The following is a 68,505-nucleotide window of genomic DNA, read 5'->3' as shown; positions in this document are numbered from 1 at the left end:
GGAGATAAGAGTCTCACAGACTTTCCTGCCTGGGCTGGCTTTGAACCGTGATCCTCAGATCTCAGCCTCCTGAGTAGCTAGGATTTGATCTGAAGGGCTGGTGGCTCACTTGCATGGCTGGCAATCTACCACTTGAGCCATGTCTCCAGCACTGCTTTTTTGTTGATTATTTCAGAAATGGAGTCTAACAGATGATTCTGTCTAGTCAGAATTGAAACTGAGATCCTCCAGGTCTCAGCCTCTCAAGTAGCTAGGATTACAGGCATCTGAATATATATATAGAGAGAGAGAGAGAGAGAGAAAGAAAGAGAGAGAGAGAATACATATATATATATATGATCTCTATATGGTATCTATTTTATTTATTTATTTATTTTGTTGTTGTTGCTATTGTTGATTGTGGGGGCCTGGGTGCTGCCCCTGAACCTCTTTGTGCTCACGCCTAGTGTTCTACCACTTGAGCCACAGCACCACTTCTGGTTTTTAAGTAGTTAATTGAAGATAGGAGTATCATGGGGACTTTTCTGCCCAAGCTGGCTTCAAACAAGTATCCTCATATCTCAACCTCCTGAGTGGCTAGGATTATAGGTGTGAGCCACTGATGCCTAGCTATTTTATTTTTTTAACTATATTTTTCTTTGTCTTTTCTCTTTTGGTACTGGGGGTGGAACCCACTTGCTAGAAGCACTTTGCTGCTGAGCTACATCCCAGCCCTTGTGTATCTATTTTAATAGACAAAGTATCAACGGGAGTAAAAAGATTCCACCATTCCCACTCTGGCCCCTCCAGAGTTGCTTTCCTGGGGCAGTCATTTCGTTCTATTCAGACCCCCTGTTCCTGGCTGGCACATACTGTGTGCACAGGACTTCTGCCCTGCTGTTAGCCTCCAATCCTTACTGATCCCCACCTGACTTTTCTCACTCAACCACACATCTTCCCAGTTGGGCTCCAGATTCGAGTTCTGCCATCCCCATGGTCCTTGGTGCTGTCTGCCCGCCCCTTGCCCACATGGCAGGCGTCCCCTGCCCCCTGGACATATAGGTGTGGCATGTATGGCTGTGAAACATGGCCAAATACGTGGTACGTGCGGCTCCCAGGCTGTCCTGCTAGAACCTGTTGTGTTCACTGGTGGGGACCAATCTGGGGCTCCTAGTGATTGACCCCAAGGCCTGGGATTCTGTACTGCAAAGCCCCAGCATGCACCACTGCACTGGGGCAGGGGGTAAGAGCTCTGCAGATGGCTGATGGAGCTGTCTGCTCCCTGTCCTCACTTCTGAACTCTTAGAAGAATGGAACTCAGGTAGGAAAGGATACCATGACACACTGCACCCAGCTTGTCTTACTCAGAAACAGGAGCCATTGGGGCTAGGAAGGTGGCTCAGCAGTAGAGCGCTTGCCTCGCATGCATGAGGCCCTGGGTTCCATTGCTCAGCACCACATAAACAGAAAAGGCCGGAAGTGGTACTGTGGCTCAAGTGGTAGAGTGCTAGCTTTGAGCAAAAGCTTGGGGACAATGCCCAGGTGCTGAGTTCAAGCCCCAGGACAGGCAAAAAAAAAAAAAAGAGCCAGCCTTGCCAGGAACCCAGGGCTCACGCCTGTAATCCTAGCTTCTCAGGAGGCTGAGATCTGAGGATTGTGTTTCGAAGCCATCCTGGGAAGGAAAGTCCATGAGACTTATCTCCAATTAGTCACAGAAAAAAATAAAGTCAGAAGTGGCACTGTGGTTCAAGTGGTAGAGAACTAGCTTTGACCAAAAAGGAGCTGAGGGACAGTGCCCAAGCCCAGGGTTCAAGCCCTAGGACCAGCAGGGAACAAAAACCAGGGGCTAGAGGCATAGCTCAGCAGTAGAGCACCTGCCTAATAAACAGGAGGCCCTGAGTTCAACCACAACACCCACCATCTAGGACCCTCTTCCAGGGCTGGCAGCAAGACCAAAAGCCAATTTATCCCATCCAGCCCTGATCTAGGGCTGCTGTAGTCCCACTGAGGCCATGCCTAGGGAAGTCAACTCCAGGGACCCCCACCCCCACCCCCGCCAGGATCCAGAGGCAAGCGGGAGAGGGGCGGGGCACATCCGAGGCTGCTGTGGTCTAACTGCCTGGTGTCAGGAAGCAGCTGTCATTGCATGCCAGCCTGTGGCTGCTGTCGGGGGGGTAGGGAAGAGGGGGGCACAGTGAGCATGTCTGCCACCACTCACAGGGCCAGGTGGGGAACCTCTGCTCTGGGGGCCCAGTCCTTTTCTTTCTTTCTTTTTTTTTTTCCTGTCAGTCCTGGAGCTTGAACTCTGCCTGGGTGCTGTCCCTAAACTCTTCAGCTTAAGGCTAGTGCTCTACCACTTGAGCCACAGCACCACTTCTGGCTTCCTAGTGGTTTATTGGAGATAAGAGTCTCACAAACTTTCCTGCCAAGGCTGGCTTTAAACCCAGATCCTCAGATCTCAGCCTCCTGAGTATCTAGGATTACAGGTGTGAGCCACCGGCACCCAGCTCAAGTTTGCTTTTTAGAGCACATTTTTTTAGTCAGTCGCGGGGCTTGAACTCTGGGCCTGGGCGCTGTCCCTCAACTCTTCAGCCCAAGGTGAGCACTCTACCACTTGAGCTCAAGCGCCACTTCCGGTTTTCTGGTGGTTTATTGGAGATGAGAGTCTCACGGACTTTTCCTACCTGGGTTGGCTTTGAATCTTTATCTTCAGATCTCAGCCTCCTGAGTAGCTAGGATTACAGGCGTGAGCCACCGGCACCTGGCTACGCAATTATTTTTGTTTGCTTAAATTACTTGGGCAGAGTAAGGGGTTTCCCTCGTGACATTTCCAGACTTAACCAGGTTCTTAGTCTTCCTTCCCCAGACTCCTTCTCTGCCCCCACTTCACCCCCCTTTTCCTTTACATGAGTTTGTTGGTTTGTTTTCTTATTTTTTCTTTCTTTTTCTTTTTGTTGGTCGTGGGGCCTGAACTCTGGGCCTGGGCGCTGTCCCTCAGCTCTTCAGCTCAAGGCTAGCACCCTACCACTTGAGCCACAGCGCCACATCTGGATTTTTTCTGCTTATGTGGTGCTGAGGAATCGAACCCAGGACTTCATGCATGCAAGGCAAGCGCTCTACCACTGAGCCACCTTCCCAGCCCCGGTTTGTTTCCTTTTCTCCTAACTTCTAGGTGATATTTGTGGGACTGACTTCTTTCATTTAACATGAAGATCTCCTGTTGTTCAAAGAATATCATTTCCTTCTTGGTGGCTGAATAGTACTCCCATACATAGATATACCACATTTTCTTCATCCACCTCTGTGGATACACACTGAGGCTGGTTCCATAACACAGCCATTGTCAGCAGGGCTGCCATACCTCCGGTTCTTTTCACTTGCATTATATTCCAGGTAGGGTCACAAAAGTATACCTGGGGGTCCCTGTTCCTACTCTTTATGTTTCCTGAGTAGTTGGGATTACAGACATGAGCTACCACACCTGGCTTGATTCTTTTGCATATCTAGAAATGATGTGATGGATTCTCTGACTCTCTTTGTCCTCATACTCAGTGCTGCTGACCTCACCCAGCCACATAGCTATGCACCTCTGGTGTCTGTAACAGCCTCAATGTCTGCTGTGTAACAAGCAGCCCCAGAAGTTGGAGTTTTATTTCTTCCACCAGGGACTGGATGAGATGGATGAGGGGGCCAGGGATGGGGTCCAGTTGTAGAGAAACAGCCTTTTCCCAGCCTGCTGGCCTCCCCTTGGCCCAGCTGGTCACCACGACCTAACCATCTCTGTGTCTGGCCCTCAGGGGCTGGTGCAGTATGGTGGACAAGGCCCAGAGATGTCTGGGTTGAGTTCTGGTTCACCATTTATTGCCTGTGGTATTAGTCAGGTTCTCCTGTGTGGGCTCAGTTTTCTTACCTGGGCCACAGGTGCTCAGAAGTGCTACACATGCTGGGTATGAGACGGGGGGGATGGTGGGTAAGGGCTGGGTCAGGACCCTGACGCACCCAGGCAGTGACCCCAGGCCACTCAGTCTCTGCTCATAAAATTTAGAAACCTAATCAATCATGACCCCAGCTGGGAACTGGTGACTCACGCCTATAATCCTAGTCACTCAGGAGGCTGAGATCTGAGGATCGCAGGTCAAAGCCAGCCCGGGCAGGAAAGTCTGAGACTCTTATTTCCAATGAACCACAAAAAGCTGGAAGTGGAGCTGTGGCTCAAATGGTAGAGCGCAGCCTTGAACACAGAAGCTCAAAAACAGTACCCAGGCCCTGAATTCAAGTCCCAAGATCAGTGCAAAGAAAAGAAAAAAAGCAAGCAAGCAAGCATGAAAGAAAAGGAACGGTGTCCTCAGCCCAGTGGGGGAGGGAGGCTCACTCCCCGGTGCAAATCCCCTGGGTGTCACAGCCATATGGGGACTTAAGTTTGTGTCCCTACAAGGGCACTAGGTGCCCACCCGTGCCCCAGGGGCAGTGTGGGAAGTTTTCTCTGCTGGAGAACGTTCCTGAACACTGGGGCAGACGCTGGAACCTGCCAGCAGCCTTCCATGCAGAAACGCCATCGTCACCTGAAGAGGGAGGCAGGCCCGTCCCATCAGCCGGTGCCCGGTGAAATGGGACCGGGCAGCTGATACTGGACACCCTCCGGGCAGCCAGCCTCTGGCCCAGGCCAAGCCCCAGCCAGCGAGCGGAAGCTGAGGCAGCGCTGGCTGGAGGCTGGGACTTGCTTTCCAACAATTGTCTGAAAATAGCCTGGGTGGCTCACGAGGAAATGAGTCCCGTCACCATGTCCCCGTCACGGGGGACAGCAGCAGGAGGAAGGCTCCTTGTGTGTAGGGGGAGGGGATCTAAGGCCTTCTGACCCCATGAGACCCCGGCACCATGGAGCCAGAAGGCAAGGTGGGGTACACTGCCTCCCCCTACGGGCTTCAGCTTCTTCATCCCAGGCTGGGAGGGCTGGAGAGGAACTGAGTGAGTGGCAGATACTCTGGCTATTAAAATAAAAAAAAGCCAACCCAGGTGCTGGCCTCTCATACCTGTAACCCAGGCTACTCAGGAGGCTGAGATCTGAGGATTGCAGTTCAAAGCCAGCCCAGCAGGCAGGAAAGTCCTTGAGACTAGAAAATTAGAAGTGCAGCAGTAGCTCAAGTGGTAGAGCACTAGCCTTGAGCACAAGGAAGCTCAGAGATGGCACCAAGCCCTGATTTCAAACCCAAGGACTGGCATACAAGAAAAGAAAAAAAGCCAGTGCTGGCTCACATCCGTAATCTTAGCTACTCAGGAAGCTAAGATCTGAGGATCACAGTTCAGAGCCAGCCCAGGCAGGAAAGTCTGTGAGACTGTTATCTCCAATTAACCACCAGAAAACTGAAGTGCACTGTGGCTCAAGTGATAGAGCACTAACCTTGAGCTGAAGAACTCAGGGACAGTGCCCAGGTCCTGAGTTCAAGCCCAGGACTGAAAAAAAGAAAAAAAAAAGAAAAGAAAACTGAGTGAGAGTATGATGCCCTGAGTTCAAAGTTCAAGTCTCAGTACTGGTACACACACACACACACACACACACACACACACACACACACACACACACACACACACACACGGTACTCATCCCTAATAACTTCTAAGAAGCTCCAATCTGGTGTCAGGACATGATTACTGAGACCACCGCAGGTAGAAGGGGAGAGGAGCCCGGATCAGGGACAGGGCTGGGGTTTTGGCTGCTCTGGGTCAGCGGGAATTTTTCTGAAATGGAAACACACCAAAGCTGAAGGTCAGGGCTGAGTGTAGAGAGTGAGAAGCAGGAGAGTCTCCCATCCACTCACACCAAGGATGGGTACAGGAAGGTCCCAGGGTACCCCTGAAGGAAACACTCTGCGGTAAAGCCTCAAATCAGCACATCATGCCTTCTTGTGTCCTATAGGAATGTGGCTCACAGGGACCTGTCCCAGAGATTCCTGGGGGGTGTCCAGGCCTCTGGGGCTGGGGTTACAGCTGGTCCACCTCCTCTTTCACAAGGGTCAGGCAACGGCCCTTGAAGTAATGAATCTGAGTTCTCCAAGCCCAGCCACTGAGACACAGGAACTGTGCCATCATCTTTGTGTGTGTGTGTGTGTGTGTGTGTGTGTGTGTGTGTGTGTGTGTGTGTGTGTGTGTGTGTTGGTACTGGGACTTGAATTCAGGGCCTGAGCACTATCCTTTAGCTTTTCCATTCAAAGCTGGTGCTTTACCACTTAAACCACAGCTCCATTTCTGGCTTTTTGGTAGTTAATTAGAGATACGAGTCTCATGGACTTCCCTGTCCTGAGCCAGGCTTTCAACCATGATCCTCAGACTCAGTCTCCTGAGTAGCTAGGATCACAGGCATGAGCCACCAGCACCCGGCTTTCTCAAGTATCTTTATTTTATTATTAGTTTTTTAATCTTTGAGGAATTAAGATTTGAACTCGGGGGCCTTCCAATTTCTAGGCAGGTGCTCTATCACTGAGCCACACCTCCAGCCCTTTTTGTGTGTTCACTATTTTGAGCCAGGGTCTCACTTTTTGTCCTGGTGTGTATCTGGACCAAGCCCAGAGCTTCCTATTTAAGCTAGCTTCTAGAGTAGGCTGAAAGATGTGCACCATCCTGTCCAGCTTTTCACTGGCTGAGATGAGGGCTAGAGAACCTTCTTGCGTGAGCTGACCTCATACCACAATCCTTTTGATCTCTACCTCTTGAGTAACTAGGGTTACAGGCATGAACTACCATGGCCTGCTTCGGCAGGAATATGATGGAACTGCTCTCAAACTCTGAATGGAAAGCGACTATATTGCTTAATCACAAATAAAGATGTCATAATTATGACAGCTCTCTGGGTGACAATCCTGTGCACTTTAAAAACATGTTCCCTATGGGCTTTTTTCCTTCTTTTTCTTGCTGTTTCTCCTCTCTTTCTTTCTCTCTCTCCCTCCTCCCCCCCTTTCTTTTTGATGTGTGTACAAATTCTGAGATATGAACTTAGTGCCTCAAACTCTTGTTGGGTTGGCACCCTATCACTTGAGCCATGCCTCTAGCTCTGCTTTTAGCTAGTTAATTGGAGAGCAAGTCTTGTGGGCTTTTCTGCCCAAGTCAACTTTGAACCTCAATTCTCCAGATTTCAGCCTAAGAGAAGCTAAGATTACAGATGTGAGCTATAGCTGCCTGCTCCCTTTCCCACCCCCACACTGCTGGTACTTTTTATTTTTATTTTTTGCCAATCCTAGGGCTTGAACTCAGGGCCTGCGCACTGTCCCTGAGCTTCTTTTGCTCAAGGCTAGCACTCTGCCACTTGAGCCACAGCGCCACTTCCAGTTTTCTGGTGGTTCATTGTAGATAAGAATCACAGACTTTCCTGCCTGGGTCGGTCTTGAACTGTGATCCTCAGAGCTCAGCCTCCTGAGTAGTTAGGTGTCCTTCTGGTACTTTTTGTGTGTGTGTGTGTGTGTCAGTTGTAGGCATGAACTCTGGGCCTGGGCGCTGTCCCTCAGCTCTTTAGCTCAAGGCTAGAGCTCTACCACTTGAGCCACAGAACCACTTCCGTTTTTTTTTCTGCTTATGTGGTTCTGAAGAATCGAACCCAGGGCCTCATGCATGCAAGGCAAGTGCTCTACCACTGAGCCATCTTTCCAGTCCCTCCTGGTACTTTTTAAACAAAGGCTGTTTTTAAACGATGCTGTACCACTTTTTAGAGATAGTGGCTGTTTCACCCAAGGCCATGTGAAGATGTGGAAACCGAAGCCCACCTCCTCCCTCCCCAGGACCCCCTTCTCCCTCTACTCTAAGAGGTTCTGGCTCCTCCAGGAGCTCACCTCTGACCCCTCCTTCACCCAGAAGCCATCAAGGATGAGACATAGAGGCTCCCATCATGCCTGGACAGGCTCCTACTGTGACTCCTGCAGGACCAGCTCAGGGGATTGGCTGGACACCTGCACTCCTGAGAGGAACACAGGCCTAGGAAACTTCCCCGAGGGCACAGCCCTGCCCAGCAGTTGGATGCTGGCTGCTTTTGCACGGAGTACCCTCAGCTGCTGTCCATCTGGCTGTCCATCTGGCAAGTCTCTAACCCCCTCCTGCAGGCCAGCAGGCAGCCCTGGCCCTGGCTATGCACGGTCCACACGCTGCCCACTGGACAAGGGCAGGCACTTACCATGTGCTGCAGCTCCACACCAAAGCCAGAGTTGAACATATTTGGACAGCAAACAGCAGACTTAGGCCTTGCAGACCTGCTTCCACCCCCAGCCTCTGCTACCTGTACAGATGCTGCGCGATGTCCTCAAGTCTAGCTTCAACAAGGCTCCAGCCCCACTTTGCTGCTCTCCCAGTCTCCAGATTTTTTTTTTGTCAGTTGTGGGGCTTGAACTCAGATTCTGGGTATTGTCCCTGAGTTCCTTTGCACTAGTGCTTTGAGCCACAGCACCACTTCCCAATTTCTGGAGGTCAATTGGAGATAACAGTCTCATGTACTTTCCTTACCTGGGTTGACTTTGAACCTCCATCTTCAGTAGCTAGTATTACATCTTGAAATAGCTAGTATTGTAGGCCTGAGCTACCAGTGCCTGTCTCTCCAGGAGAGTCTACCCTTACCCCAAGGTAGCCCACTCCTGCCTGCCCCTTCCCTCTCCCCACTCCCTCCTTAGGATCAGATCCAGCCCACTGCTACAGCGGAGTGATTGATGTCTATGACTTCAATGTGTGTCTCATTCACCAGCCTTAGCCAGGACCACCTGAGTCCCCGCTGGGGACCCTCTGGGAGAAGGGCAGGCGGGGGGGGGGGGGTTGCCTCTCCTGGGATGCCTAGCCTCTTGGTGCAATGGGCCTTCCCTCCCCCAGGGGCTGGATATGGTGAAGGGCAGATCCTGGCATGCAGGCCCCAAGCCCAGGCCCTGTGGGTCACAGGACCTTTCCCAGGGACAGTTTATCAGGACGGAACCAGCCTGGCTTCTGCCCTAAAGCTATAATAAGGGGAGCATTTATCATGGCCAGCCAGGCACCATGGTGGGGAAGAGGGGGAGGTCTGAAGCCACTCAGGAGTGGAACCTGGATGACCAGGCATGCTGGGACCCAGCACTCAGGAGGCAGAGGCAGGAGAATCCCAGGTTCTAAGCCTCGTGGTCCTCCATGATCACTGTCATACACTACCTCACCCAGTTCATTCATTGAGGCGGGGTCTTGCTAACTTTTTAATCCAGATTGATCTGGAACTTCAATCCTCCTGATCTCTAGTTCCTGAGTGACTATAGGCATAAGCTACTAATGGTAGGTTTCCTGCTTTTAAGGAAAGTATTAGAATAAGACAAGAATGTTATTGTAACAGCCCGGCGCTGGTGGCTCATGCCTGTAATCCTAGCTACTAAGGAGGCTGAGATCTGAGGATCGCGGCTCAAAGCCAGCCAGGGCAGGAGAGACCGTGAGACTCCTATCTCCAATAAACCACCAGAAAACCGGAAGTGGCGCTGTAGCTCAAGTGGTAGAGCGCTAGCCTTGAGCTGAAGAGCTGAGGGACAGCACCCAGGCCCAGAGTTCAAGTCCCACGACCAACCAAAAAAAAAAAGAATGTTATTGTAACAAAAGCTTAATATAAAAAGTGAGAGGGCTGGGAAGGTGGCTCAGTGGTAGAGCGCTTGCCTTGCATGCCTGAGGCCCTGGGTTCAATTCCTCAGCACCACATAAGCAAAAAGAAAAAAAGCTGGAAGTGGTGCTGTGGTTCAAGTGGTAGAGTGCTAGCCTTGAGCTGAAGAGCTGAGGGACAGCGCCCAGGCCCAGAGTTCAGGCCCCATGACCGGACCCAATAAATAAATAAATAAGTAAATAAATAAAAAGTCAGAGATCGGGTGGATATAGGTGGCTCACTCAGGAAGCTGAGATCTGAAGATCACAGTTCAAAGCCAGCTGGGACAGGAAGGTCTGTGTGATGCTTATATCTAGCCAGTAAAAAAAAAAAAAAAAAAGCCGAAGTGAAGGAGAGGCTCAACTAGTAGAGTACTAGCATTAAGTGAAAAGGCTAAAGGATAGCACCTAGGCCCCAAGCTGGTACACACACACAGCTGGTCCACTGAGAAATCCAAATACTACCTGATGTCTAGGAAAGAGTCCTACCAATAGCTGCCTACAGGCCACAGGGCAGATCTAGCCCTGTGTGGGAGGACAGGTGAGTCATGTTACCAGGTCATTGGTGGTCCCAAGGGGATACATGTGGCCAGTAAGAAGGCCTTGGGAGCGAGAGCAGGAAGCAGCCAGTGTTTCCTATATACCCAGTTGTGCTGCCGTGTTTGTCACCCACATCTGAGCTAGCTTCTCAGCACTTGGTCCTGCTTCTTAGGATGTGGACCCAAAAACACACTCAATGGGGGATGTGCAGGGGAGGTGCTGGGGCAGCGCAGTGTGTGTCACTAGAGCCCAGGTATACCTCCTTCTCTTCTTCTAGCTCTTAGCCCATCATTCTCAGAGAGAGAGAACTCTGAAATACGCCTGGGGCTTGCCTGTGAGGTCTCAGAAAGGGGAGGCTCCAGCTCTGCCCTTTCTCTGTGACAGGAAGTGAAGGCTTACCAGAGGTGGGCCCTCACCTGGGGAAGGGGGTGACTCACAGGGCTTCTGGGCCCAGACCCCCTCATCCTGTCTCCGGCCATCTCTAGGGTTGCATCTTGGGGCTCCTCCTGGCTCCTCACTAAGGAGGAAGAGAGTTAAGGTGTCTACAGATACTTCTAATTCCGTCTTCACAAGAGAGAAGAAATAGTTCTTTCTATCCATTGCTTGGTCTAAATGGGAACTCGAAAGGCAGGTGAGGGTGTGTGTCAATGGAGGATTCTAAGCACCCCTTCCTCCTCTGGGGGGCTCACCCGCCCTGCAGGTGAGTGGGTGGTCCTCAGAGCGCGCCCCCCACGCCCCTTGGCCTGTAACATAGTGCTGGTGCAAGTTTGGGTCTGCACCCACAGCAAGTCCCTCGGATCGGCTCCGCGTGAAACACCTGCAGGACCGGCAGAGAATCCTGGAAGCACAGAAAACGACCTGCAGTCTGGATTGTGGCGTGCAGGCTCCCCAGAAGCCCTTTGCTCTGGCCTACGGTTTCTCCCCTCCCCGCCCCCCCCCCCGCCCCCGCCCCAACCCTGAGCTGTGCGCGTCGCTCCAGCTGCCTACCCAGAACTGGCGACGCGGCGCTGCGCAGGTGAGGGAAGTGAGTGGAGGGGGCGTGGTCTCCGGAGGGAGTGGTTATAGTGGGTGGGCGGGGCATCTCGGCGGGCGTATTTGGGTGAGCGGCACCACGGGTTCCCCGGGGGGCGTGGCTCCATGTAGGGGCGGGGCATGCAGGGGCGGGGCCTACGCGGCGGGTGGGGCAGTGACGCGCGCCGACGCGCGATCCCGGAAGCGGTGTCAGTGTTGAGGAGCCGGCGGCAGGCGGGCGGCGGGCGGTGGGGACTTGTTGTTCTTGGTGAAGTCGGAACCGGAGCTCGGGGCGGAGGCGGCGGCCGAGGGGAAGCACCGAGGAGGAGCGCGCGAGGAAAGCGGGAGACCGCGAGGAGCCGTCGCGCCCGGGCCCCGCGCGACGCCCGCCAGGTAAGGAGGGGCGGCGGCCGGGCCGCGGGGAACGGGACGAGGCCGGGACCGGGACCGGATCGCGGGCGCGAGGCGGGGCGGGCAGCGCTGGCCGCTGAGTCACGGCCGCCGGGGACCCGGCCGACACTCGCGATCGCGCACCTGCCGGAAGGCCCGTCCCGACGGCGCCCGGGTCCCCGCGCGGTCGCGGCCTGACCCTCGCGCACGTGCTGCCCGGGCGGCCGGCGGGACCCCGGAGCCGGGGCGGGGCCGAGGCCCCCCGCGCTGCCCGCCACGTGCAGAAGCGCCTGCCGCGATCACCGAGACGCGCTTCCGCCCCGCGCGGGGTGAAGCCCGGAGCCACCCCGCCACGCCGCCTGGGGGACCTCTCGGCCCCGGGTTCCCCGAGGCCTCGGTGACCCGGGTCATTCACTTTCGAATCAGCTGACCCGTTAGGGGTGCCGGAAGGAAGGCCGTGGCGTGGAAGCCCGTGGGGGGGGTGGAGACAGCCCCGGAGAGCCTTTCCCGTCACTCCCCTTAGGTCTGGATACAGGCCACGGGGTCTTACAGTTCTTCCTGCGCCCGGTTCTCCGGTGCCCCTGTTGGGTTAGCAAACAGGTGTGTTGGGCTGTGAGTCTGCTGCACACCTTCTGCGGACTTGGGGTTGGGTGAGTGGGTGGGAGGGATCTGAAAGTAATCTGGTCAACCACAGATTGCCCAAACCTCCTGACTTAGGTCTCCTTCAGGAAGAGCCAGTTGTCTGGCCCTGTGTTCCCCTGGCATCCTCACTCATGCCCGGAGATGAGCAGTCCCGCCAGCCAGGCAGAACTTGCCCGGTTCATGGAACAACCCGTGTTTGGCAGCCCTTTTGCTTTTGGATCCTGAGTTCAGTTCATGCTGTGACTGCTTTTCACAGACTCTTGGAGCCAGGCAGAATCCCAGGTCCCTGACAATTTACTTACCATTTGACCAATAAGGGACTCTTCTTCTTTTGCCAGGTGCTTGGCTTCTGAAAGCACTCAGTCCCCAAAACCTACCCTGTGCCACAGCATGAACCCCATACTTCCCCTTTATTCCCCAGCTTGGGCTTTAGGACCCCTTTCATTGTCCTTATGAGGTCTTAGGACAAACACACAGTAAAAGGTGGCCTCCTAAACATGGTCTGGCCTGGCCAAACCTAACCATTTATTTGTTTATTTTTGTGCTGGTGCGGGGGGTTGAACTCAGGGCCTGAGCGCTGTTCATTAACTTATAAGCTCATCACGCTTATCGCTTGAGTCACAGCTCCACTTTGAGTTTTTTTTTTCTTTTGCTGGTTCATTGGTGATAAGAGTCTTACAGATGTTTCTTCCTGGGCTAGCTTTGAACCCCTGTTCTTAGATCTCAGCCCCCCTGAGTAGCTAGGATTGCAAGCATGAGCTTTTAAAAAATGTATTCATGGAAGCAAGTGGGTGGGGTCGGAAAGGTGTAGGTGGGCTGTGCTAGTGGGTGGGGCCTGTTGTGCTGTGCCCAGCCAACACCAATTTCAAGAACTTTGCCCCTTAGCTATTGGTGCCAGAATGTCTGAGTCTGACCTTGGTAATGGGACTCTCCCTTTAAAACTATACCTCTTCGTGTTCCAAAATCAGACTGTATATATTAAAGCAAGAAACATGACTGGCTTCTCTGGATCCCGTTTGCCTTTTGTACTTGAACTGAGCCTGGAGGGACTGGTTCTAAGCTCAGTGCTTTGTACTTTCCAGGTGGCTACTAAACACAGGGGTCCGGACAGAGGGTATGCAGGAAGCCAGCTCTTATCCAGAGTTGGGGTTTTTCTCCAGTCCTTGCCAAGACTGCCATTGAGCAAGAGTTTTCTGGATTATTCTTTGTCCACCCAAATGGCTTTCCCTCTGTGAGGGCCAGAGGAGGGTTTGTTTACAGTCTCGGGCGAAGCTGCTTGCTGTCTAGACCCACAAGAAGTTATGCCTGTTTCTGCCCTGGCTGTATCTAAGTCTAAAGGTTTCTGGAGTGGAAATTCTGGATTTCAGGTCCAGTCCACACGGGAAATGGAACCGCTGCCAGCTGGGAGAATTGTGTGTGGCCGATCTGAGCAGTAAACAGTGACTCACGCTCCTTTCCCCTCCCCTCCCCTCTCCTCCCCTCCCAGTCCTTCGCTAATGGAAGATGCGTTGTTCCGGAATTTACTTTTGCTTTTTATAAGTCACAGGCTCTGTGTATTTCCTCTTTCTTACAGTTGCAGGAAACTGAAAGTATTATCTGCACGTTGTAGCCTTTGTAAGTAGGTAGAGGCGATGCCCACCGCACCGTCCAGTGTACTGAAGGCAATGGGACAGCCAGGGCTCCAGCCTGCCTGGTCTGAGGTCAGGTTTAGGGTTAGTGCCTGGTTGGACACCTGACTGTTCTTCCAGGTGGCCATCTGGCAGTTTTGTTTTTTGCGGGGGGGGGGGGGGGGGGGGGGGGAAGGGTAGGGGGGAGTGAGGAGGGGGGGTAGTCACCCTCTCTCTAACTCTCCCTCTCTGCCCAAGCCCAGATCTTGTGCAGCAGACCTTTCTCTATGCCTTGCATCTTAGGTAGAATATTCTCCATTGCTTAGTAGAGCTCTAATAGAAAGTTCTAAAACCAAGTCTTGGTCCAAGGTGATTGGCTACCCCACAAGCCAGCTAGGAGGGAGTTGAAGGGGTGGGGACCCCCAGCTCAATGCAGGGGTGGGGGATAAGGGTCCAGAGCAGCCTGAGGTGATGGTAGACTAGGGAATAGGGGACTCAGGAGGAACCCCCAAGACCTCTGCTTGTCTGTGGGGACAGAACTGGGATCCTGTTGAGTCAAAGTCATGGTCTGGACAGAAGCTGGGCCTGAGCTACTGCCAGGCTGTGGGGACAGGTGGAGGGCAGAAGTCTTCACATGGGATCATGTAGTGGGCTAGGAGGAAAGATGAGGGCTGAGTGATATGGGGGTGGCTGTCCTCCATGATGGAGATACGGAAGGGGAGAAGGAACTGGCAGGTTTGGGCCCTCAGGTGTACCCAGGGATTGTCCCCAGCTGGATGCAGAGGTTGAAAGCAGCTGAGCCACGGGGACAGCTGGAGACGGAATGCCTGGCGGGGAGCCGGTGGGCCATCGGCAAGCCGGAGGGGGGCAGGGGTGGGCACAGCTGCCGCACAGGTGTTCTAGGCGGTGTCCTGACTGCGTCCGTCACCTTGGGATGTAGCTGGGATGACACAGCTTCCTCGAGCTGCAAATGCAAGGTGACCAGACGTCCTCCAGGCCAGGCAGACGGCTGTGGCTTGTAGAGGGCTGCCAGCCAGGGCCAGGCTGTAGGTTGGGACACATATTGCATACTGAGGGGCCTGGTCCCATCCTCGGTGGGAGGGCAGCAGGAGCCTTCGTGGGCCTTAGTAGGAGGAGTTATCATCCACCCATCTGTGTGTGTGTCACTGCCCATTTGAGGCCGCAGTTAGTTGACAAGTTCAGGTAGCTATGTGCTGGTGGCTTCAAGTTTCTGCCCATCAAAGTAAATGCATTGCTGCCTGCCTGCCTGCTTCTTTCTCTCTTTCTCTGTCTCTGTCTCTCTCTCATCTCTTTCTCCTGTTTCTGGGGTTCTGGGTTTTTTAAACTCAGGTGCACTACCACTTGAGCCATACCCCCAGCCCTTTTTGCTTTAGTTATTTTTCCAATAGGGTCTCACATTTTTGTCCCAGCAGGCCTCAGATCTCGGTCCACCTTTCTCTGCCCTCTAAATAGCTGGGGATGACAGGCTTACCTCACTGCCTCACTTGAACCTGCTTCTCTCAGACAAAACATGTCTGCCGTTATTGTCTTCCTCTTGCTCCTCCCCCCTTCTGCCATATCTGGTGCCCGTGGAAAAGGAAGGGCACACCCCCACTTTGTTAGGTTTGTCAGAAGAGCTGGGGGATGTAGGGGAGCAGGGACATGAGACTGCAGCCATGTCTCCCCTGAAGAATGAACGCACTGTGGAGACTCTCCCTGGCCCCAGCTCAGCAGTGGGGCTTTGGCAGAGGATCCTCATCCTCTGGGGGGCTAGTCTCCATGCCAGTGAGCATTAGATTCCTGTGTGGCCTCTGTTTCTCCTAAGAGGGCCACCCTAGGACTGCTGGTTGTTGGCCACTTGGCTTTCTTTTTGGAGCATACCCTCTCTGGTTGGAATGGGCCCTCCTCTTCCTACGCCAGAGCTTTGAGGGGAGAGGGCTGCTGTGTGAGAGGGTGATCAGGGCAGCTGGTGGGCTGTGAACCCTTGAGACCGGAGGCAGTGGCTCTGGCTTGCTTGTTCCCTGAAAGACTCATTTCTGTGCTGTGTGTGTTGGCTACTTGCTTCCCCCTACCCCATCCTCTACAGCAAATCTCCCTGCCCTTGATGGAATCAGGGCCCTCTGCCTTGGTTCTTACTGGAGTTGACAGGCTGGCTACCCCCTCTCCGGTTCTGTGGCATGGATGTCACCTGAGGCTGTGGCTGCCTCTCTTTCCTGCAGAGGAGCAAGATCGATCCTGCCAGTACCTTCTGACTCAGGTTGCCATCTGGCCATGGAGTTTCTGACAGCCTAACCACTTCAGGTACAGTAGTCACCCAGAAGTGTTTCCACGTGCCCGGTGTGGTGGTGCACATCTGTAATCCCAGCAACTCAGGAGGCTGAGATCTGAGGATCGTAGTTTGAAGCCAGACTGGGCAGGAAAGTCCATGAGACTCTTACCTCCAGTGAACCACCAGAAAACTGGAAGTGGCACTGTGGCTTAAAGTGGTAGAGCACTAGTCTTGAGCAGAAAAGCTCAGGGAGACTACCTAGGTCCTGAGCTCAAGGCCTAAGACCAGCATTAAAAAAAAAAAAAAGAGTGTTTCCACTCAAGGTGCTGTCTTGTGACCAGTTGCCTCTCCAGGATGTGTGTGTGTGTGTGTGTGTGTGTGTGTGTGTGTGTGTGTGTGTGTGTGTGTGTGTGTGTGTGTGTGTGTGTGTGTGTGTGTGTGTGTGTGTGTGTGTGTGTGTGTGTGTTTCCCTTGGTCTTCCCTGGCTGGGTCCGCCCTCCCTCCACATGACCTCCTGCCACTGTCCCCGTCTCAGGAAAGGGTCTTGCCAGCTGTGCCTGTAAATTCCTCCCTTCAGAGAGCCTCTTGTTTTACAAACTCTTTTTCCTTTTTTTTTTGTGTATGTGTGTGTCGGTTGTGGGCTCGAACTCTGGGTTCCTCAGCTCTTCAGCTCAAGGCTAGCACTCTACCGCTTGAGCCACAGCACCACTACTGGTTTTCTGGTGATTAATTGGAAATAAGTCTCTCATGGACTTTCCTGCCCTGGCTGGCTTTGAACTGTGATCCTCAGATCTCAGCTTCCTGAGTAGCTAGGATTACAGGGTGAGCCACTGGCACCCAGCTCCTTTCTTTTAATTATATTTTTGTACCACTCCTGGGGCTCAAACGCAGGGCCTAGTCACTGTCCCTCATCTTTTTTACCTAAGGCTGACACGCTACCTAGTGCTCTACCACTAAGTCACGCTCCACTGCTGGCTTTTTGGTGGTTCATTGGAGATAAAAGTCTAATGGACTTTCCTGCCCCAGCTGGCTTCAGACCTTGATCTTCAAATCTCAGTCTCCTGAGTAGCTAGGATGACAGGCATGAGCCACCAGCAGCTGGTGATGAACTCTTCATACCCACAAAATTCTCATGTGGCTAGGCATCAATGGCTCAAGACTGTAATCCTAGTTCCTTGGGAGATGAGATCTAAGGTTTGAGGTTCAAAGCCAGCCTAAGCAGAAAAGTCAGTGTGCCTGCTCTTCCCAGTTAATAAAATACTGGACAGCAGATTTGTAGAGCACAAGCTATGAGTAAGCAAGCTAAACAAAACAACCCCCAAAGTCTCCTCTGGACCCCTTTCCAAAGGCTAGCTGTGCCTTTCCTTATCTTTGATGTTTAAAGCAACTTTAGGTTAGCCTGGTCTGGATGGATTTTGTGCACCCTACACCTGTTACCTGTAGTCCATTTGGGTCTCTGCCTGTCCGGCAGGCCGATCAAGCCCTTGCTTGGGCCGTCACAGAGCCAGGCTTCTGTCCCAGAGTGGGGGTGTGAGCACAGTGCTGTGGATTGGGGGCTTGGCCAGAACTACAGGCTGTGTGTGCTCTGGGCGGCACCGGGGCAGAGGAGCCTCGGAGCTGGTGTTTCACCTGCCAGGCTCCTTGTGCCCTGGGAGCTGGCATGTCCCTGGGGCTTTCTCACGGAACCCCTTTATCCTGAAGGCATGACCAACAGAGGCTGAGGCTTCCCTCATCTCAGAGTGTTGTCAGGGGGGGTGTCACAGGCCAGCTGGGGAGGGTGGCCACATCCTCCGATGGGCAGGAGGGCTGAGGAAGGGCCCCTGCCCGCAGGCCTTGCCATGAACCCCCGCAGGGACCCTGTGGGCTGTTTTTCTGGTGCTCCAGGGTGCCCAGAAGCCCAGCGCAGTGGGTGTGGCGGGGTCTGCGGGGGTGGGGAGAATTTAACCATACTGCCCACAGTGACCTTGTGCTGGCCAGCACTGACCCTCCTGGGGTCACCTGGGGGCGGGCCTCTGTGCCCATCCTGGCCACCATTGCACCCCCCAACCCAGGCAGCTCAGCACATCCCCTCACCTTGGGTCTGGCCAGAGGCCCCTTCCCCGGCTCCTCCCTTTTCCGCCAGGGCCCATGCGCGGGGAGGGGCACCCCTGTGTGGGAATGTGCGCTGCTCTGTAAACAGCCTGCGTGACTCACCGCATAGCAATGCCACTGACGCGGGGCGAGCTGAGCTGAGCCCGGCCCCTCCTCCCTCACTCGGAAAACTTTCTCATGGCTCCCAGGCGCCTGGCTCCTGCGGGGCACTCACTCACTCACGAGGTGGCTTGTGCCATGTCCCTGTAACCCAGCTGGGACCTCCACGTGATGGGGGCCCCAGTGGTGGTTGGGTGAGGATATAGGAGGAGAGCTCCACTCCCCTAAGTCGCAGCTAGCCGCACAACCTTCCGGCCCTGGCCGCTGTCAGTGCCTGTGGAAGCGGAGACCCTGCCTCACGTTGGCTTTCTGGCAGTGGAGGGTGGGGGGGCTACAGAGACCGGTCCCCAGAAGGGACAGGCCTGCAGCAGGGATGGATTCAGGCCCAAGGGTCCAGGCAGGGAAGGCTGCCTGGCATCTGCTAAATATGCCCTTGGTGCCCTTCGTTCCTTGCCCTGTTTTCTCTGAGGCTCCTCTGCATTGCTCCCTTCCTCAGGGTCTGGGGTTCGGGGTATGGGAGTTGAGGGGTGCCCACTCCAAGGCCATTTGTGTACTTCCCGCCCCCACTCCTTCCGCAGGCAAGTGAATGAGTTTGTTTACTGACAACCTCGTGATGGGTGATGTCTTATGCACAGGCCTGACCTGAAGTCATGATTGCTTTTGGGCTTCTCCGTTTCCATGGCGACCACCCGGGGTTGGCTATTTCCCAAGGTCGCCATGGCAACTATCAGAGGGGAATCATGCTTGGGATGCTTTGGCTGGGTTTTTCATGAATGATTAGAATGTGTGACACAATGCAGACTGGAAACCAAGAAGGGCGGGTGAGGGGGCTGGCTGGCAGGGACGGAGACCAGGACGGCTCAGCTCCTGCCAGACAGTTGATTAGGTCGGGGAGGCGGCCTCCTGAGGCAATCTTGGCCTCCCACTTACCCACCTCGGGTCTCTGGGCCACAACCTTTGAACTTGCTGTCCACCTGAGGCTCCTGGGCAGCCTGGGTGGGTGGTCATGCCACAGCTGCAGTCTCCTTCACCGAGGTAGGCGACCCTAAGCTGCCAGGAGGGGTGGCAGGTGCTCTGTCCTGGTCCATCTTGTGGGCAAGGACAGGGGCTCCTGGTCTCCCTGGGGAGCCAGGCTGGGTCTGGGATGCTGTCCAGTGGCTAACCACACGCCTTTGGGGCTGGAAAGGGGAGGTGGCCTTGTGGCTGATCACTTCGGTCTTCAGGACTCAGCACTTGGGGCCTCCTGGGTGCCAATGTCTTATCTGGGCTCAGGAGGGGAGTGAAGGCAGGGAGCCACCATGGCTCATAGCTGGTGTTCACCCCCAGCGCTGGAGAGTCCCACACACTGGTGGCAGTGGGGGTGGGGGTGGGAGGGGGGGGGTGGGAGGGGGGGGGTGGGTGTTGGAGGTAGCTGCTGAGGATGGTCCTGGCTGTGCTGAGGGTGAGGCTGGAGCTCCAGGACAGTCCTGTTCCATGCCGGGGGCTCTGGAACCCTGCTGCTTGAACACAGCGGGCCCCTGGAGTACCCCACAGGGAGGCAGGGCGTGGTGGATCCTGTCTGGGTCTGACCCCTGCCTCTCCCATGTCCCTCTCTCTCCAGCTGCTGTTTCCAAGTGCTTCTGTCCTGGTGACTGTGCCCGGGTTATGACGACTAATCCCAAGCCAAACAAGGCATTGAAGGTATGGCCTAAGCCAGGGCCCCTTTTCTCCCCTGGGGAATATGAAGGTCTTGTCTGCAGCAATCGGTGGAGGAGCATTGAATGGGGGGTGCGGGGGCAGTCCAGATGGAGTGGGGGGAAGAGATGAGGGATAGGGATAGTAGCCTAAGGACCTAGGCCATGGGACATCAGGTTGGAGGAGGAGGGGCAGCTGCAGACTCTGCTCCTGCAGAGCCAGAGGTGGACAGAATGGCCTTGGACAGCAGGGTGCTCCTGCTCTGGACAGCCAGGCCCCTGCTACTTCCTGGGTGCCCTCAGCTCCCATGGTCAAGGGGTGCCTCAGGCCAGCTTTCACATCAGTTCCTGGGAGGTGCAGGTGGACCATACACACCTGAGCACCCTGGCTCTGCCCCATGGTAGGTGGAGGTGGGGGGCTCTACGCATTCCCATGGCTTACCTGGAAAGGCTGGTTGAGCTCCCATCTGTACCAGGCCTGGGGCCCTGAATTATCCTACAAGATGGCCTGTGACCTCCAAAGTGATGGCTGGCAGTGACACGGCCACTGCTTTCCCAAGGGAACAGCTGTTCAAAGAGGGTCCCAACCACTGGGCACAGTGGTTCATGCCTGTAATCCCAGCTACTCAGGAGGTAGATGCGAGAAGATCTTGATCTCAAGGCCAGCCTGGGAAAAGTTAGTGGTGAGACCCTGGCTCAAAAGCGAAATAAAAACTAAAGGGCTGGGGAGAGTGTGGCTTAAGTGTTAAGTGACAGAGACCAGCCAGGCACTGGTGGCTCACACTTATAATCCCAGCTATTCAGGAGGCTGAGATCTGAAGGCCACAATTTGAAGCTAGTCTGGGCACTTTGTCCAATTAACCAGCAAAAAGCTGGAGGTGGAGCTGTTGCTTAAGTGATAGAGCATTAGCCTTGAGCAAAAAAGCTCAGTGACACCAGGAGCTGGTAGCTCACAGCTGTAATTCTAGCTATTCAGGAAGCTGAGATCTGAGGATCTTGGTTTAAAGCCAGCCTGGGCAGGAAAGTCAGTGAGACTCTTATCTCCAATAAACCACCAGAAAAACTGGAAGTGGCGCTGTGACTCAAATGGTAAAGTACAAGCCTTTAGCTGAAGAGCTGAGGGACAGTGCCCAGGCTCCACGACCGACTCAAAACCGCCAAAACTTAGTGACAGCATTGGGCTCTGAGTTCAAGCCCCACTACTGGCATTGGGCTCTGAGTTCAAGCCCCATTGCTGGCGCGCGCGCACACACACACACACACACACACACACACACACACACACACACACACACACACACACACACACACACACACACACACACACACACACACACACACACACTAAATCCAGGGAGGCTTTTCTTTAGAGACCCTGGAGGCCCAAGTTTTCAAGTTCAATCCCTAATACTACCAGAATAAGGATTGGTGAGCCAGGGCAGCCAGCAGTGAGGGTGCATGCACCACCCCAGGCCCTGGCGTGGAAGGTGAGGGTCAGCCCTGGGCAGGGGCAGGTGGAGGGCACTGCTAGATCTTTCTGCCTCCCCCCAAACTGCCATGTAGCTGCTGTGAGGCAGGTTTGCCATGTAGACCCTGGGTCCCTCCTTGTCTGACCCCGCTGTGGTCCTTGCAGGTCAAGAAGGAGGCGGGCGAGAACGCCCCAGTGCTCAGCGATGATGAGCTGGTGTCCATGTCCGTGCGGGAGCTGAATCAGCACCTGCGGGGACTCACCAAGGAGGAGGTGACGCGCCTGAAGCAGCGGCGCCGCACGCTGAAGAACCGCGGGTACGCAGCCAGCTGCCGCATCAAGCGGGTGACGCAGAAGGAAGAGCTGGAGCGCCAGCGGGTGGAGCTGCAGCAGGAGGTGGAGAAGCTGGCGCGCGAGAACAGCAGCATGCGCTTGGAGCTGGACGCCCTGCGCTCCAAGTACGAGGCCCTGCAGACCTTCGCTCGCACCGTGGCCCGCGGGCCCGTCACCCCCACCAAGGTGGCCACCACCAGCGTCATCACCATTGTCAAGTCGGCCGAGATCTCCTCCGCCTCCGTGCCCTTCTCGGCTGCGTCCTAGTGCCTGCCAGGGGGCTGGGCAGGCAGCGGCATGGCCCTCCTGCCTGTCCCAACGTCCCTGGCACAGACTCTGACCATCCAGCCATTGCACACCCTGCGGGGGGGCCCAAGGCAGGGACAGCGGGACAGGTGGCAGGCGCAGGATGAAAAGTAGGCTCTTGTGAGCCAGGTGCCCCACGCCATCCCCCCACACGCAGACACACATGCACACACACTCACACCCATACTTTCCCCCCCTAAATGTGTGTTTCCGGGAAGTGTGGTCACCCCAGTGGATTCTGCCTTTCCCCATGGGGTCTTCCAGGAAGAGCGGCCCGGTGCTGGGCCCCTGTGGCCTGGAGCAGGGACTTAGCCTTCCAGTCCTCCCATGAGCAGCCATCAGCCCTGTTCCGCCATGCCAGGGTGGAGGTGGGGGGCCCGGCGGGGTCGGCTGGAGTGCCTGCACCTTACCACGCACCTCTGCCTAGGAACAGGATGGGGGGCCTGTGGGCAGCTGTGGTCTTCCAACTTTCCCTGTCAAAGTGGCTATGGCCTGCTTTAGCTCCTGGTACCAGGGGGTGAGGGAAAGGTAAGCCTGGGTGGCCTGGGGTGTGTCCCTGTGTAAAATGCACGCCTGCAGTCAGAGCCCCTTGCCACCAGCACTGGGGCCTTAGAGGACCAGCCTGCTTGCCCATGGGGGTTCTGGAGGGCCTGTCCAGTATGTGTGCAGAGAGTTTTGTGGATGTTGTGAATTCTCCCAGTGTTCTGTGACCCAGGGAGGCCACTTGGTGAGGTGTAAGCGCCAGCCAGCCACCCTGCAGCTGGGCGGGAATGGGCAGGGTGTCCCGTCGGCTGTGGAGTGGAGAGCGGGCAGCTGCTTGCCAGCTACGCTCAGACAGGGAGAAGGTGAGCAGCGGCAGGTGGCCAGGGGTAGTGGTAGATGTGGGCATGCAAGTTCAGGACTTTGGTTCCCACTGCTGAGGGAGATGGGCAGGGAGGAAGGCAGGCAGGTGGGGGTCCAGGGCCCCAGACCATGGTGGAGTCTAGCGCAGTAAATTGGGGAGGGTCAGAGGGCACAGGCAGGAGAGCCTCAAAGACTTGCCTCCTGGGGTGCAGTCACCCAGAGCAGCTGGTTCTGATCATCAGCTGGAGTTCCCATCTATGCTGTTTTAGGACTGGGACTGGAGCCGGGGTGGTGGTGGGCCCCCCGTGGATCCCACCTTATGCTGCTAGCCAGAAACAACGCGTGACAGCAGAGGCAGTGCAGGGCCTCGGGCCCTGTTCCCTCATACCAGCAGTAGGACGCCCCCTCTCCCCTCACACACACAGATTGCCAAGCCGCTGGGCAGGGATCCGACACATAAGGATGAGCCCCAAGGACCACCACGAGCTCCTGTGTCCACCATTCGATTTGGAGACAAAGCCAGAGCGCTCGGTGGCACTGCCGTGTGTGTGGCTTGTCACCTCCCAGGCTCTGGGGAACGCAGGAGGCCAGGCCAGGCCACAGCCCAGCCCACGCAGGGGCCTGGGTCCCCACAGTGCAGAGGCCCAAGGGCAATTAGGAAATACCATCGTGCCATAGCCATGGTAGGTAATCCATATTGGATATCAATAGGACCGTGGGAAGTATTTAGAAAGAGAGAATCTATCTATATAATTATATACACATTTTATCGTATAGATTTTTCAGAACAGTTTTCCAGTTTGATACTGTAGTTCTCCACTAGCAGCACAGAGTTGGCCAGACAGTGGGTGGGATGGGGCATTAGGACCCCCGACTTGAAGCTGGCCGCGCTCTGTGGACCCTGCTCAGTGGGTGGCCCTGCCGGGGTGGTTGGATCTATCCAGTCTTGGGGTCTCCACACCCCACCTTGCGGGACTGCAGCAGGCAGGTGACTGCTCTCAGCCTCTGGTGCTTTGCTAAAGATGGGGCTCCTAACCCTCGGCCTCTGGGGTGACCCGAACGAGCTGCCGTCGCTGCCCAGCCCCTGCCGGGCCACCCAGTGGGTGCCCTCTGCTTAACTTCAGATCACTGACATTTTGTTGTCACGATTTAATATATGGATTTATTTTTTAATTTAAGAAAACAAAAAACAAGGACCTCTCTGTGGCATGGGTTTCTTTTCTGTCTGCTGCCTCCACTCCCCAAAGAAGTCGAGCTTTGCTTCCAAGGTGACAGAGGCTCATCCATTGTGGCCCCAACTTCTCCATCTCCTGCCTCGGCAGTTTCATTTCAATATTTATTTTTTTGTGTGCTGCTTCTTCCCATGATATAAATTATTGAGATCATATTCTGTGCTCCCCTGCCCTATCCACGCCCCCCCCCCACCTAATTTATTGCTGTACATGTTGCGCTGTGACTACTTTTATACCCTTGCAATAAAGAGTTTCCTGTTTCAAATACTGCTTCTATATGGCCGGTGCTCTAGGTGAGGATCCCCACATCCTAGGCTGTGGGGTGCACCCAGCATCTCCCTCACAAACCCAATTTTCTCCTGTGGCTGTATCTGCAATGGCCAGGTCAAGAACCCAGGTCTTAACTGGCACCAGAACTCACACCTGTCATCCTAGCTACTCAGAAGGCTGGGTTGTGAGGATCATGATTCAAAGCCAGCCAGGGTAGTTAACTTATAGCAAAAACTCAGTAGTTTGGTTCAAGTGGTAGAGTGCTAGCCTTGAGCAGAATAAACTGAGTGTGAGGCCCTGAGGTCAAGCCTTGAGTACAGGCTTATGCAAAAGAAGATCCCAGGCGTAGCCACCCCTGGAAATGCACAACAGCTGCAGGGCGACCTCAGAGCACAGCCCGTCCTGGTGGAGCCTCGGGCTGTGCAGGGTGCTGTCCCAGCAGCCCCCTCGCACAGCTTAGTTGGCTGAGATGAGCCTGCTGGATATCGAGAGGGGCAGAGGACAAAGCCCTTGGATCACTAGCTGAGGCCACTCCAGTAAGCAAAGGACCCAACCCGACCTTGGGCCAGCCTGGCTGCAGGTTGAGCCTGGCCTTCTGTGGTGAGCCTGTCTGGGCAACCTCAGCTGGGTGAAGAAGGGAGGGTCAAGATAGTAGAGCTCTATGCCAGGTGTGGGTGGCTCACTCCTGTAATCCTAGCTACTCAGGAGTCTGAAATCTGAGGATCACAGTTCAAATCCAGCCCAGGCAGGAAAGTCTGTGGACTCCTATCTCCAATTAACCACCAGAAAACCAGAAGTGGCGCTGTGGCTCAAGTGGTAAAGCATTTACCTTGAGCTGAAGAGTGCAGCGACAGTGCCCGGGCCCAGAGTTCAAGCCCCATGACTGACAAAAAATAAAAATAAAAATTTAGAGCTGCCTTGAGTGTTCTAAACCTGCCAGCCATCTTGTCTCCTTCCAGCCTATGCTGACTGGAAGGATGCCATGGCCCTGGTACAGTGGGTCAGACCTGCAAGGACCATCACAAACGCTTGTATCAGCAGGAGTGGCAGTGCTGGAGAGCCCAGTTAATCCAGTCCTCTCTGCAGCTGACCCCTGTGGTACCTCTGGGGAGATGGGCAACTCAGAGTGGGTGGTCATGAGCTTGGACACACAAGATTTCTGGCCCAAGTTAGGCATTGGTGACTCAGGCCTATAATCCTAGGTACTCAGGAGGCTGAGATCTGAAGATCACAATTTGAATCCAGGGGCTGGGAAGGTGGCTCAGTGGTAGAGAGCTTGCCTAGCATGCATGAAGTCCTGGGTTCGATTCCTCAGTACCACATAAACAGAAAAAGCCGGAAATGGCACTGTGGCTCAAGTGGTAGAGTGCTAGCGTTGAGCAAAAGCAGCTCAGGGACAGTGCCCAGGCCCTGAGTGCAAGCCCCAGGACTGGCTTGAAGCCAGCGCAAGCAGAAAAGTCCATGAGACTCAACTGCATTAACAACCAAAAAGCTGGAAGCAGAGCTGTGACTCAAGTGATACAGCACTAGCCTTAGGTGAAAAAGTGAAGAGACAATGTCCAGGCCCTAAGTTCAGGCCCTACTATTGGCACAAAAATACCAAGAGAATCCTGGCCCAGAGTGGAGGCTGTGTGGCTGTGTATGGAGGCCACAGACCTCCTGGGCAACTTCAGAGGTGGAAACAAGTGAGGCCAGGGCAAGCTGACCCCTGTCTGCTGGGCAGCCTCCTTTGATCTCCTGGGGTGGGGCTGTGGCCTGGGCCCAGCAGCTCTGCTGTGTACCCTCAGGCAACTTGCCAGACCTCTCTGGGCTCACTCAACCAAGGCTGTCATGTACAGTGCTCCTGGCACATGTGGGAATCCAGTTCCCTCCCCCTTGGATCCAGTGCTGACCAGTAAGTGACCCTGGTGCCCACATAGCCATCTGGGACCCCAGGAGAGGAGTCATGGCCAGCTGCCCACTGTGCATGCTCTGGGAACCTCAGCTCTCTCCACAGTAGCCTCTCCATGGTGGGGACAGGGCCCATCCACAGAGCCTCCTTGGCCTCAGGGAGCAGGATGGAGTCTCCCTTCCTGGCCTGTTGACCAGTGGGTGGGGCCTGCCAGCGCAGAGGGCAATGATAAGGAGGGGCAGGGAAGGCACAGGGGAGCCAGGCCAGGCTTATCAAGCTGCACAGCTGGGCCCCAAGAAGCCACTGGCCTTGCTTTCCTGTCCCCATCCTCCCACACGGAGAAGGCAGGGGAGCCGCCCCGCGGTGAGGCTCATGCGACTAGACAGTTGCCACCCAGCTGAGTGTCCCTGGCTGATTGGTGCCCGCTGGCCCCTCCTGTCTGCTGTGCCCAAACGGGCAGCAGGTTCCTTGCAGCCTGTGCTGTGGCACCCAGACTCCTGCCCTGCATGCCCCCTCTGCCCGGGAGACAGTGTCCAGGGCTAGGTCCCCTCTAGAAGGTTCCCAAAGGGCACCAGTTTCTAAGGTGATCCTCTAGTCTGCCAACTGTCACTTGGCACAGAGGAGAAAGGGGAATAAGGAGGAGGAGGAGGAGCAGGAGCAGGAAGAAGGCAAAGCAGTCTCCCAGAACTGAGACCCTTGTACCCAGCCATTCTAGACTGCACCACCTGCCCGCTGTAGGACAAGGCTGATACAGTCCAGAGAGAGGCGGCTGCTTCGGCCTCCCTGGAGCCTCAGAGCTGGACAACAGATGGCATCCACTGGCATTTGATGATGAATTCTAGTTTGTCTTACATGGCCTGACTGCAGCCACACCGCAGGTGGCTGCCCCAGGCCGCCCAGGTCCTGGCTGTCCCAGGTCCTGGGACCTTACCTGACATATTACGCCTTACCGCCTCCCCTCTCCCCTATCCTGGCCCTGCAGGAAGAGAGGTTCAACAAGCATTAGAAAACCCAAGGTGTAGCCGGGCGCTGGTGGCTCACGCCTGTAATCCTAGCTACTCAGGAGGCTGAGATCTGAGGATCGCAGTTCAAAGCCAGCCCGGGCAGGAGAGAATGTGAGACTCCTATCTCCAATAAACCACCAGAAAACTGGAAGTGGAGCTGTAGCTCAAGTGGTAGAGCGCTCGCCTTGAGCTGAAGAGCTGAGGGACAGTGCCCAGGCCCAGAGTTCAAGCCCCACGACCGACAAAAAAAAAAAAAAAAAAAAGAAAACCCAAGGTGTAGCTGAGCGCCAGTGGCTCACACCTTTCATCCTAGCTACTTAGGAGGCTGAGATCTGAGGGCTGCAGTTTAAGCTGGGGCAGTGAAGTTCATGAGACTCATCTCCAATTAACCACCAGAAGTGGTGCTGTGGCTCAAGTGGTAGAGCAGTAGCCTTGAGCAGAAGAGCTGAGGGACAGCGCCCAAGCCCTGAGTTCAAACCCCACAACTGACCAAATAAATAAATAAGAAAATAAAAAATTCAAGGTGTTTATCTATAAATAAGGAGAGCTCACAGGGAGGTGATAGTGTGCTTGGAAGGCCAGCCTGCAGCGGGTCTGTGCAGATGGATGCCGGTCAGGACCTCACCAGGCTCCTGTGGCTGGAGTGGAGGGGGGGGGGGCTTCTCTATGCACCCAGGGCCCTCACCCAGGCTTGGCACACCTCCTGTCTACAGCACTGGGTCCCTCTGTCAGGCTGGGTACCCAGTTCTCCCTGCAGCCCCTGACCTGAGACTTGGCCATCCTCTATTATACCATGTGTGACCCCCTGGCCACATTCATGTCCAGCCTTTCAATGACCCCCCTGAGGTCTGTGGCAAGGTACCCAGTGGGTCCTCAGGCCTATCTAGCATGCCCAGATGACTTCTCCCATGCTGTGGCCCATAGGCACCCTGACCCCTGACTGGACACAGTATGAAAAGGTCTCCATGGCCTTGTAGGCTGGACCTTCGATAAGAGAGTTGAGGGTGGGGGACCCTGTTTTTCCCCAGAGGACCGGGCAGCCTGTGCCCTCAGCCGGTCACGCAGACCCTGAGGCCCGCTACAGGTCGTCCGAGGGGATCAGCATGCGTTTCTCCACATTTCGGCTCTTCCTGCTCCCTCCAGAGCTACTGGCCAGACCAGGGAGGGTGCCAGGTACGGGGTGGCCGGGACCTGGGGCCTCATGCGTGGCCTGCTGCGTGTACTGCTGGTAGGCTGGGGAGAAGTTGTGGATGGCATCCTGCACGATGTCCTGAGGGCTGATGGTCTCCTTGAGGCCGCTGGAGATGCTCTGCATGGGGGCTGGGGGGCCTGAGGGCGGAACAGCGGTGGGTGGGGGGCTCCATGGACCCCAGCCAGCCCCTAGGAGACTCTATCTGGAGACTTAGCCCTCAACTCTGCCTCTCAACTCCACCTCAGGCAGGGCTGGGGGTCCTTGGATGTCCATTCACCCTGATCCTGGCTAGCAGGGTTGGTCCCTCAAACATAACCCTGGCCTTCAGACTGAGCCAGGGGCCTCCAACTGATTGCGCGCGCTCTCTTTTTCTCTCTCTGTGTCTCTGTCTGTGTCTCTGTCTTTGTCTCTCTCTGTCTCTGTGTCTCTGTCTCTCTCTCTCACTTTTAATTTTTTTATTTTTTTAATTTATTTTTTCTGGTTAATTAGAGATGAGAATCTCATGTGGTTTTCTGCCCAGGCTGACTTTGGACCCTGATCCTTAGATCTTAGCCTCCTAGGTAGCTAGGATTACAGGTGTGAGCCACCAGCACCTGGCTCTTCCCCTGGGAGATACATGTCTGGCTCTGGGATTTTGGGGGCAGGGCGGGGGGCGGGGAGAGACAAGTAATCTGGGCGACTACACCCACACCACCCACTTTCTAGGGATGCCAGCCCTGCCCCTCAGAGGTCCGAGACCCCTGCCTGCTCTTGGCTTAGGTGTCCACCCCTGGGGTGCATTCAGGTACTCTGGCTGGCAAGCCTGGCTTACCTGGTGAATGCTCTTTCTTCTCAGAGTACACCTGGCAGGTGAAGGCATAGCGCAGGGCAATGGAGGCGAAGACCATCTCGATGCAGATGAGGAAGTTTTGGTAGCCCGCGGCCAGCGTGCCTGCCCCCACCCTGGTGCCATCAATAGCCTGGACCTCAGGGATGACCCCACACCTCTCCAGGATGGCCAGCAGCAGCCCTGGGAATGGGCGAGGTTACTCAGGCAAAGGCCACAGCTCTTACCTTGGCTAGCGTTTCCTCCCAGGCCTGAGGCTGGCAGGAGCAAAGGCCAGGCAGCCATCGAAGTCTACCCTTCCATTCCCAGCTCTAAGCCTGGCAGAGACCAGGGCTCCAGAAGCTGCTGTGTGCTGACCCCACCCCCCCCATAATCTTCCCTCTACCTATTGACAGTCCCCATCCCCATGGGGACCACACACCCTGCCAGAAGGAGAGGAAGATGACCGCTTTGATGGTGAGAAACTTGAGGACTGGCTCAAAGGGCCGCAGGAGCTCCCTGGTGGCGAAGTAGAAGAGGAACAGGGCGTAGAGGGCCAGACTGACGGAAGTGTTGTAGACAAGGGTCACGTACAGGTAGCCGCTGTGGACACTGGGCCAGAGGAACTGCTGGTCAGAGTGGCCCATGACCCCCATAGATGTCACCAGCCTGCTTTGTCCCCTCTGGGTGGGACAGTCCTCTGCCCAGGGCCTGGGACAGCACTGAGGAAGCAGGCATTGGCGGGGGGTGGGGGTGGAGGTGGGGGAATCTTCCAGGCCTCCCTCACCAGCACTGCCGTCTCCTCTGTCAGGAAGCCACCCACGACCTCCTCTGCCCCCAGGAGGAAGAGGCCACGCGGAACGCCGCCTCTGAAGGCCTGCACCCTCCCTGCTCCCCCCCTTCCTTACTTGAAGTCCCCATCGTGGTATTTGTCAAACGCCTGGAGGATGATGGTGGTCACAGCCATGATAGGTTTCACGATACAGAACTGCAGCGTGGCCTGGGGATAGTGGGGGACAGTGGGGAGCAGTGGGCAGGGCTGGCACCAGCCTGGCCGAGGTGGGGGGGAGGGCACACAGGGGCACAGCCCCTTACCTGCTTGCAGAAGCGCAGGAAGCCAATGGAGTAGGACATGCCCCGGAGGCAGCAGGTCCCATAGAAGCAGCTGGACCTGGGGGAGAGAGTGGCTGAGGGATGGGGAGGGGGGGCTGAGGGGAGTGGGGGGGGCAGGGCGGGGCTTACTTGATAGACTTGCCACGGATCTCCGCCATGATGGCACTCTCTCCCCCTAGGTACTGGAAGCACAGGCTGAGGAAGCTGTAAATCACAAAGGCTGCCGGGCGACGGAGGGGCTGGCATGAGCCCGAGGCCCGCATGCCAACTCTGTCAGACCTACCCAACACCCGGGGTTCCCATGTTATGGGAGTACAAGCTGAGGTTCAGGGGGGGCCAGGTCACAGCTATAGCTCAGAGCTCCCCTCCCCCCCACAGTCTCCTAACTCACACTGATCCCTCTGGGCAGCCTCCCCACCCCAGTAGGGCTGGCAGGGCCAGGTGCCCTGGGGTTGGCCAGGGGAGCAGGCCTATGCGGACAGCCTCCTGTCCCCCGCCATCCCCCCAGGCCAACCCAGACATAGGCAGCACCTTCATAGCAGTCCCGCACAGAGTCAAAGTAGACGTAGTACTGGTGGTCTCCCAGGAGGAGGAGGCTGAGCCAGGAGTCGAAGGCATAGATGGGCACGATGAGCAGCAGGCGAATGATGTAGCGCTGTTCGTGAGGCACTGTGTAGGAGCGCAGGTGCAGGTAGATCTAGGCGACCAGCACAGAGGGTTTGGGTAGAGCTACTGGCCCCTGCCACACCTGCTATTCTGTGCCAGCCCAGGAAGAAAGTAGCAGTGGGTGGCACTTCCAGCCTCTGGCTGTCAAGGCCTCACATTCTCCTATATTCCCTAATTCTCTCCTTCCTCTCTCCCTCCCTCTATTCCTTCCTTCCTTCCTTCCTTCCTTCCTTCCTTCCTTTCTTCCTTCCTTCCTCCCTCCCTCCTTCCCTCCCTCCCTCCCTCCCTCCCTCCCTCCCTCCCTTGGCAGAGTCTAAAAATACAGCCCCAACTGGCTGTAAATTCTCTATCATCCTGCCTCAGTTTCTTGAAGGCTGGAATTACAGGTGTGTGACACCATGCCCAGCTATCTCTTAGTTTTCTGCAGTGAACACACTCATTACAATGACAAAAATAAATATTTTTCTATTGCAATCATATAACTGTAATATATATATATATAATTACATATATACTTAATACATACAAGCATATTTGTAGCCAGGCGCTGTAGTTTACACACGTAATCCTACCTACTCCAGAGATAGCAATTGAGTGGATTGTGATTTGAGGCCCAGTCTGGGCAAAAAGTTAGTGAGACTCCCCTATCCCAACCATCGGCTGTGTTAATATATGTCTGTCACACCACCAGCTATTGTGGAAAGTGTTAACCAGGAAGATTGTAGCCCAAGCTGACTAGGCAAAAATCAAGACCCTATCTCAAAAAATAACCAGACTTTTTTTTATGTGTGTAAAGGCTGAAGCTGGGAGTTTGTGGCTCAGGCCTGTCATCCTAGCTACTCAGGAGGCTGAGATCTGAGGATAGCAGTTCAAAGCCAGCCCAGGCAGGAAAGTCCGTGAGACTCTTATCACCAATGAACCACCAGAAAACCGGAAGTGGAGCTGTGGAAGAGCACGAGCCTTGAACAACAACAACAAAAAGCTCAGGGACAGTGCCCAGGCCCTGAGTTCAAACCTCATGACCACCATCAACAAAACAATGGGTAAGCCCCACGATCAACAACAACCAAAAAAACCCCAATGGGTGGAGGAGTGGCTCAGTGATAGAGTCCTGCCTAGCAAGCATAGAACCCTGAGTTTTAACCTTACTAGCACAGATCTCACACACACACACACACACACACACACACACACACACACAGCTCTATCACTGACCTACATCCCTAGCCTCTTAAGCTGGGTGTTGGTGGTTCACACCTGTAATCCTAGCTACTCAGGAGGCTGAGATCTGAGGATCATGGTTCAAAGCCAGCTCCGGCAAGAAAGTCCATGAGACTCTTTTTTTTTTGGGGGGGGGGGCGGGTCCGGTTGTGGGGCCTGAACTCTGGGCCTGGGCACTGTCCCTCAGCTCTTCAGCTCAAGCCTAGCACTCTACCACTTGAGCCACAGCGCCACTTCCAGCTTTTTTCTTTTTTTGCTTATGTGGTGCTGAGGAATCGGACCCAGGGCTTCAGGCATGCAAGGCAAGCGCTCTACCACTGAGCCACCTTCCCAGCCCCTCCGTGAGACTCTTTTTTTTTTTTTTTTTGTCGGTCGTGGGGCTTGAACTCTGGGCCTGGGCGCTGTCCCTCAGCTCTTCAGCTCAAGGCGAGCGCTCTACCACTTGAGCTACAGCGCCACTTCCGGTTTTCTGGTGGTTTATTGGAGATAGGAGTCTCACGGTCTCTCCTGCCCGGGCTGGCTTTGAACCGCGATCCTCAGATCTCAGCCTCCTGAGTAACTAGGATTACAGGCGTGAGCCACCAGCGCCCGGCCCTCCGTGAGACTCTTAACTCCAATAAACCACCAGAAACTAGAAGTGGTGCTGTGGCTCAAGTGGTAGAGTGCTCACCTTGAGCTGAAGAGCTGAGGGACAGAGCCCATTCCTAGAGTTCAAACCCCATGACTGACAAAAAAAAAAAAAATTTTTTTTAGCCAGGCACTGGTGGTTCATACCTGTAATCCAAGCTACTCAGGAGGCTGAGATCTGAGAATTGCAGTTCAAAGCCAACCTGGGCAGAAAAGTCCCCATGAGACTCTTTTCTCCAATTAACCACTCAAATACTGGAAGTGGCGCTGTGGTTCAAGTGGTAGAGTGCTAGCCTTGAGCACCACAAAGAGACTCAAGGACAGCGCCCAGGCCCTGAGTTCAAGCCCCACAACCAACAATTTTTTTTTTGCTTAATGAGACAGGATCTCACTATGAAGCTCAGGCTGGCCTTGAAATCGCCATCTTTCATCCTCCTGCTTCAGCCTTCTGAATGCTAGAATTATAAGCATGTGTTACTGCACCCAGCTTAAAAACTTACTCTAGTAGGGTGCTTGCTGGTGGCTCATGCCTGTAATCTTAGCTACTCAGGAGGCTGAGATCTGAGCATTGAGGTTCAAAGCCAGCCTGGGCAGGCAAGTCTATAAAACTCTTATCTCCAATTAATCATAAGAAAAAACTGGAAGTGGTGCTGTGACTCAAAGTGGTAAAGCACTAGCCTTAAGGGAAAACACTCAGGATCAGTGCCAAGGCCCCGAGTTCAAGCCCCATGACCAAGGATCAACAACAACAACAACAAAACAGAAAAACTTACTCCTAATTAACCAATAATGTTATATGATGGGGCTGGGAAGGTGGCTCAGTGGTAGAGCGCTTGCCTTGCATGCCTGAGGCCCTGGGTTCGATTCCTCAGCACCACATAAGCAAAACAAAAAAAGCCGGAAGTGGTGCTGTGGCTCAAGTGGTAGGGCGCTAGCCTTGAGTTGAAGAGCTGAGGGACAGCGCCCAGGCCCAGAGTGCAGGCCCCATGACAGGACCCCCCAAAAAAATGTTATATGGCAACAATGTTCAACCCAAGGTTTTGCAGACATATGCAGAGAGTTAAATCAAGTCAACTAATAGCACTAAACATGCTCACCAGCTTTTGTGATAAGTTGTATTTTTTTTTTGTCGGTTGTGGGTCTTGAACTCTGGGCCTGGGTGCTGTCCTCAGCTCTTCAGCTCAAGGTTAGTGCCCTACCACTTGAGCCACAGCACCACTTCCAGCATATTTCTGCTTATGTGGTGCTGAGGAATCCAACCTAGGGGCCTCATGCATGCAAGGCAAGTGCTCTACCACTGAGCCACCTTCCCAGCCCTGCCTCAATCTCTTGAGTGCTGGGTTTAAAAGACCTGAACCACCATACCTGGCTTAAAAATGTGTGTGTGTGTGTGTGTGTGTGTTTGCCAGTATTAGGACTTGAACTCAGGACCTTGCACTCTAACTTCACCTTTTCACTCAAGGCTAGCACTCTACCACTTGAGCTATAGCACCACTTCTGGCTGTTTCTGTTTCTGTATCTGAACTCAGGGCTTCATGCATGCTAGGCAAGCACTTTAACACTGAGCCACATTCCCAGCCCCACTTCCAGCTTTTTGCTGTCTCTTCTGGCTGGCTTTGAATCTTGACACTCAGACTTCAGCCTCCTGAGTAGCTAGAATTAAAGGTGTGAGCTACAGGTGTCCAGCTCTAAAATGTTACCTTTTTTTGGGGGGGGGGGGGGTGTGGGGGCAGTATTTAGAATTTGAACCAGAGCTTCAAGTTGCTAGACAGGCAAGCGGCTCTACCACTTGAAACATGCCTCTATTATTTATTTATTTATTTACTTACTTATTTATTTATTTTTGTCCCAGTCTTGAGGCTTGAGCTCAAGGCCTGGGCACTATGCCTCAGCTTCTTTTGCTCAAGGCTGCTCTCTTCCACTTTGAACCACAATTCCGCTTCTGGTTTTCAATTAGAGATAAGAGTCTCAAGGACTTTCTAGTCTGGGCTGGCTTTGAATGCAATCCTCAGATCTCAGCCTCCAGAGTAGCTAGGATGACAGGCATGAGCCACCAGTACTCAGCCTCTAGTCCTTTTTATCTGGTCATTTTTAAATTTTGGATCTTAAAGTTTTTGCACTGGGCTGGGCTGGCCAACAATCTTCCAAGTTCCATTTTCCACCATCGCTGAGATGACAGGTACACAGCCCATAGTGCCCTGCTACTGATTGAGATGGGGTCTCTATAACTTTTTGCCAGGTTTGGCCACCAAACATGATCTTCCTGCTCTCTGCCTTGAGTAGCTGAGATTAGGCATGAGCCACCAGTGCCCTGCCTCAGATCTATTCTTTCTGTAACTTTCAGGCATGTAACACATTGTAACTCATGAGACAGTGCTCTTGGCCAACACTCCAGCAGCGAATACACTCAGTCATTCATTCCACCAGACTCCTGAGTCCTGCTAAGTGTCACACTGGGGCCAAGGCAGGGGCACGTCCCAGCCCACACACAGGCAGATCCACGCCGAGAAGGCTGGCTCTCAACAGAGAAGGGTTTTAGACTTTTACTCCCTCCTAGAAACTATATAATCAGAATTTTTAAAAAATAACCTTTGCCAGGGACTGGGGAGGTAGCTCAGTGGTAGAGTGCTTGCCTTGCATGCATGAGGCCCTGGGTTCGATTCCTTAGCACCATATAAGCAGAAAATGCCAGAAGTGGCGCTGTGGCTCAAGTGGTAGAGTGCTAGCCTTGAACCGAAGAGCTGAGGGACAGCGCCCAGGGCCACAGTTCAGACCCCACAACCGAAAAAAGAAAAACAACCTTCGCCAGGCGCTGGTGGCTCACATCTGTAATCCTAGCTATTTGGGAGGCTGAGATCTGAGGACTGCAGTTCAAAGCCAGCCTGGGCAGGAAAGTCTGTGAGACTCTTATCTCCAATAAACCACCAGAAAACCAGAAATGGTGCTGTGGCTCAAGTGGTAGAGCACTCGCCTTGAGCTGAAGAGCTGAGGGACAGCGCTCAGGCCCAGAGTTCAAGCCCCAGGATTGACCAAAAAAAAAAAAAAAAAGAGCTAAGGGCCAGTGCCCAGGCCCTGTGTTCAAATCCCCACAATAACAACAACAAACCAGGATGACAAACTAAGCAGGGCCCCCAGTGCACTACAAATGCCTGGTAAACGTGATTGTGTGAAATAGTGTGATCATAAGCTTTAAACCTTCCCAGATTTTCCACATTTTCTACAAGGTCATGGCAGAACAGGAGCAGGGGCAGGAGAGAGCAGGGAACAGGTCCTGGGTTCAGGGCACAGGTGTGGAGGGCTTCCTGGAGGAGGAGGTGTGCTCTGGGGGAGGCGGTGGAGGGCAGGCTCTGAGCACAGGGGTGGTATGTGGGTGGGGAGAGGCCCGCTGGCATCAGTGCCCAGGTTTTTATCAGGCACACCCCCTCCTGCTGCTGCCAGGGGAGACCTCTCTAGGGCTGGCACCACCTGGTGTGTGACCTTGCGAAGCTACTCCCTCTCTAGCCTCCATTTTCTCAATAGTAAAGCAAGGTGTCAAACCCCCATCTCTCACAGGCCAGGCTCTTAAAAGAGTGGCTGGTGTGGTGTCTCCTCACACTAGGTGGGGGCTTAGCTTGAGGACAGGAGGTCCTGGGACCCCCACAATGCCAGCCCCCCCCTCCCACTGCTTGGGGAGGAAGGCTGGCCTCATGCTACCTCTGTCTGCAGCTCTACCCCTGCTCTATGGGCCCAGGGGCTGCCTGGGTCCCCCTTCCGTCCTGAGCGTTGAGGTCCTGTCTGGACATGCATGGCTCACAGGGGGGCTGACTGCTCTCGCTGCCTGTCCCGGATACTGGGCTGCCTGCCCCCAGGTGGCGCCTGCCCTGGGCCCATCTGTCCATCTACATCGGCTTTGGCACCCAGGGCCATCTCAGAGGAAACACCAGCCCTCCCCCTCCCACCCTCCCAGCACCCCCTACCCTGCTGCCAGCCCCAAGTGCAAGTGCCATGCCTACCGCAGCCTCCTGGGGACACCTGCCCCGCCCCTGTGTATCCCGGCAAAAGCTCAGGGCCCTAAACCTGCCCCAGCCTCCACACCCAGCTTTGGAGCTCAGGCAGACTATCCCCCCCCCCCCACACACACACACATTGGCCCTTCTTGACCTGCAGCCCCCCAGTTGATGCATGCTCAGTCTGTGGGGGGCACTCAGGATGTGGCTTCTGTCCCATGTGAGGAGATGAGGGAGGGCAGCCCCCTCGGGGGCATTGTGCCCACAAGCTAGCCCTGCTTCCCAGCTCCCTGACCTCCAGCCCCCCCCCCCCGTCCCCCCTAATTCCTTTCTGTTTCCAGCTTGACGTTCCCCACAGAGCAAAAGCTTTTCTCTGGGAGGCTGCACCCATGAGGGAGAAGGCCCTTCTACATGAGCCTAAGAAAGAACTTGGGGTCGGGGGTCTCTCTGGCCTCAGTGATCCTGTCTGTGAAATAGATCCCCATTGCTGACCTCAGGTAGTGCTCAGCTGGCACCTGCCCCCTGCAGGCCTGGCTCCCATGGGCCTGTCCTGAAGCCCGGCCCCCTCCTGTTTCCTGAACCCCAGGCTGACACCACTGCCGAGGCCCTGGGTACCTCTCCTCTGCTCCAGCCGGGCCAGTGTCCCTTGGACATCGGGCCTCCAGAGGCTCAGGTCAGGGGCTTACCTGGTGGCAGGTGAGCACCAGGGCTGTCCATACGAAGACTCCTGAGACGCCTCTGGCCAGCGCGGTGGTAAGGAAGAGCCGTGGGGCTCCCTGGGACGCGTTCTCCACGCGGGCCATCTGTGGCCCGGCTGGCACTGTAGGCATGGCTGGGGGGGCGCTGGGCTGTGGCCAGGTGGAGGATGCCAGGGGTACTCCGGCTGATTCCAGGAGCCCAGAGGCATTACTCATCTGGAGAAGTGCGGGAGGGCAGAACTGGGAGGGGTGAAGGGCCAAGGAGCAGGGCAGGGCTGTGCAGGGCTGGGCCCTAGGAGGGAGAGTGCGTGGGGGCTGAGCCGTGTAGGGGCCCTGGAAGAGGGCTCTGCCAGACGGTGCCCTCTGCTAAGCCTCCGCCCCTATGTGGGGCCAGGTCTCTGCCTGACCACCTTCTGTCAGCCCCGCCCCCTCCCTTCCCCCCTCCTGCATGGGCATTTGTGCTGCTGGAGAAACTGGGGTGTGACTATCTCCCAAACACAAACGCTACCCTGACCCCAGTCAAAGTCAAAGCACAGGACCCCTTGGGTCCCTTTCTGCCCAAAGGGGCTCAGCTTCCTGAACTCAGACCTCAGGACCTTGGGTCCTGGGGACCCCTCTCCACCATCCTTCCCTTGACCCAACCCCCAGCCCCAGCCCCAAAGAAACCAAACTTCCAAAGAATAGCCCTGGGCCAGGGCTGGGGGCCTCCTGTCCATCCTGCCTAGCCAGGGGTCTGGAGAGAAGCCTCTAGCAAACAGGAGGGGCTCAGCCCACCCACCGTGCCAGCCCAGCATCACCTTGTCCCTGTGTCCCTGACCCTGACACCCGCCCGTCCCTTCCTCTCCCCCATGCCTTGTCTGTCCTTACGAGGCTCTAGCTGGCAGCCAGAGGGCCCAGTGCCTACCTCCGTGGGCAGGAAACTCCTAGCTTCAGCCTGGGGAGGCCCGGCCTCTGGGAAGGCCTGGCTGGTCATTCCCGTGGCCACGTGGCCCCCACTGGCAGCCGGTGTGGGGGTGGAGCGAAGCCGTTATCTGGAGGGCTGTACCGGGCCTGGCGGCCAAGGCCTCACCTGGCCAGGGGCCACCTGAGCTCCCGAGGGGCGGAGGGCGGAAGGAAGGGAGGGAGGGGGAGGAGCCAGGCTGGCCCCTCCCTGGGGACACTCTATCCCTCCCAGGCTGTCTGTGGACAAGCAGCTGGCTCCCAATTGCTCCCACCTGTGGACACCAGATGGCCAAGTAGCTGCCTGCCTTGGCAGAGAGACAGGTTGGTTGTTCGTTTCAAGCACTTTGTTTTTGTAGTACTAGGAACGGAACCCCAGGGCTTGTGTGTGCTTGGCAAGGACCCCTCCCAGCCGGGGCTTGGCCTCGCTGCCCTACGGTGGATGCAGCAGTAGACGGGTCAGGAGGGGAGGGGTCATGTCTGACTCTCACATCCCCTGGCACCCCTGCACAGAATCCCCATTCTAGCCCCCAGGGGAGATAAGGGAGGGTTCAAGACTGTCCCCAAGGAGGCAGGAAGGAGGCTGGCTCTCCCCACCTGTTCTATGGCCTCGCCCAGAGGCAGGTGCCACAGTCCACACCCACTCAGGAGAGGCTACTGGGCAGGCTGGACCTGATTTCCCTGGCAGGGACCTTGATCGGGCCCACAGGACAGACCTGCCTGCCCAGATCCATCCCCGCAGCGGGGCCTCTGACCACTGTTTACTGTGGCCAGGAGACTAGAGTCCCTGTCGGCTGGCCCAGCAAGCCCCAGAGGGACACCTGCATTTCCCCTCATGGGCAGGTCTGCTGCTGGCACTGGACAAGCTGTGACAGAACCTCCCCCAGCTGGCGCCCTCACCCCTCCTCTGCAGTGCCCCTCGGCCCCAAGAGGCCCTCCAGCCCAAGCGGCCTGCCCTCAGCCAAGATGCATGTCCTCCACAGGGACTGGGCAGCACCTGCCGGGCACGCTGACATTCTGGCTGGTGAGCAGGCCCACTGGCTGGCTTCCTGTCCTGCAGACAGGGATCAGCACGGTAGGCAGCGGCACTGGTGATAAGGTTTATGTCTCAGCCAATGCCATAGCCCAGACCTAGCTATCACCCATGCCCTGGGTTTGGCAGGATGGGAAATGACAAGGGCGCCCTGCTGGTCAAGGCCAAGGAGTCAGGCCAGAGGCACAGGCACAAGGGTGTGGCAGTGGGAGAGGAAGTGTAGGCTGCCCTGCCCCTTTCAGAACAGTGTGTGTGTGTGTGTGTGTGTGTGTGTGTGTGTGCGCGTGCGCATGCGTGTGCGTGTGTGTGTGTGTGTGTGTGTGTGTGTGTCTTGAACTCGGGACTTGGGTACTGTCCTTGAGCTCCACTTCTGGCTCTTTGGTGTGTAAGTGGAGATAAGAGTCTCATGGACTTTCCTGCTCAGACCAGCTTGGAACTAAGATCCTCAGATCCTGAATAATAATCTGACTAGCTAGGATTACAGGTGTGAGCTACCAGTTCATTCTTCCCACGAGTGTGCAGATTATGAATGCCCAGGGTGAGGAGTCTAGCCGGGCTGTCCTCTGTCCTGGGGGGCCTGGAACCACTGACACCCTCCCTCTGGGTCTCTTTCCAGCTCCAGACCTGGGGCTCCTATCCCCAGCAGCCTGCTCGTACTGGAGGTGAGGCCACAGCCATGGGCAGCCAAGGTAGCATAGCCTCCTGGTAGCCAAGATCCGCTCCCCACCAGGGACAGGTTGTAGCTCTCTGAAGACAGGACAGATGCTGGCTTTTTTTTGGGGGGGGGGGAAGGAAGGACCCTGGGACTTGGGCATCCTCTACACCAACCCATGCCTCAGTTTCCCCAGGCAATCTAAGCCTCCATGTGTGGCTGGGCAGATCAGGACAGAGACAAGGTTGGCTGTCACCTGCTGTCTTCCTGGTGTCTGAAGGATTCTGGGGTACAGGTGCCAGCAGGGACCCCTGTGACTCAGAGCCCAGGTGTCTGGTGTCTGGCAGACCAGGGAAGTCTGGGTGGTCTCTCTTGGCTTCTGGCCCTTGTACTAATGGCTCTGTTTGTACCCAGTGGCCCCAGACCAAGTGCAGGCCAGCGTGGTGACACGGGACCGCTGGGCTCTCCAGTCTAGTCGGCGGGCCCTCCCTCCAGCTCCACAGAGAACCTGCCAAGGCCTGCCTCTGCCCGCCTCTGCCCCACAGCATGCTGCCAGCCTTGGGTGTGGGCCTGGGACTTTCTACCAGGACATGGGTGCCACCCGGCCAGAGCGTGGGCCCTTCGGTGGGAATCAGTGGCTCCCTAAGGCCCCCCAGAGAGAGCTGGGGGCGGCGAGGAGTTGAATGCCCAGATTAAAAAGAAATTTAAATCCAGGATTCCACTCCCCCTGCTGGAGTTGCAGGGTCCCAGCATGGACATGGGTCCCATGTAAAGCCCCCCAGACATGCTCATACCCTAACTCACCTCGCTGGGGGCTCCAGGCCACTGGCAGGATTCACTGGGCAGCTTGGTTTTCCAGACAGGACAGGTCCAGAGCCTTTGGGCCTGGGAGAGGGGCCAAAGGAGGGCCACCACGGTGTGTCCCTAGCCCTCACTAGCCAGCCTTGGAATAGCCTGGGTCCCTCAGACACTTGCTGCTGAGGGCTGGCCCTGCCCAGGCCCAGCCAGGAGCTCCTCCCATTCAGCCCCACCAAACCACGCCCCCACCACACCCTCTGCCATCCCCAGGCCCAGATTCTGGGGACTGTCATTCCTTCCCTGCCTAACCCCAGGGGCCTCCTGCTCGTGCCTTACAGTGGCAGAGGTCAGAATGGATTTGTGGCCCTGGGTGAGGGGCTCAGCATTCGGCCCTGGGCCCAGTCACTCACACACCGGGGTGAAGCGGGGTGGGGAGGGGGTGATGTCCTGCAGCCTTGCCTCTATGAGGCTCCTCTTCCTCCTTTGCCTGTTTGGGATCTGGAGGCTCAGGGTAAGATGCCTGTCCAGCTTGGGCCACAGGGCTCATGTGACTGCCCAGTGCCTTCGGTGGGCTGAGCACCAGGGCTTCCAGGCTGTGGGGTGGGCGGCAGGGTGGATCTCTGGAAGCAGCTGGAGGTGTAGGCCTTGGCAAGGACCCCACGTGTAACACCAGTTTTTCCAGTGGCCGTGGAGTGCTGGAGGAGGGCAGAGGTGGCAGGTGGCAGGGCAGGGTCTGTGAAGTGCCTGACTCCCGCCTTTCCTTCTGTCCTGGCTTCTGTCTTTCCCAGGGCCCCTTCCCAGACACCAGCATGTTGGGCTTGGCAACAGGGTCTGAACTCAGGGTCTTGCTACCAATTTTTTTTTTTTTTAATGTGGTACTGAGGAATCAAACCAAGGGCTTCATACATGCTGGGCAAGCATTCTACCACTAAGCCACATTCTCAGCCCCTGTTCTACCACTTGAACCCACATCTCCAGACCAGCATTTCCTAGTTAACTGGAGATAAGAGTGTCATAGACATTTCTGCCTAGGCTAGCCTTGAATGTCTACCCTCTTGATCTCAAGTGGCTAGAACTACAGGTGTGAGCCATTGCTGCCTGCTTGGGTGTGTGTGTGTGTCCTAGGGCTTCAACTCAGGGTCTAGATGCTGTCCTGGCTTGGTGTATGTGTCCTAGGGCTTCAATTCAGGGCCTGGATGTGTGTGCGTGTGCGTGTGTCTTAGGGCTTCAACTCAGGGCCTGGATGCTGTCCTGGCTTGTGTGTGTGTGTGTGTGTGTGTGTGTGTGTCCTAGGGCTTCAACTCAGGGCCTGGATGCTGTCCCTGAACTTTTTTGTCAAGGCTAGCATTCTACCACTTGAGTCACAGCTCTACTTTTTGCTGATTAATTGGAGATGAGTTTCACAGCCAGGTGCTGGTGGCTCTAATCTATAATCCCAGTTATTCAGGGGGCTGAAATCTGAGGATCACGGTTCAAAGGGAGCCCAAGCAGGTAAGTTTGTGAGACTCTTATCTAAAATTAACCACCAGAAAACTGCAAGTGGCCCTGTGGCTCAAGTGGTTCAAGTGCTAGCCTTGAATGAAAGAGCTCAGGGACAATGCCAGGCCCTGAATTCAAGCCCTCTCCCCTCCTCACCTCCACCCCTATCCTTACCTCCCACCCCCACCCCCCAGACAAAAAGAAAAAAGGCTAGGAATGTGGCTTAGTTTTAGAGTGCTTGCCTAGCATGCATGAATCCCTGGGTTCCATTCCTCAGTACACATAAACAGAAAAAGCTGGAAGTAGTGCTGAGGCTCAAGTGGCAGAGTGCTAGCCTTGAGTAAAACAAGTTCAAGGACAGTGCCCAGGACCTGAGTTCAAGCCTCAGGACTGGTTAAAAAAAAAAAAAAAAAAAAAGTCTCATGGACTTTCCTGACTGGGCTGGCTTTGAACTGCGAGCCTCAGATCTCAGCCTCTTGAGTAGCTGGGATTACAGGCGTGAGCCACCACAGCCCGGGCAGTCTAATTTTATTTCTACAGCTAAGGAACAGCTTTGGGCAGATGTAATTTAGTGTGACTTATAGCCCTCGGAGCCTGGGTTCATCGGCAGGTCAGTTTCAGTGCTACCTTGCAGGCTGGCAGCCTCAGGGCTGTGGGGCCAGGTAAATACCACAGGGCAAAGCTGCCCATTGCCGTCCTGGGCCACCACCTGCCCTGGGGCATCTCTAGGCCAATGCCTCCATGTTCCTGGGCCTTAAGTGCCTGCACCACCTGCCTAGACTGGGGACCCAGGGAGGTGGCCCAGGCCCACCAGATCTGGCTCTTAGTAGTCCCCAAATAAAGGCTGGACCATTACCAGGGCCTGGACCGAACATGGTGCTGTGTGGACTGTGACCTTCTGTAGCTGTCCCTGGCATGGACCGGGGCAATGAGTGAGAGACAAGCTGCTGATGAGCTCCAATCCCAGGTCCTCTGCTTGGGAGTACTGTGTGACCTCTGCGAGCCTCAGTTTCTCCATCTGAAGCCTAGTTGTGAGGAGCAGTGGTGGCAAAGGCCAAGCAGGTCACAGCGTGCGTGGGAGCTGGTTGGATCACAGCACCCATGTAGAATTAGATTAAACTGATGCTGAATACCTGAACTTGGACTTGGATTTGAGTCCTGCTAACTTGGTTTCCCCACCTAGTAAGCTAGGGGAACCTCGGCTTTGCAGACGAAATCCTGATCATCAGATGGTGAATAATTATAGGCTGACAGGAGACACAGACAGGCCTTACCCCGTCCCTCGGTAAAGCATTCATTCAAGCTGGTCCCCTGCGGGTGGCCCCCAGCCCCAGGCCATGGTCACCATCATTGCCTTCTTCTCCTCTGGGAGCGCTATGAACCCTGCTCCCGACCTTCCCTTCTTCCTGGGTCCAAGTCCTGTAAAAGGTGACAGCTGCTAGGGTGAGCCCTGGGGGTACTATATGGGAGGGGGTGTCCCTGGCTGAGGCATGCGGGAGAGCCAGTCTGCTGCTCTGCAGAGGCCCAGCCCCCCACAGGCTCACCGTGAGGAGACAAATCTGACCCTGGCTCCAACCAGATCTTGCTGACATGTATGGGGAGTATTTTTTGTTGTTGTTGTTGTCGGTCATGGGGCTTGAACTCTGGGCCTGGGTGCTGTCCCTGAGCAATTCAGCTCAAGGCTAGTCCTCCTTCACTTGAGCCACAGCACCACTTTCAGTTTTCTGGTGGACATTGAAAGGGCTGGTTTGAACTGTGATCCTCAGATCTCAGCCTCCTGAGTGGCTAGTATTACAGGCGTGAGCCACCAGCGTCCAGCTATGGGGAGTATTTCTTTTTTTTTTTTTTGTCAGTCGTGGGGCTTGAACTGGGCCTGGGCGCTATCCCTCAGGTCTTCAGCTCAAGGCTAGCACTCTACCACTTAAGCCACAGCACCACTTCTGGCTTTTTCTGCTTATGTGGTACTGAGGAATCAGATCCAGGGCTTCATGTATGCAAGGCAAGCACTCTACCACTGAACTTCATTCCCAGCCCGATGGAAAGTATTTCTGAAGTGCAGGTTCACATTAGGTTGAGTGACCCATGACTGTAATTCCAGCTCCTGAGGCAGCAGAGATCAGGACTGCAGTTTGAGGCCAGTCTGAACAAAAACCTTAGCAAGACCTCATTTTAATCAACAAGACAGGTAGCGCGTGTCTATCACTCAGCTATGTGGGAGACACAAATAGAAGAATCACAGTCTGAGACAGCCTAAGTATAAATGTGAGACTCTATTTAAAAAAAGAACCAAACCAAACAGGGTTGAGGTATGATTCAAGTGGTAGAACGCCAAGGGCAAGGCCCTGAGTTCAAATTCCAGTACCAACAAAAACAAAAAAGGGGCAGATTTAACTTGACTCAGAACCTTTCCAGCTCCCTGCTGAGCTCAGGATCATCCAGCTGTCTCAACATGCAAGCCCTCTGCCACCTGCCCCTCAGCATGGACGTCACGCCCAGCCGTGCCTTGGCAAGGCCCCTGTGGTGCTGCCTGCACCAAGCCTGTCCTGCACCTGATCTTCTGCACGCTGCTCCTTCCATGGATGCGTCCCCCTTCCCCCCCAACGGGGTTCTCAAGGCCTGGGCTGTGTACTGCACAGGAAGTGGCAGGGACAGGTCCACAGCCAGCTCATCAGAAGTGGGGTTCATGAGTGAGGTGCCAGCGGGCAGAAGCCAGCTGGACTCGCCCTGTCCAGGCGGTGGGTGGGACCAGTGCTGGGACTCCACCCATCCAGGCAGCTGGACTTCTATTTTGCTTTTGCAGCCACGCCCCCCATGATGGCCACATTTCAGGGTTACTAAGGCCAAGGAAGGATTTTAGAAATCCATATTTATTTTCTATTAAAAAAAAAAAAATATATATATATCCCAAGTGCTACTGCACACAGGGTTGTGAGTCATGAACGGCCTTGAGCTTTCCATGGAACACATGTAGCCACGAGAGCCACCACTCCATGTCCAATGCCCCAGGCGTGGCCGCCACCCATCGCCATGGTCACCGGGCAGCCAGCGCCTGCCCAGGCAGTACTGTTTCTTCTGGATCCAAGGGCAAAAGGCTGCCACACAAAGCTCCTGCTCCATACGGTGCCAGCACCCACAGCTGGGGTCTCCATGACCTGTGGAGGAGAGTGAGCTCCCCTGCCTGGCTCCACTCTGCTCACCACACCTGGCACTCCCGGATCACCTCCTTCAAGGCCTTCAGCCCCTCCATGCTCTTGTCTTTCACGGCCATGGCCAGGAGGACTGCTTTGTTCCCTGCTTCTTGAGACACAAATGCAACCAGGTTCTTGGCGAAGACGTGGATGAGGGGCTAAGGGAACAACGGGGGAGGAGACACTGCTGTGACACTCCATTTTCTCTTTCCAGCAGTACTGGGGTTTGAACTCATGGCCTCCTGCTCACCAGGCAGGTGCTCCACCCCCTGCGCCACGCCCCTACCCCTGACATTCTGCTTACAGCTTCCCAGGGACCCAGCTGGCTTCCCACTCCACCACTAAACCATTGGGTGGGTATGGGACAGAGCCCAACCATGCACCCCACACAGCAGGCATAAACACAGTGACCAGCATGTTGCATTTAAACCCCTGACACCTTCCGTGTAACACCCCCCATCAGCTCTAATCTGAGCCTAGGGACCACAGACCAGAGGCCTTCCAGCCTTCCCACGGCCCTTCCCCACCTCTTTACCTCGTCTGGCCCGAGGAGGACTTTGGTGGTGAGCAGTGGCTTGCTGATGTCGCTGGCCCCGTTGCTGGGCTCCAGGGAGACCAATGTCCCCATCTTCCCGAACTGAGTCACCACCACCAGGATGTGGCTGCTAAAGGCGGTGCAGACCACCTGCGTGGAGACCCCGCAGACCACTTCCGTCTTCTGCTTGGACACCACCAGGGGTTGGCCTTCCATGGTCCGGTTCTGAAGTGTCGGCTTAATTTGAAGACGAAGAATTAGAGGTGAGTCGAGCAATGTCAGATGATCATTTGTGGGGGGCTCTAAATCAGAAACACCAGCCAGGCCCATTGAAAAAAACCAGGTGTCGGGCAAGTGTGGTAGTGCACGCCTATAATCCCGGCCCTGGGGAGGCTGAGGCAGGAGGATCGAGAGTTCGAGGCCAGTCTGTCTGGGCCACAGAAGTGCACGCCCATACCGACTTGGCCTGGAACTTTCCAGAAGGTTGAGCGTCCAGCCCAACCGCTCCTTGCCCGCCGGGTCCCGCACCCCGCCGCCCTCAATTCTGGATCCTCAGTTTGGGGGAGCTGCATGCTTCCGAGGTGTGGGGACCCCATGACGCAGAAGGCCCGCAGGTACCTAAATGGGGCACCCACCGAACCCGCGTCCGCCGTAGCCGGGACCCCGAGGCCCGCGCCTCCCGCACCTGAGCCGGAAGCCGCCCAGCGCGCGCCCCGCCGTAGCCCCCGCCCTCCGGCCCCGGAACTTCCGGTTCCGTCCTCCGAGTGCCGGGTCCGTGTGGCTCCCGCTCCCCGGGCGCCTCGGGTTCCGGGCTGCCGCGGGGAAAGCCTGTGTGGAGCGGCCTGATCTTCCTTCCGGCCAGTGATGCTGGACATTTGTTCTCCCGTCAGAGCGGGCCAGGGCTGAGTGTACGCATCCACAGCCCCGCTCTGCAGAAATGCTACGGCCTTGTTTTGCAGACTAGTGTGTTTAGGTACATGGGCCTGGGCCTCACCCCTGACCCAGGTGGAGGCAGGGAGGCCTGCTGGGCGAGTCCTGAGTCCACCTTCCGAAGCCCAGCCGAGGCCCAAGCCGGAGAAGTGCACCAAGGAGAGGCCAGCGTCCTAATTAAGGCAATGCGAGAGTCCCGAGCGCGCGGGGAAGGTCGTGGGGCTTTGAGACCCCGCCCCGGGCTGTGGTACCCTTGCAGCGCCATCTCAAGCCCCCTCTGCCCACTTACCTGAGTCCTGACAGGCTGACCTCGGTCTCCACCACCAAGCCCCGAGGAAGCCCCCAGTGCTCACCTGGTCTCAGCTAAGTCAAAGGGAGAACCTTTCTTTCAAAATGATTTCTGATTTTTGTTTTTCTGCCAGTACTGGGATTTGAACTCAGGACCTGAGCGCTGTCTCTTAGCTTGTTTTTGCTCAAGGCGGGAGCTTTATGACTCGAGCCACAGCTCCACTTCCAGCTTTTTGATGGTTAATTGTAGATAAAAAGTCTCATGGATTTTCCTGCCCTGACTGACTTTGAATTACGATCCTCGGACCTCAGTCTCCTGAATAGCTGGGATTACAGGAAGGAGCACTGGCATCCAGCAATTTCTGATTTTTATTTTTATTTTTGCTAATCCTGGGGCTTGAACTCAGGGCCTGGGCACTGTCCCTGGGCTTCTTTTGCTCAAAGATAGTACTCTACTACTTGAACCACAGCGCCACTTCCAGCTTTTTCTGTTCATGTACTACTGAGGAATTGAACCCAGGGCTTCATGCATGCTAGGCAAGCACTCTACCACTTATCATTCCCAGCCCCAATTACTGATTTTTTTTTGACTATACAAAGTATGATTTCAGTAGATAAGCCAAGAGGGAATTTGGCTTTGGTAATCTTTGCAGTTGGCATACAAAGGGAATCTGGTACAAATACTCAAGGAAGAAGCTATCAATGTCTCAGCAAAGCCTTTTTGTCCTTTCTAAATTTAAACACACAACCACCCACATACTCCAAGAGTAAATTGCCAGCTTGTTGCTTTGCCTCTTGAAATCTTTGGGTTTTTTATTCCCTGATTACTGGGTCCTTTGCTTGAGATAAAGAGATTCAGGAAACTTGACTCCCAGCTAAACAAAAACCTCTGAAATAAACTTGTCAACCTTTACAGAAGGGATGTTGGAGAACAAGGCAGACAACATTTTGACACTGCTAAACAAATATGTAATGGCCTTTGGTCTGGTTTTTTGGGGGTGTAGATACAAAGCAAGAATGAAGGAGAAGAAAGACCAAAGGTTGTCCTAGGCTGAGGTGGTGCTGGTACAGGAAGGAGATTTCTTTCTTACATATTTGTTTGTTCATTTATTTTTTAGTGCTTGTACTGGAGCTGGAACTCGGGGTCTGGGTGCTGTCCCTGAGTAGTTTTTCTTTTTGCTCCACACCTAGAGCTCTGCTACTTGAGCTCCAGTTCCACTTTTAGCTTTTTGCTGATTAATGGGAGCTAAGAGCCTTGTGGATTTGTATGCCATCCTCAGATCTCAGCCTCCTGAGTAGTTAGGATTATAGGTGTGAGGCACCAGCTCCCAGTTTTTCTCATCTTTAAAAGAATGTAATTCGGGCTGAGAATGTGGCCTAGTGGTAGCGTGCCTGCCTAGCATGCATGAAGCCCTAGGTTCGATTCCTCAGTACCACATACACAGAAAAAGCCAGAAGTGGCACTGTGGCTCAAGTAGTAGACCTTGAGCAAAAAGAAGCTCAGGGACAGTGCCCAGGCCCTGAGTTCAAGCCCAGGGCTGGCAAAAACAAAAACAAAAAGAATGTAATTCTACTGCTCTACACCAGATGAGGAGCACCATTAACCCCCAGGGAATTGGAGGGACCCTCATCCAAGGTGTTGCTCCCTGGCTGGACTCTTTCAGACAGCAGCACCTGTCTCTGGGAGGTGACCATCAAGCCCTCCAAGGCCTCCAACTGTCTTGAGCAATATTAGCAAACAGGCCCTTCCCTCTGTGGTTTTGTGTGAGGTGTTCTCACTTGAATAAATGGTCGTTGTTATTTCTCTCAGTTCCCCTCTCTCCCTCTTTATTACCGATTGTCTCCGTTTTGAAAAAAAAACAACTGAGGTAAAATCTCTCTCTATACCCCAAGTTGGCCTTGACTCCCTCGGTCCTCCTGCCTCTGACTACTGAGTGCTGAGATTACAGGTATGTACAACCACACCTAGCTTTCCCTAGTGTTGTACCAAGAGGCAGCTAGCAGAAGAAGACAACACATCTGTGAGCCAGGCCTTAGAGAGATACAGCTTATTGTAGTAGTATTAGTATTAGTATTATTTTGCCAGTCTTGGGGCTTGAATTCAGGGCCTGGGACCTGCCCCTGAGCTTTTTTTTGCTCAAGGCTAGCACTCTACTATTTCAGCCATAGCACCACTTTCAGCTTTTTCTGTTTATGTGGTGCTGAGGAATCGAACCCAGGGCTTCATGCATGCTAGGCAAGCACTCTACCACTGAGCCACGTTCTCAGCCCAGTTTATTATGTTTAGATGATGGGCTGGGCACTGGTGGCTCAATCCTAGCTACTCAAGAAGTCAGCCTGGGCAGGAAAGTCTGTGAGGCTTTTTTTTTTTTTTGCCTGTTGTAGAGTTTGAACTCAGGGCCTGGGCACTGTGCCTAAACCTTTTTGTTCAAGGCTGGTGCTTTACCACTCTGAGCCACAACTCCACTAACAGTTTTTAGTGGTTAACTGGAGATAAGAATCTGATGGGGACTTCTCTGCCCAGCTAGCTTTGAACCACAATCCTCAGATCTCAGCCTCCTGAGTAGTTAGGATTACAGGCGTGAGCCACCAGCGCCAGCTCTGTGAGGCACATCTCAAATTAATAGCAAAAGGCCAGAAGTGGTGTTCTGGCTCAAGTGGTAGAGTACTAACTTTGAGGAAAAAAAATGTTCAGGGACCATGCCCAAGCCCTGAGTTCAAGCCCCAGGATTGGCACAAGAAAAAAAAAAAAAAAAAGGAAAAGGAAACGGAAAAAAGAAATAGATGGTAGATATTTGGGAATGAGAGAGGGAGAACCAGCCACTAGCATTCTTTCAAACGTAGGTGCAGACACATATTCAAAAGCAATGTCAATTCATCTTACCAACTTGCAGGATAAAAAAACACTCACCCAACCCAGGCACTGGTGGCTCACACCTGTAGTCCCAGCTACTCAAGAGGCTGGGATCTGAGGATCATGGTTCAAAGCCAGCCCAGGCAGGAAAGTCCGTGAGACTCTTATCTCCAATTAACCACCAGAAAACTGAAGTGGCGCTGAGGCTCAAGTGGTAGTGTGCTTGAGCTGAAGAGCTCAGGGACAGCGCCCAGGCCCAGAGTTCAAGCCCCACAACTGACCAAAAAGAATGCTCACCTAGGTGAAGGCACCTGGAGACTCAAAGGCTTTCTTTCTCTCTGTGGGTCTGGGCTCTGGGCTCTATGTTTTGGCTCCATTCTGTAATGGCAGAGTGGGCCCATCTTGGCTGCTTTTCTTGCTCAGTATTTCTGGTGAAAGTCCTGGCTAGAATTTCCTTAGCAATAGCCAGGTTTCTTGTCCATGTCTGGGACCAATTGTGGTCTAAGAAAATAACCCGTCAGGTGTGGTGGTTATTTGGGGAGATTCAGATTGGGAAGACCATGATCAAGAGTGAAGGAGACCTCCTTCCGAGCCAATAGCTGGACACAGTGGTGTCTGGCATTCTAGCTACATGGAAAACATAAATGGGAGGATTACTGTCCAGGCTAGCTAGGGAATAAATATGAGACTTTATTTTTTAAAAAAATAATGAAAGCATAAATTGAATAAATGTAGCTGGGAATGTGGCTTAGTGGCAAAGTGCTTGCCTAGCATGCATGAAGCCCTGGGTTTGATTCCTCAGTACCACATACACAGAAAAAGCTGAAAGTGGTGCTGTGGCTGAAGTGGTAGAGTGCTAGCCTTGAGTAAAAGAAGCTCAGGGACAGCATCCAGGCCCTGAATTCAAACCTAGGACTGGAAAAAATAAAAAATAAATTGAATAAATGTAAGACTTTATGCAAAAATTAATGAAAGCCAAAAGGGCTGAAGAAACTCTACTGCAGAGCCATAATAACAAAAATAGCTTGGTATTGGCACAAAAATAAACCTGAAGATCAATGGAGCAGATTAGAAGACCCAAAAATCCAAAAAACACATACTTATAGTCATCTGATATTTGACAAACAAGCCAAAGATATACAGTGGAAAAAACATAGCCTCTTCAACTATTGCTGCTGGGAAAACTGGGCAGCCATATGCAGAAAACTAAAAGTGGATACCTGCTTGTCACCATGCATTAACATGAATTCAAAGTGGACCAAATACCTCAACATCAGACCTGGAACTCTGACAATACTACAAGAGAGAGTAGGAGAGACAGAACGTGCAGGTACACGTAGAAACTCCCTGAATAGAGTTCCAGGGACACAACAGATAGGAGAGAGACTTGACAAGTCCGACTACATTAAAATAAAGTTTCTATACAGCTAAGGACATAACTACTAAACTAGAATGACAGCCAACCAATTGGGAAAAGATCTTTACCATCAATACAACAGACAAAGGCCTAATAGCCAATGTATTACAAGGAGCTCAAGAAATTAACTCCTCCCAAGCTTAATACACCAATTACTAAATGGGTAAAGGAGTTAAGAAGAAACTTCTCAGAAGATTAAGAATGGCAAAGAAACACATGAGAAAATGCTCATCATCCCTGGCCATAAAGGATTTGCAAATCAAAACAACCCGGAGACACTGTCTTACCCCAGTCAGATTGGCTAACATTGTGATTTTTTTTTTTGCGTCTGGTCGTGGGGCCTGAACTCTGGGCCTGGGCGCTGTCCCTCAGCTCTTCAGCTCAAGGCTAGCGCTCTACCACTTGAGCCACAGCACCACTTCTGGCTTTTTTCTTTTTGCTTATGTGGTGCTGAGGAATCGAACCCAGGGCCTCATGCATGCAAGGCAAGCGCTCTACCACTGAGCCACCTTCCCAGCCCTAACATTGTAAATTTGAACAACAATAAATGCTGGCAGGAATGTGGGGAAAAGAGAACCCTATTGCTGATGGGAATGTAAACTAATAGAACCACTCTGGAAAGTAGTCTGGAGGTTCCTCAAAAAACTAAACACAGACCTGCCCTACGACCCACCCATGCCACTCCTTGGCATCTATCCTGAGCATTATAAGCAGGATATGATAAGGACTCCTGCATATTTATGTTCATTGCCACACTATCCACAATAGCCAAGATATGAAAACAGCCCAGATGCCCCACGGTAGATGAGTGGATCCAAAAAATGTGGTATCTATATGCAATGGAATGTCACACAGCCATTAGAAAGAATAAAATAATGTCATTTGCAGGGAAATGGATGGAACTAGAACAAATCATGTTAAGTGAGGTAAGCCACCAGCAGAGAGACAAACGGCTCACATTCTCCCAGATATGTGGTAGTTAGATCTAAAACGCACTGGCATATGACAAATTATGCAGGATTCTAGATATCACACACAGTGAGATTAAAAGAGCATGGTCTTAGGAGACACACAAAGGTGCAATACCCAAGCGCTTCTTCATATGTATATAAAATAATATACATGCTGAAACACAGGACTTTTTTCTTGATTTGGTTTTTCTTTGTCTGATGACTCTGTATTCTTTATACATGGTGTACTCACGTGCACATCGGTGGGAGGGGTAGGGGGAAGGCACAGATCAGAGGAAAAAGGACGAAGAAGGGCAGCAGTGGGCACATGGATCATTGATGAAAGTGAACTGTGTGACTCGTGGGCGGAGCTGGGAGGAAGGGAATGGGAGAGGACGGGGGGCAGATGCCACGATGCCACAGGAAATACACGAATTACCTGGGCTATGTAAAGGTAACCTCACTGCATGTCACCTAAAACAACCTAAAGTAAATAAAAAAAAAATGGGCTGAAGGCATGGCTCACCTGCCTAGAAAGAATAAAGCTCTGAGTTTAAACCTTCAGTATGGTAAGTTTATGCATATGTACACACACACACACACACACACACACACACACACACACACACACACACATCCCTCATTGGTGGGACTTGAACTGAGGGCCTGGGTGCTGTCCCTCAGTCTCTTTGTGTTCAAGGCTAGAGCTCTACACTTGAGTCATGGCACCATTCCTGGTTTTTGAGTGGGTAATTAGAGATAAGAGTTTTATGGGGACTTTTCTGCCTGTGCTGGCTTCGAAATGCGATCCTCAGATCTCAGCCTCCTGAGTAGCTAGGATTACAGGCGTAAGCCTCCAGCACCTGGTTAAAAAGAGAAATGACATGAGGCGTGGTTTAGGGCCTAGTGCACACACAATACATTGAATGGCATTTTCTCTCTCCCAGCTCACTGGGACCCCTCCCCCCCACACACACATGCCACACACACAGAGACAGTGACTTCTCCCTCCAGGCTCACAGAAGCAGAAAGAGGAGAGCTGGTGACATGGCCAGTGCCCCGGCACCCTGGTCCCCAGCAGCCTTAGGGACATCAGAGCAACCTTTATGTCCGGACCGTAGAGATGGCTGGGGCCTGGTGGGCTGAGAGCAGCGGCTAAGCGGCAGTCCCACTGCCCTGTGGTGGGTGAGGGGGTCTGTGAGTCCCTAGCCCTTCCCCTCCAATCCATGCAGCTTCCTGTCCCTGTCTGCATCCCCGGTCTGGGCAGCATCCAGGCCCTGTCTCCCCCCACACCCCGACTCCAGTGGGTTACTGTTAGGGGTGCCTACATGCATCATCCACAAAGACCCCTGAGGGAAACAGCATCCCAGACAGGCATAAAACATTCTAATTAGAGCTCACCATAGGACAAAGATTACCTTTAGTGGTGGAGGAAAGGGGAACAGAAGAAACAATTTTTTTTTTTCCATATCGAGAGAGGAGGCAGAATACAAGAAACGTATTTGCCACAGAGGGTTTCAGGGGAGAATAAAGCACAGCTATTGTATTACACGCATAAAACCTAGATGAAATTCCAATTGCTCCCTGGGGAAATGAATAAATACTATTAAAACCCAAATCCAATTTATAAGAAGGATGCAGGGAGACGATCATTCAGGAAGGAAATAAATCCTCTACCTAGAGAATATTCAGATAGTAACTTTTCTTTGTGGTAGTACTGGGGCTTGAACTCTCCAGGAAGATGCTTTAGCTCTTGGGCCAAACTCCTCCGTCCTCAGTTTGCTTTATTTATTTATTTTTTCTGGTCAGTTTCCATCGTTTTTCTAGGAGTTGGCCTCAGATCTCAATCCTTCTATCTACAGCTACTACTAAATTTTATGGCCCCATACCACCATGCCTAGAATATTGATTGAGATGAGGGTCTCAATTTTATTTTTATTGTTATGTTTAATTATTCATTTATTTTTGCCCAGGGTCTCAAATTGAGATTCTCCTGTTCATGGCCTCCCAAGTAGCTGAGCTGACAAGCATCAGTCAGTTACTTCTCTGTGAAGCCTAACTTTTGTGTCTTTATGTCCACTGGAGGATTTTTATTTCACATCATCCAGGAAAGTGAAGGGAATTCTTGCTATGGAGCCAGCCCAGACCATCCTGGCACAGAATTCAGAATTTCACATGGCGTGTTGGTGTTTTTTTTTTGTTTTTTTTTGGCGGAACTAGTTAAGCCCCAATATTACAATCTCTTCGTTCCTAGAACCAGGCTTTTCTGCCCTCATTACAAATAGGGCAAAATGCCGCCCCGCATCCTGCGCTGTTTGTTTAGCTCTTTAAGAAATGAAACCTTAATCCGTGTACAATTTCTCAAAGCCTTTCTTTCAATATTTTAAGAAGCGGTTTCATGTGGCAAGGAAGCCGTCCTGTCAGCTGCTCAGCCTCCAAGGAGCTCATCTCCCCTCCCAGCTGCTCCCATGGCTGTTTCTTGCAATAGAACAAGAGACCAGTGCTGAATGGGCCAGTCCTGTGGCAAGCATTTCTTGGACTGGACCAGATTGAGCAAGACTGGGCTGCTGAGTAGTAATTGGGGGCTATTCTGGTGTGTGTGTGTGGCTGTGCAATCCAGGAAGTGGAGTCCTGCTTCAGCTCCAGCTCTTCCTTGCTTTGCTGATGACCTTTGATGCTGGCTGGGTGCGCTCTTGCTGGGCCTCTACTTTCCCATCTGTGAAATGGGTAGATTGTCCTGGAGGCCTTGGGTCTCTGCCACTGTTGGCTATGTGTATGTGTGATGAGTCCCTCTGTTTGCTCCTCCCACCGACCCCTCGGGGGGGCTACAGGACCAGGTGCCCCCAGGAAGCTGGAGGTGGGTCCTTTTGACCAAGGAGGAAGGGGCAAGCCGGATCTGATGGTGAGGCTGTTGCGCACCCTTGTTTTGTGCCCTTCCCTATCTCTCGAGGGGTTGCTGATGGAGCAGTCAGGGCTGGGGCACAGGCAGAGCCTCAGGGAGCAGGAGAGAGGAAGGAGCTGGGGGCCCTTAGTCCTACACCCCTAAGTCTTCCAACTACACCCCACTTTCTAAAGATTCCAAGTAGGGACACCCTAAGGACTAGGTCTGTGGGGACATCAAGGCCTGGACTGTTCTGGCTCCTCTGGCTGTCATTCGAGTGACATGTCCATGTGCGATAATGTCCTAGAACACAGAGCAAAGTCTACCTCCTGGCATGGCAGGGCTGCCAGCCACCTGCTGACACCTCCTCTCCTTCTCCGAGCAGCAGTACTGGCATTTCACCACTGGGGGCTTCCTCTGAGGGTGCTGACGTCACCCAGCCAACCAGCCAGTGACCCACCATCCACCCACCCATCTATCTGTCCTTCCATCTTTCTGCCCATCCATTCATCCACTCATCCACTCATCCATCCACATTTTTACCATCCATTAGAGAAGTTGCTTGGTCTTCATCTATTCATCCTTTTATCCATCTGTCCACCCATCCATCTAATTGTCCATCCATTCATCTGTCCATCTGTTCATCCATCCCTCCATCTGTCCACCTGTCCATCTTTCTGTCCATCTATCCACCCACCCATACATCCATCCACCCATGCATCCATCCATCTATCCATTCATCTACCTGTTTCAATCCCTCCATCTGTCTGCCCATCATTCATTCATCATCCATCCATCCATCCATCCATCCATCCATCCATTCATTTCCCTGTCCATCCTCTGCCCATTCATCCATCATCCATCTATCCAAAGTTCCCGGCCTTGGTCTGATGGCCATTTTGTCCCCATTGCCTCCCCTCAGATGCAAACAGATGAGGTGCTGGTTGTCTCTGCAGGTCCAGGCAGCGCGGGGTGGAAGCAGAAGCCCCTCCCGGCAAACGGGGCAGGCCCTCAGCCCGCAGAGGCGGGAGGGAGGGAGAGAGAGGCCCTCCCTGCAGACGAGGCTTGCAGTCCTGCGGCCCAGGCCACGGCCACAGCTGGAGGGGAGGGGAGTCCAGGGAGGGGACTGGGCTGGGTGACCTGGGAGGGACCTAGGGGTACCGCGGCCTTAGAGGCGGGAGGGGCCTGCAATACCGATGCCTGCCGACGGGGGGCAGCAGAGGCCGCGGAACGCTCAGGTTCCGCCGTGAGGCTATGAGGGAATGAACCCAGGGTCTTGTTACACCACGCCCCTTCTCCCGCCTGCAGGCCACGCCCAAGCCGGGCCACGCCCACCGCAACCTGGGCCCAGGTGGAAGTTCTGGGCGCTAATTCAGACCTTTTCTATGTCTGTCCCCGGCTGTCTGTCTCTTCTGTGTCTCTTTCTCTCCCCATCCTGTCACCTAGTGACAAAATATTTTGTCTAAGATGTTGACAACTGTCTATGCCACCAACACCTGCTGAGCCCGCCATGGGGACACACACATAACAGAATTGCCACAAACTTGTTGGAATAGACCTCGGAGTGCATCCTGACTGAGGGAAACGCAGATGTGTTTGTGCTGCCCACGGGGCCCACCGTGCGTTGTTTAACTCTGACCTTCCTAGTAGCCCTGGAGAAAAGGGAAATGAGATTAGGTATGTTGGCTCCTGTCTGTTTGTCACTAGGCATCAAACCTATCAGGTGCTCAGAGAATGCAGAGCTTCTAGGCTCCTCACATCCCTGCTGGTTCTCTCCAGGGTTTTCTGGAGGACTTCATGGGCCCTCTCTGACGTAGCTGCGCCACCCTGAGAGATGCAGCCCCGGAGACAGGGCCGCAGCAAGGAACAGGGTGGCAGTAGAGGGCAAGGCTGTGTTTGCCCAAGGCTATTCCTGTGATACTCAACAGGTGTTTTTGTTTGTTTGTTTCTTTTTTTCTTTAACTTAAAACAGGGTGCCAGGCCCCAGTGGCTCATGCCTGTAATCCTAGCTATTCAGTAGGTTGAAATCTGAGGATCCAGGTTGGAAACCAGCTCAGGCAGGAAAGTCTGTGAGATGCTTACCTTCAGTGAATCACCAAAAAGTCAGAACTGAAGGTATGACTAACGTGGTAGAGCGCTGGCTTTGAAGCAAAAGAAGCTCAGGAACAGCCCCCTCCCGCCCCACCTCCTGCCCTGAATCCCAGCCCCAGGAACAACAACAACAAACCCAATAAACAAACAAACAAACAAAAAACAGGCCCAAAGACTCTAAGCTGCTCAGGAAGCAGAGACTGGTAAGGGCCACAGTGAGAGACCCCCCCCCCATCTTAATCAATAAGCTAGATGGTAGTGGTTCATGCCTGTAATCCCAGCCATATAGGAAGCCCTAGAGGTAGGAGGAGGGTCAAGGTCAAGGCCTGCCTTGACCAAAAAATGAGAACTCATCTGAAAAATAGCCTAAAGCAAAAAGGGGCTGGGCTCGTGGCGCCAATGGTAGAGCACCTGCAGTACCGCAAAAACAAAACTCACCCCAGACCACAAGCATCATTTCCATGCAGCGAAGCCAGCTTTTGTGGGTACAATGCTGAGGTTTTGGGGGGTTACTTGTGCCAGGCCTGGGGCCTGAGCCCCGGGAGCCTGGCCAGCTCCTGGGTTCTGGCAGACCCGCAGCAGGTCCTCCGTGGGCCCAGGCCCTTCCCTCGCGCCCATCGTCCCTGTCTTGTCCATCTCCAGTTTGGGGGTGCTGCTCTTTCTTTGTTACTGCGTTACCGATCCGGTGTGTCTTCGCTGCACACAGGGCCGTGCTTTTCACGCAGGCAGATAACTGATGTGTTTAAGTCTGCCCCCCTCCCCCAGCCCCTGCTGCCCTTCATTTCGCCTCCCTCTGGCTTTAGTCCCAGGGGGACGGTGGCCTCTCACCGCCAGGGAGGAGGTGGGGGACCGTCCCTACGGGCCACAGGGCCCACGCTGGGCTGTGTGTCCGCTCTCCTGTCTCTGGACCAGCTGGTGACTCTCAGCCCAGAGTCACCATCTGCCCATCATCCTGCCGGCCCCGCCCCTTCAATGACAGTCTCCACCCCTCTGCTCCGGGCCCCGCCCATCCACCGCAGGCCCCGCCCCCTCAGCCTGGCCCTGCCCCCTCCAGTTCAGGCCCCGCCCCTCAGCTCCTGGCCCCGCCCCTCTAGTGCAGATACCTCCCCCGCCCCTTTTCCCCTCCCTCCTTACCTCCTCCTACTAGTCCCTGCTGATTCATGGCTGCCCCTTGTGATGCTGCCACCTATCAGGTAACACTTGCATGGCCCTCCTCGCTGCAGCGTCCTGCAGATGCCAATTGCTGGAACATTCCAGCATGGTGCCAGGGCCCGGCCTCCAGGAGGCCCTCTCTCCCTCCCTTCTACTCTCTCTCTCTGGTGGTATTGAACTCGACCTCTAACTTGCTAGATGGGCATTCTACCACTTAAGTTATACCCTATGCCTATTTATTTATTTATTGCAGAGGGCTGAACTTAAGGCCATGGCCTTGCACTTGTTTGGCAAGTGCTCTTCCACTGAGTGAAATCCCCAGCTTCTTGTTTTCATTTGATTTATGACACAGAGTCTTGCTCAAGACTTTGGGGCCTGCCTTGAGCTTGTGAGTAGCTGGGATTACAGGCATGTACCACTGCACCCTTCTGGGTACAGCTTCTTGAGAGAACAGGCCCTTTCCTGATCTGAGAATGCACAGTCCTCTGTGTGAGCTGCTTGTTGCTGGGGGTGGGGGGTGGGGAGGGAGGGTCTCTGCTCACATGGATCTGGAAGAAGATTCAGGGCCCCACACTGGGGCTCTGGTGGAGGTGGGTCCCAGGGTGCTAAAAGAGCAGGTCGAGTGTCAGCACTGTGGTTTGTGTTCATCCTCCTCCCACCTCTTCTCCTTCTGCCAGCCACTCCCCATGGTTCCTTCCACAGCTCCCAAAGGCAGCCCGCCCCCCTCCCCCCCCCCTCCCCCCCCCCCCCCCCCCCCCCCCCCCCGCCCCCAGAGGTGGCTCTTTGGATACAGAGCAGCCTGGAGCCAAAAATACTCTCTGGGCCGTGACTTAAACTTGTTAAAGCCCATGAACCCTCCTGCACGGGGGACCCAGGCTGTGCGGCTCTTTTAATCTTGTTGGGTCTTCGGGTAATTTGTTTAGCTGTGCCAAACGGCACAAGGTTAATTCAATTGGACTCGGGTTGTTTATTTGTGCCTGGATTTGGTAAGTGTCACTGGAGGTACATGAGGTCTTTATTATGGGGTGACATGGCTTCATTAGGGCGATGCTGGGCCTCTCCTCCTCCAGCTTGCACAAGGCCTTGGCGGCTGGGCACAGGGCATGAGGTGATGCCCACTTTGGAACAGCAGGGTGGGGCTCATCGGGGTCCTGCTGTGACATGGTGATCTGCTCTGGGGGCGCTCCATGATGGCCCTGAGTGTGTGTGTGTGTGTGTGTGTGTGTGTGTGTGTGTCCTGGGGCTTGAACTCAGGGCTCAGGTGCTGTCCCTTAGCTTTTTTTCTTTTGGTCAGTTCCTGAGCTCTTCAGCTCAAGGCCTGCACTCTACCATTTGAGCCACAGCACCACTTCCGGTTTTCTGGTGGTTCATTGGAAATAAGAGTCTCACGGTCTTTCCTGCCCAGGTTGGCTTTGAACCTCGATCCTCAGATCTCAGCCTCCTGAGTAGGGAGGATTACAGGTGTGGGCCACCAGTGCCCGGTGGTCCCTTAGCTTTTCCCCTTAAGGCTAGCACTCTACCACTCGAGCCACAGCTCCACTTACTGCTTTTTGCTGGTTAATTGGAGATCAGTCTCATGGACTTTCCTGCCCAGGATGGCTTCAAACTGTGATTCTCAGACTTCAGCCTCCTGAGTCGCTAGGACTATAGGTGAGAGTTACCAGTGCCCGGCTAGATCTCTGTGCTTGAACGCGGTCAGGAGAGCCCCAGCCCTGGGGCATGCAGGGATGGTTCTCAGGCTGCCTTGTGCCCCTACTTCCCGGGCCACACACCTGCCTCTGGCATGCGGGCCGGGCTGCTGTGGAGCCGGCGGTGGTCTGGGGTGCAGGCTCCTCACTGGAGGGTTTAGTAAGTGAGGTCAAAGGGGTGAGACGGGGGTGTCAGGTGCTCCCCAGTAGGCTCCCCACAGCTGGGCCGTGAAGGGCCTGAGTGCTGAGACTCCCCCAGTGTGAGCCATGCACCCCATCTCTGAGCAGATGTGGGGAGCAGGGCAGAGTCCACTCATAGCTGTGTGTCAGGCAGGCCCTCCTTCCCTCAGCGAACACCCCGTATTGGTGTCTAAGAACTTGGGGGCCCTTGGCAGTCTAGGGTGATGGCTTTGCAAAGTTATGGGAGAATTTGAGGCCCAGAGAGGGGGAGAAATGAGTCAGGGTCACACAGTCCCTCGGAGCAGTGCCAGGCAGGGAGACACGGGTAATGACCAGTCAGCCCTAAGCCCTGCCTCTCACCATCCCACCAGGGTGGGTGACTCCAATCAGAGAGGCTGGGTGGCTCCTCTGGTGACACACAGCAGCTCTGATTGAAGCTGCCATTTGCTGGGGGTTTTAATTTGGGGACTATCAGCTGCCACCCCAGCCCAGAGCTCTCTGGGAAAGATGGGGTTCGGAGTGGTCTCTAAGAAGGCCCTGAGGGGAGAGGTGGGGCTGCAGGTCCTCCACCTATGTGGCCAGGGCCCACTCACCCCACCGGCAGCGTTCTGCACGTTCCAGGTGCAGCCCTGGGCCCAGAGGCCGTGCCTCTGTCCAGAGCTGGACCGGGTGCCCCACTCAGGGCCACTTAGACATTGTAGCTTCTTGCAAGGATGTGCTGGGGATGGAATCCGGACCTCACGGGTGCCCGCCAAGAACTCTGCCCCTGAGCAACACCCCAATTCCACAGGGTCACGAGGATTCAGCAGATGCATATTTATTGCGCTGTGGACAAGAGGTAAAGGGGCGGAGTTGCTGCACACTCCAATCCCTGCCCCTACCGGCTAGCTGGCCGGGTCACTGCAAGCGCCTGAGGCTGTAGGGGCCACTTCCTGCCAGGTCACACCACATGCTCCCCATGCTTTCCACACAGGGCCCCCACATTTCTTGCTGCCAAGCCTGCCTTACCCCCCCCCCCACGCTAGCCAGAATCCGATTCCCCAGGGCTCTGCCTCATCAAATACCATCTTCTTCCTCATCACCATAATTTTGCATTTGTAGGTGAAGCTGCGCCTGGGGCTTGCTCAGTCTCTGAGCTCATGGCGTGTCTCCAGTGCCGCCTCAGTCCTCCCTGCCTCTCCAGGAGGCTGAGGACAACGTGTCCTGGGGCCCTCCCCCCAGACCACGTGGGTGCCTCTGTGGTGTGTGTGTGTGTGTGTGTGTGTGTGTGTGTGTGTGTGTGTTAGGGGCAGAATAAAGGATTCTAGGCTCCCCAACTGAATCCACAGGACTATCCATTTGTAAGTAAAGGATGGAGCTGCATCTCAGTTACAGAGAAGATCGTGTCACCCCATGATCCATGTCCCATCTTTCTCCAATCAGCTCAGAGCTTTTCCTCTGGGGTGGGAAGATGGGGAGGGGGAAGGGGAACAAAAGCAACCAATACCAACATCTTCGAGTACTTTCCACAGCTTCTGCAACATTTGCGTACTGCACCCCAACGCTTCCCGCACTGCTGTGATTCTTTTTTTTTTTTGGGGGGGGGTCCGGTTATGGGACTTGAACTCTGGGCCTGGGTGCTGTTCCTCAGCTCTTCAGCTCAAGGCTAGCACTCTACCACTTGAGCCACAGCGCCACTTCTGGCTTTTTTCTGTTTGCTTATGTGGTGCTGAGGAATTGAACCCAGGGCCTCATGCATGCAAGGCAAGCCCTCTACCACTGAGCCACCTTCCCAGACCCACTGCTGTGATTCTTATTTGACCCTCCAGAAAACTAGAGCTCCCAGAGGCCTGTGATAGGCCAGATTAGCACGCAGCAAGGGTAGAGGTAAGGTAATGAAAACCTAGGTTTTGGAGTCCGCTTGGTCTGGGACATGAGGACCGGGGGCTTAGAGAAGAGAAGACAATTCTCCTAGGATTCCCAGTGGATCTGGGCATCAGGATGGACACTGCTCCCCGGCAGGAGGCACAGACCGGGCAAAGATGGGAGGTAGAGGACGCTGAGGAGAGGATCCATCACTGCATTCTTAGGATCTCAGTCAGTGCAGCTGATGGACTGGCCAGCCTTGTCTGCCTGGCCCCACCTGACCCAGGGCAGACTGGATAAGGTTGACCAGACCAGAGGTTTCAAGACACCAGGGGGAAGGGTGTGTGAAGCCCTGTTAGCTGACGTGAAGGAAGGAGCCCTCAGGAGTTTGTGAGAAGCTGGAGTTGTCCATCCAGCCTGGCATCCTGGAGTTAACCAATGAGCTGGCCCGGACTCCTTTGCTCTACTCTGATGGACATGGGGTGTAGCCGGGGTGAGGTCTCTAGTGTTGGCAGTCCCATGCCCTCCAGCATTGAAGGTTTATGGCTGAGAGACCTCTTCAGGCCCTACAGCTCTAGGCATGCAGCTTAGAGGCTTGCTGTTCCAGGTTCTGATTGCCAGCAGCCTGGCATTCAGCGACCGGAGAAACCCTTGAGTGTACGCAGTGGCCAGGGACAGCGGCGGCTGGCAGATGTCGCCTGCTCCTGAGTTGTGGGGCCCTCAGCTCCTGCAGCTCCTGTGTTACAGCTCTCAGCCCTGGAGTGCTGGGAGGCCCTTGGCTCTCAGGCTCAGCAGCTCCCTGGGAGTCTTTCAGCAACCAGGGCCCTTGGTTTCTCATCTCTGGGTCTTAGTTGCAGCGAATCCTGCTGCTCTTTATTGACTCCATCGCCTCTGCTCCCCATCATTTCTTCTTTGGCCAGTTTCTATAACTCTCCATCACTCTCTCCCTGCTACAGCCATTGCTGCTCCTCTTCATGTTTCCTGCGCAGGCCACTGTACTGAGGATAAAAATCACAAGCCAAGTCAAAAATGATGCAGGAAAAGCCTTTTATTGGGACTAATGAAGCAGCAAGAGGGGACAATACCAGAAAGTGCCAGCCAGCTCACTCAAAACGTGAGCAGAACAGCTTGCCTATATAGCCAGAAAGGGGTCTTTGTACCAATCAGAATTCTTCATGCAAATGAAGGACTAGGTTTGCACCAATCATAGCACAGGCCTCCATGTAAAAGAATGACTGTTTATACCAAGCACAGGACAGCCATTCATGCAAAGGAAGAACTGTGTTTTCACCAATCACAGCACAGCCTTTCATGCAAATAAAGATTTGTATTTTCACCAATCATTGGCTTTCTGCTGGGGCTCCAGGGGAAGTGCTCTTCTTCTGGTCTGGGTAAAAATGGCTGCTAGAGTTCACTGAGGGTGGTGATGGCAGAAAGTATGGCACAAGCTATTTGAAAGCCCTGGCCAGGGCAGTGCCTTCTGCAGCTGGAGCTGTGCTTGGAGCAGCAGGCAGCTGGGTTTGCAGGGCTTTGTGTTCACAGCAGCTGAACTGCTATGAGGACAACCAGCCAGCTGCTTTGTGGGGAGACAGTCCTGTGCTCAGGGCAGCCGGGCAGCAGGGGAGGTCTGTCAATCAGGAGTCAAATTGCCTTAGTCCTCAACGTCTTAGCTCATTGAGAGGAAAATAAACATTAAAAGGGGTGCTTACACAAAGGCCTATCATTAACATTAGCAGTGATTTAACAACAGTATTTAACAGTGCTCCACTCTTAGCCAAACTCCCCTGAGGAGGGTTGGCTCATTTTATGTGTCTCTCTAGGGCCTTGGGAATATATCGCCTGGAAGGGTGGTCAGGACCCCCACAAGGGGAAGAGAGATTGACAGGGGCTCCTGAGCTCAGAAGCATGCTTGCTGATTTTCCCAAGGCTCCCTGGCTTCCTGAGATTGTCCCACAGCCTATCTGCCCACCCACTCGAGTGTCACAGACCCTGGCCAAGCATGCCACTCTTCCTGCCTGTGGGCTGGAGATAAGGGTGAGAAGGGGACCATGCCATGCATTCTGCCTTTTTTTTTTTTTTTTCCAGTCCTGGGGCCTGAACTCTGGGCCTGGGCGCTGTTCCTCAGCTCTTCAGCTCAAGACTAGCGCTCTACTGCTTGAGCCACAGCGCCATTTCCAGCTTTCTGGTGGTTTATTGGAGGTAAGAGTCTCACAGACTTTCCTTCCCTGGGCTGGCTTTGAACCACAACCCTCAGATCTCAGCCTCCTGAGTAGCTAGGATTACAAGTGTGAGCCACTGGTGCTGGCAGGTCATGCATTCTGAAACTCTTGAATACATAACTGTCTTAGTGTCTGGGCCCATGGGGTGCATGGGTGGGGTTCAGAATGTGCATTCCTCCCCACCCTGCCTCTTTTTGTTTTTGTTGGTCTTGGGGCTTGAACTCAGAGCCTGGGTGCTGCCCTTGAGCTAAGGCTAGGGCATTACCATTTTGAGCCACAGTGCCATTTTGCTTTTCTGGTAGTTAATTGGAGGTAAGAGTCTCACCAACTTTCCTAACCCAGCTGGCTTCCAACTGCACGACCCTCAGTCCTGAGTAGCTAGAGCCCGGCCCCACTCCACAAGGACCAGCCAAACCTGCTAGATCCCAGGGAGAAACTCAAACCAGGGAGACAGGTTCAAACAATCCAATCTCATTATTGGACTGAGAATTGTCTCTGTGGTTTCCTGGCAAGCCCTTGGGGACTGGGCATTACTTACCTAACTCTTCCCATTATCATTACTTCATTAGTGAGCTTGCACGGTGGGGACCGAGGGGGCCTTTCCTCAGGAAAAGGCCTTGCAAACATCAATGACTAAGAGTTAATTAAATGCTTCTACCTCTCGATGCCTGGCGGCTGTAACATGCTTTAGTGCCAGCCAGAGGAGACCAGCCAAGTGTCTGCCGGCCCCTTCTCCCTGCTCAGGCTGCACCCCGAGTGCTCTGCAAGTGGGGATATTTTACAATGCAGCATGACAGAAATCAGATATTTGGGGAGATTGAATGATGGCGCAAATAGCGAAGTTCAGAGTGTTCCCGGTTGGCGGTTCTAGCCCCAGAGCTCAGAAAACGATGAGAGGGGACACGGTCCATCAGAACCAGGAGCTCATGATTCATAATTGAGCCACCCACAGGCAGGGAGATAAGGCTAGGAAAAGCATTATAACCAGAAATAACAGCAGGGGCAAAGGTCATGTGGTAGAAAAGTGCTGAGTCCGTTAAGGACAAGGAAGGCAATGGACAAGGGAGGATCCTATCGCTGCTGTAATAAATGACCACAAGTGGGCTGGAAATGTGGCTCCGCAGTAGAGTGTTCCCCTAGCAGGCATGAAGCCCTGGGTTTGACTCCTCAGTATCACATACACAGAAAAAGCTGGAAGTAGCGTATGGCTCAAGTGGTACAGTGCTAGCCTTGAGCAAAAGAAGCTCAGAGACAGTGCCCAGGCCCTGAGTGCAAGCCCAGGACTGGCAAAAAACATAAAATAAATAAATAACCACAAACTAGGACAGTCTAAAACAACAGAGGAGCTAAGATCTCAGCCGAGGAGGCTAGATGTCAGATGTGGGTTGGCTGATTCCTCTCAGAGGCTCTGAGAGAGCAGTGGTTTCAGGCCTCTTGCCAGTGGCTGGTGGCTCCAGTGATCCGTGCTCATCAGATCGCAGCTGGGGATCCTTCCAGTCTCTGCCTCCACCTGCATGTGGCTATCTGTCCAGGCTCTTCCTTTTTCTTTTCTTTTTGTCAGTCATGGGGCTTGAACTCTGGGCCCTGGCGCTGTCCCTCAGCTCTTCAGCTCAAGGCTAGCGCTCTACCACTTGAGCCACAGCACCACTTTTGGTTTTCTGGTGGTTAATCAGAGATAAGAGTTTCACGGACTTTCCTGCCTGGGCTGGCTTTGAACCGTGATCCACAGGTCTCAGCCTCCTGAGTAGCTAGGATGACAGGTGTGAGCCACCAGCGCCCCCTCCTCTTCTTTTTATTTTCCTTTCTTTGGATTTGGGACTAGAACATATCCAGGGTGATCCTGAATTTCATCAGCAAACATCTTTTCCTCAAATAAAGCTCTTGGTACCTTTCCAAAAGGGAGGACTCAATATATCTTTTTTTTGGGGGGGGTCCATATTCAACCCCCTCCTCCAGCCAGCATGTGCTTGCATGCGTATCAGGAGTGTGGGAATGTGTGAGTCGGTAGAGGTGGGCAGGCTGGGGGCTCTGCAGGGAGCTCGCCCCATTCCACAGCCCTTGGCTAGGCCAGGCAGTGGCATTTGCAGTGTGGAACCCACCTTGTGCCTTTCTAGACACAGCGCTAACTGCAGGAGCAGGGATGAAGCGACAGGGCCACAGGGCAACAGGAACGAGCTGGGGACCAGGGCAGGATGCTGGCAGCTCGTGTCGGGGTGGGGACCCTAGAGGAGAAACAGATTGGCTGGATTCTGGACTTATTTTGGAGGTTGCATCTATGAGGATCTGGTAAAGGCCTGGACCGGGGCTGAGAAAAAGAAGAAATATGGCCAGGGGCTGGTGGCTTGTCTAGTACTCCTTTAGCTACTCTGGAGGCTGAGATCTCGAGGATTGTTAAGTTGAGGCCAGCCCAGCCAAAAAGTCTCTGAGACTCCATCTCCAAAATAACCAGCAAAAGCCAGGCTAGAGGTGTGGCTCAAGCGGTAAAGTGTCAGCTGAGCAAGCAAGTTGAGCAAGTGGAAAGCTTTGAGTTCAAATCACCACACTGGACCAAAACCAAAAAGCAAGGATCCTTCCTATGCCCACGGGGTCTGTGGAGCGTCAGGATCTCCCTCTACAGTTGGAAAATGGGAGGAACCTTTGGAAAAAGGAGAGCTATGACCCGAGAAGGAGCGAGAGGTCACAGGAGACCTGCGGGAAATACAGACCCCAGAAAATAACAAGCTTCAGTCCACCAAATGGACTTTGCCATAAAACACAGGGTCCCCTGCACCACCAGCCCCCCCTCCCCCCTGAAAATCGGGGAGGAGCCTCTGTTTCATGGCCACAGCTGGAAGGCTGAGCATTTAGAGAGGGGCAGCCAGGCCTTCCTCAGGCCAGCCAGGCCATGCCGTGCTGAGTGGGCATCTACTGTGTGTCTGAGGGGCCAGGAGAAGCTGAGACTTGTCCCACCAGGCTGGGGGAGCCCTCAGGGCCCTGGTGCTCAAGGCTAAGGAGGACAAGAGGATCCCGGAGCTGGTAGGCGGGGATGAAGAGGGGAAGAAGCGACCTTTTATATTTCAGATCACATGGAGTCGATTTGCTCTCCAAGTTCAAGAGAACTCCTGAGTAGGCAGCAATGTGATTTCCTGGTAACAGCTGTTACTGTGGGGGTTCAACGCGACAGACTCATTTTTAGACACAAAGAGGTGATGCACCCTTTCTCTTCCCGCAGCCGGCCCAGAGCCCAGCCCTCTGCACGGGTCGGGCCCAGGGAGTTTGAGGGCCAGGCAGCGCTCAGCTGGCCCACGGCTGTCCTTGAGCTGCTTGAATGCTCCATGTGACAGGGGGCTTCCTACCTCCCACAGCAATCAGCCTCAACCTGGTGGCTGTGCACAGAGTAGACCTGTTTTGACTGATTCTTCTCTGTCAGCCAGGAACCAGGGGATCATGCCTGTAATCCAAGCTACTTAGGAGGCTGAGAGCTGGAAGATGGCAGTATGAGGCTACCCAGAGAGGGAAAAAAGTTCATGAATCTCCATTTCCAAAAAACCCCAGCAAAACTCTAGGCAAGTGTCAAGAGTACCAGCCTAGTAAGCAAGCTGTGCAAGTGCAAGGTCCTGGATTCAAATCCTGGTATGGGCACAAAAGACTGATTCTGTGCTATCCCCTGGAGAGAACCTGATTCCCTGTCTTGTGCTGTTGTCAGCTCTTTAAATTCTGGGTATGACTACCTCTGGGGTGTGTGTTTCTGTGTGTGTGTGTGTGTGTGTGTGTGTGTGTGTGTTACTGGGGTTTATAATATAACATTGACTTTGCTAGGCAGGTGCTCTAACACT

At 54.2% G+C, this 68,505-nt stretch overlaps 3 protein-coding genes across 5 annotated transcripts; 1 reads left to right on the top strand and 2 right to left on the bottom strand.

Annotated features, from left to right (window-relative positions):
• The first annotated feature begins 11,343 nt into the window (after window positions 1–11,343).
• On the top strand, window positions 11,344–24,361 carry Mafk (MAF bZIP transcription factor K). 2 transcript variants are annotated; one of them, XM_042686672.1, is made up of 4 exons: window positions 19,840–19,923; window positions 20,477–20,596; window positions 20,801–20,802; window positions 21,550–24,361. In XM_042686672.1, the coding sequence occupies exons 2-4, from the start codon at window positions 20,554–20,556 to the stop codon at window positions 21,982–21,984; spliced, it is 480 nt and encodes a 159-aa protein (XP_042542606.1). In that variant the 5' UTR covers window positions 19,840–19,923; window positions 20,477–20,553; the 3' UTR covers window positions 21,985–24,361. The 2 variants fall into 2 exon arrangements, with proteins under 2 accessions (XP_042542607.1, XP_042542606.1); XM_042686673.1 differs by lacking the exons at window positions 20,477–20,596; window positions 20,801–20,802 and adding an exon at window positions 11,344–11,538 and having other exon boundaries at window positions 19,844–19,923.
• A 3,440-nt stretch (window positions 24,362–27,801) lies between these two features.
• On the bottom strand, window positions 27,802–41,049 carry Tmem184a (transmembrane protein 184A). Of its 2 annotated transcripts, none has more exons than XM_042686671.1 (9): window positions 41,000–41,049; window positions 37,560–37,787; window positions 30,905–31,070; window positions 30,503–30,593; window positions 30,356–30,431; window positions 30,169–30,260; window positions 29,703–29,872; window positions 29,267–29,464; window positions 27,802–28,592 (listed from the first exon to the last, which is right to left on the bottom strand). In XM_042686671.1, the coding sequence occupies exons 2-9, from the start codon at window positions 37,785–37,787 to the stop codon at window positions 28,342–28,344; spliced, it is 1,272 nt and encodes a 423-aa protein (XP_042542605.1). In that variant the 5' UTR covers window positions 41,000–41,049; the 3' UTR covers window positions 27,802–28,341. The 2 variants fall into 2 exon arrangements, with proteins under 2 accessions (XP_042542605.1, XP_042542604.1); XM_042686670.1 differs by lacking the exon at window positions 41,000–41,049 and adding an exon at window positions 38,476–38,629.
• A 4,279-nt stretch (window positions 41,050–45,328) lies between these two features.
• On the bottom strand, window positions 45,329–46,908 carry Psmg3 (proteasome assembly chaperone 3). The gene is made up of 3 exons (XM_042686828.1): window positions 46,831–46,908; window positions 46,196–46,432; window positions 45,329–45,818 (listed from the first exon to the last, which is right to left on the bottom strand). Exons 2-3 carry the CDS (start codon window positions 46,409–46,411, stop codon window positions 45,666–45,668), a joined length of 369 nt encoding a protein of 122 aa, XP_042542762.1. The 5' UTR covers window positions 46,412–46,432; window positions 46,831–46,908; the 3' UTR covers window positions 45,329–45,665.
• Between the last annotated feature and the right edge of the window lie 21,597 nt (window positions 46,909–68,505).

The sequence above is a fragment of the Dipodomys spectabilis genome, unplaced genomic scaffold, assembly GCF_019054845.1.
Source record: "Dipodomys spectabilis isolate Male_0828 unplaced genomic scaffold, ASM1905484v1 ptg000098l, whole genome shotgun sequence".
NCBI classification, from domain to species: domain Eukaryota; kingdom Metazoa; phylum Chordata; class Mammalia; order Rodentia; family Heteromyidae; genus Dipodomys; species Dipodomys spectabilis.
This window is presented reverse-complemented; position numbering and strand designations above follow the sequence as displayed.

What these genes read in the sequence shown, in the direction of transcription:
- Mafk (XM_042686672.1), top strand. Translation starts at nt 20,554, where the DNA reads ATGCGAGAAGATCTTGATCTCAAGGCCAGCCTGGGAAAAGTTA.
- Tmem184a (XM_042686670.1), bottom strand. Translation starts at nt 38,544, where the DNA reads ATGACCAGCCAGGCCTTCCCAGAGGCCGGGCCTCCCCAGGCTGAAGCT. An exon ending in ATCCGTGGCAAGTCTATCAA is followed by an intron (nt 30,432 to 30,502) that starts GTAAGCCCCGCC and finishes TCTCTCCCCCAG; the next exon opens with GTCCAGCTGCTTCTATGGGA. An exon ending in TACCACGATGGGGACTTCAA is followed by an intron (nt 29,873 to 30,168) that starts GTAAGGAAGGGG and finishes CCTCTGGCCCAG; the next exon opens with TGTCCACAGCGGCTACCTGT.
- Psmg3 (XM_042686828.1), bottom strand. Translation starts at nt 46,411, where the DNA reads ATGGAAGGCCAACCCCTGGTGGTGTCCAAGCAGAAGACGGAAGTGGTC. An exon ending in TCCTCCTCGGGCCAGACGAG is followed by an intron (nt 45,819 to 46,195) that starts GTAAAGAGGTGG and finishes TTGTTCCCTTAG; the next exon opens with CCCCTCATCCACGTCTTCGC.